Source organism: Equus przewalskii, chromosome 30, assembly GCF_037783145.1.
Source record: "Equus przewalskii isolate Varuska chromosome 30, EquPr2, whole genome shotgun sequence".
NCBI classification, from domain to species: Eukaryota; Metazoa; Chordata; class Mammalia; order Perissodactyla; family Equidae; genus Equus; species Equus przewalskii.
Window position 1 is genome coordinate 1,299,484 of NC_091860.1, and position 72,089 is coordinate 1,371,572.

Below are 72,089 nucleotides of genomic sequence, written 5' to 3' on the forward strand. Positions count from 1 at the left end.
CTGAACAACAGTCACTCTTTCTTTAAGGCAAAGTATTGCCTCTAATAATCCCCCTTCATTTGGGGCGGGGGAGGGGAGCAGGTCGCTCAAGTTGTTAGCCCTGTGCATTCAAATCCAAGTTACATTTGAAACACTTCAAAGGGAAGCACTATTACTTGCAATTTCTAAACAATTTCTTAGCACCATGTGCCATTGGGATGGTTCCTTAGTGCTTTAAGCCTTGGAAGTTAATTTTTGAGGGGAAAAGTCTTAGATATGTGACATAACTAGGCAAAAGGAACAGGGTTCAGCTGGGGTGCATCTTTGATCTCAGTTTGTAGGCTGCTCAGAAGAGAGAAATGAAGGAAGGTAGACTGGCGGCATGAAGTCCCCATACCTGAGCCTCATGGAGACCACTCAGTCCCCAATGCGGTCAAACTTTCCAACTTCTTGTAAACATGGATATCAGTGTGCTGCTCGGAAATTGGAATGCATCAGCTTAAACATGCCTATCAAAAGATAATAAGACAACCAGTGCAGCTGAAGGGGAGCCCCCAGCATGATTATCATCCCCAGGGAAGTGTCCTGACAGCCGAACACCCTCAGCTCATGGACCAAATCCAGACACAGCTCCAGAAGCAGCTTCCAAGGCAACAAAGAAAGTTTGGATTCAAATTGGAGAGACTCGTTCATCTTACAAATTTAGTTGAGCAGCTATTTAGTGCCAAAAAACAATCCAGAAGCTAACTGTGAGCATGATCGGGTTTCTGCCTCACAGGCAATTGGAATAAATGTGAACCAAAACACAGGATGTGCTGGGAGCATAGGGGACAAGTCCTGGACCCCAATCAACTTGTGCAATCAATTGGTACTCCAAGCCAGGAGATCCAGAAGACCCCTCATGTGTCCAGAACGACTCGATCTCAAGACCCAACCTGTAGGAAATGACCTAAGACTAGGGAAGAACAAGGCTATTCCAAACTCAGAGTGGGTTCAGCCTGACAGCCTGTGTGTGCCACAGAAGAAGGTGACTGCGAGGAGTAAGTCACACACCTCCGAAGAGTTCCTGAGCCCTTTACGTACTCTCTGTGGACTCTACTTAATTGTTTTAAACTTATTTGTATTTCAGTTGCTTCCGTTTTGGGGAACTGCATTCCCAAAATTACCCTGTTGTGTGAAGCAGGGTAACCCACATGGAGGGAATGGAAGTGGGGTGCAAGGTAGAGCGATTCCGGTTTCTTTTTGTCCCCACAACCAATTCTTGCTACAGTCTCTCCTCAAAGCATTGAATGTGATGGATAAGGTCATACATGGCTCAATTCAGCCGCATGATGTGGTGGCAGAGAAAGAGCTAAAGTATGAGGAAAAAAACAGAAAAGATAATTGTATTTTCATTCAAAATAATTTGGCCCACAAGTACTGGGTCATAAAGCACTCCCAAATTCCTGGTGCTTAATCAGCCTTGGAAATTCAGGAGTGAGTTGGATCGTTAATCTTAATCGCCATACTCGGCAGTATGCATGCACCTTGAGGAAATACCAGCACTTTGTGCTTTGAGTTGGAATCGTAAGAAAACAGCCATTCCTGTGACGACTCCATTTCTAATGGAGAGACTTACAACAACTAGGTCTAAGGCTGGCCTTAGGCTGAGGCCAGCGTGGGAGTAGGGCTCCTTGAAACTGCAAGGAGAAGAGGTCAGACCTGGCCTGGGTTTCCCCAGTCAAAGCACATTCCGTTTCCCAGACTCCCTTTAGGGAGGAAAGAAAAAAGGAGAAGCCTCAAACTGGAAAACTGCTTAGTTGCCAGTTTTTACCCAACTCTCCAACATCCGCAATGTTCTCTCCTTTCCTACAACCCAGCAGCCAAAGCTGCCGAGGACATGAAATCTCAGCAAAGCTGGAAAGTTCGAGCCTTTGAGAAAACAACTCAGGTATGTATCACAGCGTTTTCACTGTCTCCTTCAGACCGTCGGCCAGCAGTAATTCCATATTCCGTGAGCACAGAAGTCTGTGTTTCTTTCCTGTCAAAATATTCCTCTCTTTGAAGAGCCCTCTTCTTTAGGGCTAAGGTCAATAGATATTCCATTATGTAGCTTATATTTTTAAGTTAGTTTATTTTTTTACCTAGGTTTTCTTCCAGATTTGTTTTCTCCAGTTATCTTCAAAAACAAAACAGATTGTTCCTGCGAAATTACAAAATGAATTAAATAATCATCTGTGTGCAAGCTTCTGTCTGGTCCCTGTCTTCTTGGTGTTGCACCAAGAATATCAAAGCCCTCTTTTTCCATTATTGTTACCACTAGTCTGGCTCAGACTAATCCATGCTAACAGTGCTGATGGTCACTTTGGAATTTCTTCACAGCATCTTTTCTCCAGAAAGGCAGTGTCTAGGAAGGAAAGGAAGGAAAAGGTTGCCTCTATTTTAATCGAACAGAAACAGTAAGGACCACTAACTATTTTAATCATTTTGCAAATTTCCCAACGTGGAGATTTTCCTTCAGGGGCAAAGAAATGAATCAATGTGAAGACCCTGCTCTGAGCTGTATGGCAAAGACAAGGAGAACTGACGAGGACTTTAAGACAGTTGCGTGTACCATCAGGACAGTCTCATATAGGGAGTATCTGTAAAGTGCCAGACCTACCAGAATTGGAAAAGATGAAGTTCTCACTCTCCAGGAACGCCCAGCCTCCTGGGGGAGAAAATTTTGCAAAGAAACAAAATAATATGTGGAGAGGAGCTCAGAGGCGGTAAGCAGTTGGGGGAAGAGGAAATTGACATTCCTAGGAGACACTCAGGACGGCTTCACAGAGAAGGGGGGAAATGGGGCTTTGAATTGCGAGTAGAGGTTTACTACACAAATGAGGGAGAAGGCAGCCCAAGCAGAGAGAGGAGTCTATGAAAATGTGAAGAAACGCTAAAGAAGGTGAAGTCTAGAGGAAACAGAGGGACGAGAGCCTGATAGGAGGAAGAACGGGCCATCATACTGGAAGCCGGCCATCACGGAAATGCCTTCGTGACCACCATTAGTACATGGTCCAACCAGAGAGTTACTGGAGCTTTGTCCTAAGGAAAACCTCCTAAAATTTAGAGCACCAGTCAGCTCTGAATTCAGGCAGTCTTCACTTACCCTATGGTTCATGTCTGGTAGGCTCACAACTCTTCAAAATGTAGTCAAGATGTAGAAGGACTTTTGAGCAATTATATGAGATTTCCCAAAGTTGCTTGCCTAATGCTCTTGCATGCTCTTCATAAGGGAATGCCTCAAACTCCCACATAAAGTCTATTTGTGCTTATGTTGAAGATAATTCTAATAAATTACACTGTGAATTTGAAATAATAAATTAAAGGGACAGGAAAAGCTGTTAAATTGACTTTAACAACATTAATAAATAATACTTAAATGGAAGAAAGTGAAAAAACTAAAGAAGCCCATTGATCTGACAGGATGGGCCTAGATTATCTTGACTGATGAACATCGAATGTTTAAGGTGCTTGAAGAGTAAAGCGGTAAGTTTCTTGTGTGTGTGTGTGTGTGTGTGTGTGTGTGTGTGTGTGTGTGTGAGAAAGATGGGCCCTGAGTTAACATCTGTTGCTGATCTTCCTCTTTTTTTTCTTCTCCCCACCCCAGTACATAGTTGTATATCCTAGCTATACATCATTCTAGTCCTATGAGGGATGCCGCCAAAGCATGGCTTGATGAGTAGTGCACAGGTCTGTGCCCAGGATCCAAACCAGTGAACCCCGGGCCCCCAAAATGGAGTGTGCAAACTTAACCACTCAGCCATAGGGCCAGCCCCCTAAGTTTCAATGTCAAAATCTGGATAAATATTTAGTAATAATACCTTACTTTCACAATGGTGCTGATGAAAAAATTGTACATATTATGAAAACATGTCACTAGTACTACAAAGTCTGTGCTGCTATAATTTGAGAATTGAATTTCTAAGAATCTGTATGCTATCAAATAGTAATATAAACACCATTGTTTAAACCAATGGCCCTTAACTGGAGGTGATTTTGTCCTCCTTGGGCCTTTTGGCAATGCCTAGGAAAATTCCTGGTTGTTACAACTGGGGGAAGGAGTATGTTGCAAATGGATAGAGGCCAGGAATGTTGCGAACTATCGTATAATGCACAGGACAGACCCTCACAACAATTATCCAGCAAAAAATATCAGTAGTGCCAATGTTGAGAAATTCTGGGTGAAATGAAGGAAAACGTGTTAGCGTCCTAAGAGTTCCAGATTTACAATATCAAATTTATTTTTCCTGGAGAACTTTCAACAATAAAGAGAATTAATAGTTATATATAGTTCTGTGTACATTTTAATTACTAGCTAAAATAATAAGTTGTTTATCAAAAACTGATAAATATCCACAAAAATAAATCTAAAAGTCACTCAGCAAACAACCATGTGAAGCAGCACACAGACCACACCAAAATCAAGGAGCCCATCAAAATAGTCGCAGAGTCGTTCACACCCACCATGACAAACAAAATCAGCGCCAGCTGAGACAGCAGCCCTGCGTGGTTGGCTGCAACAGATGACAGCTTCTTTGCCTGCATGAAAGGGGCTGGTCCCCAGTCAGTGAAAATCTCCCTATACCCAAGAGTTGTGTCCAGAGGGTGAAATCATGCCACTAATTAATTAAACTCCATTTGGATACGAAAACTCCAGAAAGTATGAGAGATGCCTCTCCCCCAGATTGTCCTCCGGGACCAAGCTCTCAAGCTATGCTAGGGCTTATGATAAACAGAGGTAATCTGCTCCTGTGAACGTAAATTAGAGTCATTTCAACTCATCTCTACAGTCATCAGATACCAGCTGTAAAAAACCTGAGATTGCAAAGTATCCTTCAGAAAGAAGAGGCCTGATGGGAGAATTATCTCAATTAAGGTATTTCAAGATTTAATGACTTTACCATCTTTGATAAAATAAAAAATTCCTTGAAAGTATGAAAATAAGCCATTAATATACTTATTCAAGGAATCCTATGTCAGTCCACAACAATCCTCACCAACCAAATTCCCGTTAACTTATCTCCCCACCGATCGTAATAGCGTACACTTTATTTTATAGAAAATCTAAGGATACAATAACATAAACATGCCAAATGCATTGTTATGTCAATCACTTTATTTAACGTAGATCCAAAAAAGAAAGAGGGGGCAGGCATGAGTGCAGGCTGGATCATTCTCCCAGGATGTATCTAGCACTGCACTGATGGAAAGTGACTCTAGGGTAGAGTAAGGGGTGTTTTACGAGACCCTCTGAGTCACAAAGTGTCCATAATGCAGGAGCTAAGGACCCAAGAAAAACGTGTGATAGTCCAGCATGCTGTCAGGGCCCAAGGAAGTTATGACAGCCTCATGACCAAGCCTCCAGATGGCTCCTAAACGACGTCACAGCCATCCTGTTTGGTGGACCATTGTCAGTTGTCATCACGTTTCAGTACTATTGGACATGAGGAAAATAAGAGCTGAAGAGTGTTGAAGGATGCCACTTTATCCATGGACCAGCAGCCATGAGTTTTCGGGATTCTGTTCATTTTTAGGGACCCGGAACCCTGCTATTCATGAGGTCATAAAGCTTTTACACCACAAACCACTAGAACTTCAACTTCTCTGAAGACTGAGGCTACAGTCATGGTCCTCTGATGATAAACATTGAGATCTACCTTCACCCTGTCTCCCAAAGTCACATAAAATATAATATTAAATCACATCTCAATTGATCATTAGCATTAGCTCCCCTCTGGTGGTCAAATGCTCAATAACAATAAATATTGGAGTGGCTGGGTAATCTACTTGGACTTCTCCAAATTTTTATGATTGGTCAAGAATGCTTGGGAACATTGGGTTTTTATAATATATTTTTGTAACATTTCCTCTTCTGAGATAAGACAATGATTAGAAATTAGAATTAAAATGAGTTTATTCTTTTTCAAATTAATCAAGAAATGTTTCTCCCTTTTGTTAACATCTGACTAACTCCTAGTAAACCACTTATAATTTTTTCTGAACATGTGTTCTATTACCAATTATATTTATCTCTTGTCTGCAGGTGGACATTTTGCCTCACACTCATGGACAAAGGATCATGCACCTGTTAAGAACTGTTATTAATATGGGTTTCCCTCCATTCTCTGTCATTCCAAATCAAAACTCCTTGTTAAATTGCAGCCATGATGACGATAAATTTGGAAATAAATATGAGTAAAGCCAAGTGTCACTGAGACCTCCTTTCTTTTTCTTGTTGTTATTATTATTTCTGGTATCTTACTTTAGCATCTTGGGGTGACTTCTCCCTGATGTAAAGGTCGGAGGTCTATAGAGCTGGCAGGTTATTTAGAGGTTATTCTTCTTCGAAACTTTTACTGTTTTTCCTGATCACAAAAATGAGCTGGTGTTTGGAGAGAGAAGGCGCCATTGCTAATGGGCGGCACAATTCCCACTCGAGTGCTTGGCGCCAGTCCCAGCCCAGGCCAGCACTGAACCCTGTCCTCCAGCTCCTGGGTTATTTACTTACAGGACCAATAATCTCTTAAGGGAAGACACCCCCACCCTCACATCCCTAAGTACCCAAGGATGGCAGGGGATGGAGAGTGAGAATGCAAAGTGGGGCTCTCCACCTTGTTAGTGTAGCTGCTGACTGGAGGAAGCAGGAAAGTATTTGCCCAACTCTGCAAGGCGGCAAGGAGGAAACCAGGCTTTTCTGCAGAGCTGCATTGTGACAGATCCATGCTCGCCTCTCAGGGAATGCTGTCTGATCCGTCTGTAATGAGTGACAGCTGTGACAGGTGTAAATACCCCTGTGTTGTAAATTTCATGAAAGCAATACACCTGGGCCATCTGGCTCAACACCACAGCCTGCTGTGTGCTCCGCCTCGACACCCCGACTGCTGGGAAAGCACAACGCGTGCCCAGGCCCCAACAGGGAAGGAGAGACGGGGGGAGAGGCGAGGCCTCCAGACCGGCAAAATCATCACAGCTACTGTTTGGATCACCGACTGCCCCAGTTACTGCCTAGGTGCATTTTCTAATTGATATACATTCATTTAATCTTTTGGATGGCTCTGTAACTGAGATAATATCCTCCTACGACTGATAAAGACACAGAGAGGTTAGATAGATTGCTCAGTGTCCTGAGCAGCTGACCCAAGATTTAAACACAGGTCTGCTGACCCCAGTGCTCAAGATTTTTATTACTAAAACATTCTTATCCTTCATTTCCTCCCCATGTTCCTCTGCTCCATCGTTCCAAGAGCAGGTAATAAGGGTTTATTAATGTAAGAAATATCAGGGATCTGTAAACTCTCAGCCCCAGAAAGTCTAAGCAGAAGATTTTCTTAGCCTTTTCGAGGCTGCTGCGGGGCCAGACATAATAGTTAAACAGCTGGAAGAATCGCTTTAATGATTCACCACAGCTGTACTTTTTTTCTCTCTCCTTTTTTTTTTTTTTTTTTTTTTTTGGCATTTGCTGTTTGGATTAAAACATGGAAAATGTAATAAAATCTTTTAAAGAGAGGAGTGAAAAAATTACAACAGAAGCTGAATTCTGCACTGCATTGAGATCTGATGACAGACAAAAGCCATCACAGGGGTTAAGTACAGCAGGGTGCTACAAGGCATCTGTTGAAGAGCAGAGTCCTGAGAACCGAAAGGCACTTCGTGCCAAATGCCACCTTTCCGGATCTTGCCAATGTGTTTACCCATCAGGCAGCAGTTCACGTGTGTCATCTGTGGAGCGCCGAAGAAGACTGTTTCAGAGATGAGGCTTTGACTATAAATTATCCCCACACACAGTTCAGGGCTTGTAGAGCATTGGAAACCTGTTTAAAACAACAACACGTAAGAAACCAAGAATAAAAGACAACTTTGAAAAGCAGATATTTTTTAAAAGTTCCCAGGAAAAGCCATATTTTAAGAGCGCATTACAGTTCCAGCTACATTTTTGCATCTCTGACAGTGACAACATCCACTTCTGCATAGCACACGTCCAGGCAGAGGCGACCACTGAAAACACGGCCATGCCAGCTGGTGGTGCTTATCGTTCATTCTCCTTTCCGGTCAGCCCCTGTCTTCCCAGGTGTCACTCAGCTGCCGCCTGGTTGTCAGCTTCAGCTTCAGCTTCAGCTCTACCCAGCCCCCAGGCCAGTCGTCCCAAAGCTCTATGAACACCTGAGCCTGCACTGCCACAGGGAGGTTTCGGACAATGTCTTGTTAGTTCAGTAATTCATGTTCCAAGATACCACCACCATGCCTATCAACCTGTGTATCAGTTATCCATTGCAGCATAACAAACTACCCCCAACTCAGTGGTGCAAAATAATCACCCATTTATCTGGTCACAATTCCAGGGACTCAGGGTGAGAGTAGGGCGCAACCGGGATGACTGTCTCTGCTTGTGTGATGTTGACTGGGCTCCTATATGCACAGGCAGTTGGTTGGCAGGTCAACTTGGGACTGCTCATCCCAGGCGGCCTCCCACACGTGCCTGGCCACAGCCTGGGACTGTCAGCAAGGGCACGTTTGTTCTCTTCCGTATGGTCTCTCCTCCTCCAGCAGCTTAGACAGGGCTCTTTTCATGATGGTAGAAGCATTCCAAGAAAGCAAGAGAAGCTACAAAGGCTCTTGAGGCCTTGTGCAGAAGTCCTGCAATGTAACATTCACTGTGTTCTATCGGGCAAAGCAAGTCACAAGGTCAGCCTAGATTCAGGCGGTAGGGAGATAGTGTCCAAGTCTCCACGGGAGGAGCTGCAAAGGATCTCTGGAGATATTTAATGCACCACAACATGCTTACAACATTAGGTAATAGCCTCTGCTATGTGCATCCACATCCTTTAACTGTGCTATTGAATCCATTTTCTGATGGACGTTGGTCACCTGCTGAGTCTAGAGTCCTATCTTAAGCCACAGCCTCTTGGGATCTGGCTGTACCCTATCCCTCAGAGAACAGCTGTACCCCTAGACCCCAGCTAGAATCTTGTTCCAAACATAAGGATGCTCTAGTCATAGCAAGAAACTCTTGAGGCTTCTCTCTTCATCCACAAGATCAGACACCAGGATGTTAAATTCTGGCCCAGATCATTCATTCAATAAATGTTACAAGCCTCCTGTTATGTGTCACTGGGCACTAGATACTTGAAGAGTTCCTGGCCTTTTGGAGAGACAGATATGTGGACAGGTAAATTGCATTGCAATGTAATAATTGTGCTGCAGATATATAATGACAAGCTGCATGGAACCAAGGGTAGGAGAAACTTCAGCAAAGAGCAGATATTTAGATTGGATTGTGAAGGATGAATAAGAGTTTGTTCAGTTGGTGATAGAGAAAGGAATTTCAGGTGAAAGAAGGTGCAGAGTTCTGGTGCAAAGCTCAGTCTCATCAGAAAAGCCCAAGTTCTGTTTCATATGGACATGAAGGAAAGCCCAGGGGGTGAGGCGGACCAGGTAGGTTAAGTCACAGGGGGAGGCAGCTAAGCTGAGAAGTTTGTTTTTTATCCTGCAGCCTGGAATCTGGCTCCTAGGTGCTCCCCGACTTGCTGATTCTCAGAATAATTGGGATCTCAGCCCAGACCAATGAATCAAGAGAGCCTTGGAGCCTGGGAGTCTGAGTTGTTAAAAACTATCCCAGTTATTCATATGACCAGTCTCACTGAGAAGCACTGGCCTAATCTAACAGGGATGCTCACATGAGGGTTTAAAATAAAGAAAGTGATGTGATTACATATAGATTTCGGAAAAGTGACTCCCTCCAGAAGCAGTATGGAGTAGAGTGGCAGTGTGTAGAGATGAGAGAAACCAGTGGAAGGATGTTGCAACAGCCTAAGAAAGAGAGTAGTGATAAGGGTTTGAACCACGAATATGGTTCTATGGGGGAAAGAAATGTAAGACTGAAGAGAAATTTCTTTGGAAGAATCACCTGAATTTTATGGAGAGGCGGGTGAGGTAAAAAAAAAAAAAAAAAGAAGAGAAATAAAGGATAATACTAAAGTTTCTAGCTTGAAGAGTAAGTAGACAAGAATGCCATTAGCTGAACTCCAGTATTTGGAGCACTGATTTTGGGAAAATGATAAAGCATTTCATCTTAGACATGTGGAATTTGAAATATCAGTAAGACATCAAGGTTGACCTGTTCATTTGACAGTCAGAAATGTGAATTTAAAGCTTAAAAAATAGTAAATAACTCTAAACCAAAAGATAACAACAAAAGAAACAGCATCTAACCAGGAACCAGGCAGAATAATCATTCTCAAACTTGGAAATGAGTAAGAATCATCTAAGAAGCCTGTTAAAAGGCGTATTCCTTGGCCCATTCCCTAGAGATTCTGATCCAAGAGTTCTGGGACAAGACTGAAGGATAAATATTTGTAATGAGAAGTACAGGTGATTACTGGAACCATATTTGGAGAAATGCTGATGTACACACAGCATAAGCTGAAAGCATCTGCAAATGAGAGAGGCAACGAAGGAAAAGCCACCCGTAGAAGCTGTTGTGGGCTGAACTGTATGCCCCAAATTGATATGTTGAAGTCCTGACCCCCTAGTACCAGAGAATGTGGCTGTATTTGGAGATAGGGCCTTTAAAGAGGTGATTAAAGTAAAATGAGGTCACATGGGTGGGCCTAAATCCAATATGACTGGTCTGTATAAGAAGAGGAAATTTGGACACAGACATACACAGAGGGAAGACCATGGAAAGACACTGGAAGAACACAGACATATACAAGCCAGGGAGAGAGGCCTCAGGATGAACCAACCCTGCTGACACCTGATCTTCAAACTTTCAGCCTCCAGGTCCATAAGAAAATTAATTTTTTTTTGGTTAAGCCACCCAGCCTGTGGTACTTTATCATGGCAGCACTAACAAACTAACACAGAAGCTAAGATGGAGTAGCAGAAAAGTCAAAAAAAAAGATGCCCAAGAGAAAGTATACTCCAAAAATGAGGGAGTGGGTGTCAATAGGGTCAGATTCTGCAGAGTCTGATTCTACAAGGAGATGAAAGAGGATGAGGCCAAAAAGAGTGTAATTGCCAAGCCATCTGAGCAAGACCAGCAGCAACAGAGTGAGGAAGCATCAAGCAGGTTGGTGTAGGTCAAAGACTGACTTTGGCAGCTGTAAACTGGGATTTAGGCTGATACCTTGAAGGGTAGGCCGATTTGAGGGGAAGTATTTTTAGGATAGAGAAGAGTTGAACACGTTTGAGACTAAGAAAAAGAACTAGCGAAAGGCTATATTGAAGGTCAAAAAAATTAAGGCCGAGGACAAACAGAAAGGTAGAAAGAAGTGAGAGCACAAGTTTAGATGGAGAAGAAGGAGGGGAAGAATGAGGGGGTGGAGGAGATGGAGAGGAAGAAGAAAGAGAAGGGAAGAAGGAGAAGGAAGGGCTTGGAGAAAGAGAAGCGTACACCTTTTTCTATGACAGAAGAGGAGGAGAAAAAGATGGATGATATAAACAAATTCAAGATGAAAGGTTGGGCAGAGAGGGAGTAGACACTGTGTTTCTGAAAATAGACATCTATTTTCCCAGTAAAGTAAAAGGCACGGCAGTCAGATGAGAGTTATGGTTTGGGGGTGGGATTTTTATTTAGATTAAGTGAATATATAGGATGTATTGAGTGGGAACATGTATGCTTCTGATGACGTGTGATAAGAAGGGGGCGATCTAATTTTATCCAATTTACAAAATAAATAGCGAGCACTCAGGGCCAACTCTTTCTGCCATTCTCTCTTCAGTTGACTGAAAGTGTCTGAAATTAGTCCATTCAGGCTTCACAAGTAATTCCTTGGTCAACACAATAGTGTCCTTAAAATTTGGGGGGATGGGATGGGAGAAAGAAAAGTCTGACCAACTATGATCCATGTAGCCATTTTATAGAGTTTAAGGGTTGGCTTCATGCATTCCGTTTACAACTCCTTATTGAGTTTCTTATATATGTCAGTATGGTCACAGGTAGTGACAGGAGATACAAAAATGAATAAGACACAGTCTTTGATCTTATCCAGGCCATAATCTAATAAGAAAAATAAAAATTGCATTCAGCGTAAGTGCTGAACTAGAGGTAAACAAAAGGTAGAGAGGAGAAATGAGAGAAGATCACAATGACTCATTCCGTCAAACGAAGTCAAAGGAAGGGGTTCCTCGGTGGGAGTTCACCAGGAGGTAAGGCCAGGAGGAGGTGACTCCAGGCAGTGGGGACACACATGCAGAGGCATGGAGGGAGTGCAGAGAACTGCATGTAATGTGAAACTGCATGTAATTTGGGGCATGAGGAGTAAAACGGTGAGAGAGAAAATTGAAAGACAGACAAAAAGGCATGAGAGGAAGCTAAGGGCTTTATTTGCTTTGTCAAGGGGCTCCAGCCTTGTGTAGAAGGTAGGAAAATCATAGGCAATTGTAGGATTGATTGGGACAATGGAATACAGAGGCAAAAAAGAGGTTCAACAGGGATAAAATCCTAGGGAATGCCAATATTCAAAGAGCGCAAGAAGGAAGCCTGTGGAAAAGTCTGAAAAGAAGCGATCTGAGCAGTAGAAGGAGAAATAGGAAAAAGAAAGGGAGAAAAGAACTTAAGGAGAATGTGGTCTGTCAATAGTGTCAAATGTCACAGAGAGGTCAATGAAGAGAAGGACCGGAATTCTTCTATTTAATTTGCAAATAGAAGACAGCAGTACTTAGCAAGGGCAGTTCCATGGCATGGTGACAACTAAGGGGTGAGCACCTACGTGGCCTTTTTTATTTTGTCCAATGTCATCCTACCACTGCCAACATACAGTGCCACCAGGCACACAAGGCTTTCTCATGTCTAAGCAGCTCGCTTCTCCTGGACACACTTATCTGAGTCAGAGAATATAGGACACAATACCACCAAAAATGGTTCCATGAAGAATATTCAATAGAGACTATTTAGAAAAGCTTTTTAAAGACATGCAAGTATGATTAGATAGATTTCTTTTTTTTTTAATTGTGGTGAGAACACTGTGTGAGATCTACTGTCCTGACACATGTTGAGGTGTACAATTCAGTATTGTTAACTACAGACAGTATGTTATACAGCAGATTTCTAGAACTTACTCATTTTGCATAACTGAAAATAATTAGATAGATTTCTTACTAATCTAAACAATGCTCACCTTTTCATTTTGATCTGTCTTTACCCTGGTTTTCCCTGGTCTTGGTTCCACGGCGGCCTGCTGAATTTTTCTTGGCCCTGAAGGAGCACATCCAATGATGAGACGCGCTTTTTCTTTCTTTCTTTCAGAAAGCTTCCACTTGCCCCTGATCCTGTATGTCCAGCAAGAGAGACTTAGTCTCTTCTGATTGAGTGAGAGGAAGCCCATTGGTTTTCTGAGCACTCCCTCTGACTCTAGTGCAGTTTGATTTTGCCTTGTGGCAAAGTAGAAAGAGTGGAAACGAGGTATAGCAGAAATCAAGTTTTGCAAGGCATTGGACTACAGCCCTCCCATCAGTCATTTCCTCTCCTCTAGTTCCTGTCTCCTCCAGTTCTCCCTGACACCAGGGACCCAGGACTCTTCCAGTCACTGTCCTGAGATCTCCTAGGGATTAACCTCTGCTGTTTTCTAATGTTAAAGGCAGCACACGCGGTCTAACATTTTTAAACAAAATATACAGTGTTTCTAACAGAATAGAACAAAATCTTGCTCTATCTCAATAACAAAACTTTTATACTGTTTCAGTGAGGTCAACAAATAAATTGGAATGGCCCCATGTGAAGTGTAGCCACAGACTGGACTTTGAATGAGATTGAGTTTCTCTTCCATTACCTTATCAACCAAGATTTACATGGCTTTCTCCACTCCTGACACCCACTCACTCCATCACAAAAGCTTTACTCTGAGTCGCCACTTATGAAGTCGGATGTTTTAATAGAGACTGCTGAAAATTTTACAAAGACCTCAAGATCCAAGAATTGAATTCCTAATGACGGCATTCCAGACCCTGTGAGAAATGAGTGCAGTTTGGAAGAAAAAGGTTTTGCTCCTTGCCTGTTAATCAGCCCAGACATATGCACTGATGTATCGGGATACAGGGTTTGACTGGTCTGTCACACGGTCCGACAGCGCCTCCAGCGGTTGAAATTGGGACCACCCACGCCCACCCAGGATATGTTAGTGTCTTTGCCTACCAGGGTGGCCACGCTTTCCTTGACAGGCAAAAGGCGTCCTGCTTCTCAGACCAACCCCATTTGTAGCTAGCCAATCTATTTCTTGGCAATCAGAAAGCAAGCTGTTGAGTCTGCCAGCCCTACCCACCTGTCATGTGTCTCGATCTCCAAACAGCTGGTGAAACCAATATCACACTGAGTGCCAGCCCCTGCTGTGGAGGTGGACGTGGCTGGGGAATTAAACAGACACATGTTTGCTCCAGCTCCTTCTGACTTTGCAAACACATTGTGACAAGTCACACACCATCCTGAATGGACCCACAAAGCCTTTGGTTTTGATTACATGAAATGCCTCTGGTAAAAAGGAGCTATTTTTCAGCAACATGTGGTATCTGACTCCACATGGGTGGAGCCCCATGGACCCTGCCTGTAGATTCTGTCTATCCCACTTCCACATACTCTGAGCTGAATTCTGTGCTGGATTAGGTCAACCCTCCTAGCAGCAGGGAGCTCGAATGGGAGTCTTTTCCCAGACATAGCCCAGCAGGGCTAAGATTTCCCCAGGCAGAGGAAAAAATGATGATTTCCCCTCATCACCGGCTGCATTTACCGGGAAGGCAACTATTTGACATGTTTCATTTCTCTGTTGTAAATAAACCCAATGACGTGAGCCTTCCAGGTTATAGCTTTACTGTCAAGTATCAGGTGTCACAATCCATATCTTGCTACAATAAATTTAAGACTCTAGATCTATTTAGGACTACCTGTCAAAAGAGCTGGGCTGTTCCAGAAGAACATCCTGGCAGGACTGGTGCTATGTCTTGAAAGAGAAAAAAATGCAAAAATCATTAACAGAGTTTTTGTTTATTCATCATGATTTTTAGGATACCTTGCAAGGAGATAAGGAAATGGCAAGGATAGACATATGGAGGGTCTTTTTATCACTTACTATGCCTAAGTGTTCCACCACTCTCTAGTGAGAACTACTTATCTAAGTATGTTTTAAATATTCCCAACCTACCCTTGCTACAGCCACCCATCACTCCTGCTTCCCACCCCCGACTCATGAGATTTATTTTGTGGCATCTTTATCCTAATTCAAGCAAAACCTGCATAAATGAAAAGACCAGTTATTTACACACAAATGTACAGTTAAGTCAAAGGGATCCCTACTCATGGGATTGTATACCTGATCTCCCCAGGGCGGTGAGGGGTGAAGACTGACATTGTCTCAGTTACCTTTGATTACTCTCCTTTGCCTATGGGATGAAGTCCAAATTCCTTAATATGAACAAATCAAACAAATATTTGAGCCTCTAACATTTTTATTGTGTAGCCCTAATTCTTTGGAGGAAACAAAAAAGCATCTATCAACAGAGGGCACAGTGGACCATCCATTAATGTTTGCTGAAACAGTAAATAGACCAAACCAACCAGTAGACAAAGTACACATTATCATCCCTGTTTGTGTTTGTGGTCTCATTGCGGAGGTAAAATATTCCTTTTGGGGTTACCATAGCCATGTTCTGAACCAATTAAGAAACAGGGAAGGAGCAGAAAAATGAAAATCAAAATAATATCTTCATTGCTGAGAAAGACTGGGTTGGAAAAGGGGCCCTTGGTGAGTGGGAATACTGGGCTTCCTAATATGAAACCCCGGAATTAGACAAAACCACCCAGTCAGGACACAGTGGACATCCACAGGATTTTGTGTTGAAGTTGTCCCCAGAAAACTTTTCAAGCCGAGAAGTAAGAAATAATACGTAGGGCAGCCTGGCCTCCAAGAGACAACGAGAGAGGACGCAGCCAAGCTATGACCGCCCAGTTTCTCAGGCCAGGCTCAGCAATCAGGGCAGGAAGCCGGTGTGTTGAGGAGAAAATCCTTCCCCTGGAATCAGGAGGCCTTGGGAATAAGCCTTTTTCCCCTTTTCCAGTCCACCTCAAATGCCACTCCAGAAAGCCTTTCCACATCTACTTCCTCCCTCTCCCCAAAAGGAATTCTGTTCTCCACTCCTCATCTCTCAGAGCTTTTTCTTCTGGTATTTATTATTTTCTGCACTGTTTCTCAGTTATTGTTAAATATGCCCATGTCCCCAAGAAGACTATAAAATCGACAAGGACTAGAAACCTGTCTTTTTATCCCTCTGAAGTCTAGGATAGCCAGTGTTCAACGAATGCACTTTTAATTTTAGGAATCTCAAGCACCCGTGAGTAGTATCTCTTTGGATAAAATTAACCTTCTTGGTTTTCTGAGAAATCCTTCGTTAACGAGGCATCTTAAAAGAGAAAAGGTAGCTTTGTCACTCCAGTCCTGTTTGTTTGACAATTAACAAAGAGCGAGGTAGGCTTTTTTTAAGACAAAACTCCTAGTTGAGCTCTCCAACCCTGAAAGGTCCCCCGGCCTCTAGGTCAGATGGCACAGTTAATTCAGGCGTCCTGGAGCCTGAGTTTCAGGCACAGAGAAGACTTTAAGGTTGCTTTGGACTTTAACAGAAGACTGAACGAAGTTACTAATTCAAAACTCTATTTCCTATCTAAGCTTTTAAGTTTAATTAGCAATTTTATAAAGATTTTAAAAGATTCATTCTTATATATCTTAATTATTTATAGCATATTATTTATGATCGCTTATAAGAGGTCTTCAATAAAGTTAATTCCCCTGATTGCCTTAAACTGCGTGTGTGAATTTAATGCATTTGATTTTCTTTTACACACCTTAATTGCTTCTAAAAGCTAGAAACTTCCCAAAATATAAGTTCTTATAAGTTAAATAAATTCAACGCATGAATTCAACATATCTTGAACTTTCTTAACATTTCAATACTGTTTACACAGTAAAATTCTCAGAACTTTTGACTTAAAGCACAACGACATCAACCGTATTTTGGATTTTGATCATGAGGACTGTTTGTTAGATATCCTGATTTGGTCGCTATTTAAATTCCCCGAACATGTACAGATAATTCCTAAATGGGATACCGTGGGCCTTGTTTGCTTCATCATCTCTACAACTTTTCTCATTCCGGGGGTTAACGGAAACTGACTCAGCAGAGGGGCTGCCAAGGTCTAAATGTGTGTGTCCCCCCAGAATTCATAGCGGAATCCCAGTGCTCAGTGTGGGGGTGTGAGGAGATGGCGCGTTCGGGAGGTGATCAGGTCATGAGGTGGAGCCCCGAGAGAGATCTCTTGCCCCTCTGCCATGTGAGGACACAGCGAGAAGTCAGCAGTCTGTGCCTCCGAAGAGGGACTTCACCAGAACCCCACCATGCTGGCACCCCCATCTTGGACTCCCAGCCTCCAGAACTGTGAGAAATAAATTTTTGTTTCTTATAAGCCACCCAGTCTGTGGCAGTTTGTTATAGCTGCCTGGAGGGACCAAGGCAGGCCATTATGTTATCCTAAGCAAGTGGAGGTTTCCGACTCAGGGGGCCCAGATCCAACATTAGCCAGAGAACGCTGCGGCTGAGGTGCAGGGTTCAAGCCCTGCCCAGGGGGCAGATGGCACAGACAGGGTCTCTTCCAGTCACTGTGACAAAGTTACGCTGAAAAGTCATTGTATCGAGTCCACAACACAGAGGGCTAGACCCCCCAGCCTACGACCCCAGATTGAAATTCCATTTCGCTTCCTTCTTTCCCACGATTTCAGCCTATTTCCTGCTTTTCAGGAATAGGTGGCTTCCTCCCTGCTTGCTCCGATTTGAGGGTTTTGTTTTGTTGCTCTGTTGCCCTCTCATGACATTTCACGTCTCTCTGTCTAACTCGAAAGGTATTTGATCCTTTGGACCCCAATGTATTCCTTTCATATGTTTTATCACCTGATTTGGGTAGGTCAGATTCAATAATCCTTTTGTACTTTTATTTTTTCCTATTCTGCAAAAGCCACAATTCTTAAAAATATTGATATATATTTTTATTTTATTTAAAATATATTAATATATCTAATAACTCACTTGGGTTCTGCATATCTCTGTGGCTTTGTGAAACTCTTCAGTTGTAATACCAAAGACACACTAACAGCAGCAAACACATGGAAACCTCATCTGACACTCCAGCTCCTTACCTCACTGAGAATCTCAGCCCCTCTTGGAGTACTCCGCTCCAGGTTTTCCACAGTCCCTCATCTCAGAACTTGCTTTGGTGGAAGTTGTTTGTTATGCTGACTTTCCCTGTCTTCTCTCTGCACCTACAGCCCAGCCTCCTTGAGGGCAGGGAGTCCACTCTCTGCTCACTAGGCGAACAGGGCTGGCAGCAAGGAGGCCTTCCGAGGACGCACTGAACGAATGGATCCATATTAGCTGCACTGGCTCCAAGCTTGTGGGGCGCAGTGTAAAATGAAAATACAAGGCCTCTTGTTCAAAATTTATTAAAAACTTCACGATAGTAACAGCAGAACGTTAACCTCAGCACGGGCCCCATCCAAGCACAGGACTCTGTGTGACAAGACAGGTCACATACCCAAAAAGTTGGCCCTGACAGAAGGGCACAAGGATACATGCAAAAGCAGCCATAGCTCGCTGAGTTATGACTCGGTCTGTACATCTGCCTGACCCACGTGGTTATAAACTCCTCGTGAACAAGGCTGTACGTTCTTCACATTTGTGTGTCAAGTTTGCATATCATTGGTTGTATCACCATGTAAGAGATAAGAGCTCCAGTGGTCAGCACAGTGCCTGGCAACAAACAGACGTTTGCTGAACAGGCAAAGAAATGGGCACAAAGGAGTACGCTGCCAAGGACCCAGCATTGCAAACTCAGGGCGCCCTTTGATCCCCCGGAACGCCGTGGACGGCCTGCAGAACCACTGAAGGTGTTCAGTGTGCCTGTCAGTATTCATGTCTTATTTGGGGACTCTTGAGTCCAGAATTGTTCCCCAAAGCTTCTGTTAAAGAATCTTTACCTCAGACTTCGAGCTTTTCTACTTTCCCAGTTGGAACCCTCACCAAGCGGTGTGAGGAACCACGCTGGCTACAGAAAGTCATGGGAGCCTAGCCACAAAAACCCCAACAGAAACTGCAGAAATAGGTCAACTGCAAAAGGATATGTAGGGGCCACATCTACATTAATTCTCAGGGAATAAATCTCATGAAAAACTCGAGAACAAGTTTTTATCAAATAAATGTTTGCAAAGGTAAATTTTAGCTTACCTATATCCATAATTTGGTTGGAAAATACTTGACGAACAAGTCAAGGAGTAAAAGACAATTGTTACTGATATTTTGCATTGCTTTTAAACACAGAGCTTAGTAAGATTGCTTTCTATTAAAATTATATCCTCTTAATCTTTAATCTAAATCGTTTCATTGCAGAATCAATCAAGAAGGCATTTCAAACCAAGCCACAGGGACGTGCAGCACAGCGGTGGGAGTGCAACCACGGGGCCATTTGACCGCTTCCCCGAGGCCCTAAGTTTCAGGGACAAGCATGTCCACACGTGCCTCCTCTGTGGGTTCTAGACTCTCCCCCGCTTCCACTCCCCAAACACGTACCCTCTGGTGACCCAGCCAGCGACTGCAGAGCAAGCAGGAAGGCTCCCTTGGCCCCAGCGAGGGCCGTTTGCTCATTGTCTGTTGTATCGCCAAGACACACAGCAGAAGAGGTAAGCGCAGAGTGGCAGCCAAGAGGCCATCGTTAACAACATCTCCGTAGAAGATGAAAAATCCAGAGGAAGCCTCTTAGCCTCTCAGAACGTGATCCTGCTCTGGTCTCTGCTATGCCCGGGCAGAGCAAACAGACCTGGCATTGGTGCAGCTCAAAAAGCAGAAAGGAACTTGCCTCAAGTCATATACAGGGGAAGCCAGTCGCCTCAGAAGGAGCCTGACACAGGGACATATTGGGAGGGAGGCAAGCGAGTCCGAATCAGCCTGGGCGGCTCCAAGATCAGGAGGAAGCCCCACGCAGCCCGGTGCATGGAGCCTCGGCGGTCAGATGGACCGGAGCTCCCTGTGTGTTCAGTGCTTAATGAACGCGACAGGTCGGCTAGAGCCTCCTTGTAAATACAATGGGATGTTAAACTAAGTTCTTCCTTTGCCAATAAAGTTTTTTCATAAAATGCAACTTAAAAACCCCTTCACTCTAGCTGTTTGAGGAACACTGCCTTAAATATTTGCAAATTCTAAGTAAATGAAAGATAGCTTCTAAAATGTCTTTCAGAAGAGAATGGAAATAAACTGTATGTGATAGAATGGGATAGAAAAAGAATTCAGCTCACAAATAAAGTGAAGCAAGATTTGAACAAGAAAAATCAAAGACTCAAAGTCCGGTGGCGCAGGCGTTTTTGGCCAGCAGAAGAAAACCTGGAAGTACTCTGTCTCCTGTCCAGCCCAGCCCTAGGCTAGACACATAATCCAGTAATGACAAATCAGGCTAACCCAGTAAGTGGTGTGTGTACACCTGACATGTGTATCAATAGGATGTACACTAGACACAAATTATCCAGACTGTGCTTCTGCAAAGACTAGTTAGAAAAGAGATCAAAGTCCATTTGAAGCGCAAGAATTGTAATTTTAAAATTAAGGGAAAGGACAACAGGTTAAATTGAGCAGTTCCTGTTGCCCACTATGATAAACCCTTCAAAGTCTTCCTTACTCTTTCTTCTGAATTCAACAACCAGGACAACAGAAGAGAGGGTGGCGTGGCATGCGGTGCGCCCCCCCACGCCCACCCGCCCTGCCTTGGGGTGGGGCAAGTGGGGAATCTAGTAGGAGTTTAGAAGGAAGCAAGTTCTGAATTTTCTGGCCCTACACGATTGCAAATCACTCAACAATTCACCCCTGACAAACCTAGTTAACTTTCTCTGAATAAGGGATTTCCATGCCAGCCACAGCTAGCCAACTCACCTATCTAATAACGCCTCTACATTCCACTTGCTAGCAATTACGATCCAGAAAAATAGGTAAAATTATGTCAGTTGTCCCACAGTCCCTAGAACCCTTGGAATTTCTTCCCGTCTTCACTGTGGTATCCCTGATGGACGCCAGAGCAGTGCGTCCCCACAGCTGAGGTGGAGTAAGTATTGATGTGTGAACAGACGATGAGCCAAAGAAGAGACGAGCCCAGGGCAGAGGAGAAACTCAGAGAAACTCACTGACTCCCCGGGGGTCCAGGCCTGTTTACCTCCATCCTCCGGCTCCTCCTCAAGTCTCCAGGTTCCCAGTGTTCCTCACCTCCTTACCTCTCCTCTGATCCCTCCAGCCCTCTAAAATTTCTGGGCTCTTTTGTCTCCTTGTCAAGGAGAGATGGTCAAACGCATGACACTTAAACCCATCGATTTTATTATGTTTAAAAAAACTTGGTCAAATAGGTGAAAAATTTTGTGTAATCTGAGGCTAAATCAGGAACTGAGTCTTCTCTATTCCTTTCCTTCTTTCTGTTTCTTGTCACTAAAATAACAAAGAATTAGCTGCGGTGCTGTTAGTGATATTGGGCCCTTCCACCCTCCCTGCAGTCCTCAAACTGTCTATTTGCAGCACAACATTCAAAATCACGTGCGGCTGCACTTTCGTCTTATCCTGTCCCGTTATGTAGTTTAGATCGTTTCTGCCAGAGCCTCTCCTTCAGTCTTCCCCTGCACGACCCTAAAATGTTTTTCTCATACCTCCCACTCCTCCTTTGCCTCTGGAAGACCCCGCATGGACGCTTGCTGTGCTTGCATGACTCGCAGCCTCCCTTCTGACTGTCCGGGCTTTCAAGCAATATGGCTGAGCACTCCCTGCACCCTTGCTGCCCACATTCCTCTGAGCAGCCAGTGAGCCTGTGCTTGAGCTCATGGCTTACACTTCTTTCCAAGCTGGCAGACACTATAAGCAGCAATATTCATTTGCTTATCTATAGAAAACAAAGATCCTTCTCTGTTTTCTAAGAGGAATATTCTCAGTGTTATAATTGATCCTGTATGATGTTGGTTCTCTCTAGTAAAAATAACATCCAAAGTCATAGCTTTCCAAATTTCTACATCACTAAACCTCTGTTATACGGCACTTCTGCATTAAAAGATAGGTTATATCTCTGACCAAATTAGGAGCCTCTCTCTCTAACAAAAATTGTACAACATTTTTGCATCAGGCCCTTGGTCAAGAATATCTATTTTATTGGCTTCATCATTTATTGTTCATTCACTTATTTATATCTTTAACAAACACAATCAAGAAACACCTGTATGGAAGGCAATTTTTTCAGTCATTTCTCTCTCTCTCTTTTTCTTACTCTAGAGAATGTCAGTAAACTGAAAATCACGTTGTCTGGTATACGTGGAGTTGCGTAAACAGAGAGGTGCCAATTACAGAGAACAACTGCGACTGATGACACCGGGTCTGTGGTGTGGTTCAGGAAGCGTCTCGCCACTTTAGACTTGACACGTTCTGAGTTTGCAGCTGCACCGACTGAGTCTGAGCTGCTGCTGCGCAAGCTGGTGTCTATAGCAGAAGGTCTCACAGCAGCCTGTTGACAAAATACGTTCAATTAGGTTGGTTAAGTGCATTTGGTGCTTTTTTTTCCACTCCCGTCTGCCTTTTGATGTCTGGAAAAGTGCCACTTGTTAACCAAATTACCCCATTTGGAAGAAACTCCCCCTGATCTGGAGACTTGCGTGACCAGACTTGCCTTCTCTCCTTTAACTCCATTTAAGTTGAGTCTGGTCTCTGACTTCAAGGCTGCAGACTTCAAGGGGATTGACAGGAGAAGCAAAGAAAGGAGGCAAGCCTGGGATGGCTCCCTCCCTGTTCCTGAATGCTGCTTAAATGGCTTCTCCTTCCATTAGCATGTTTGCTTTCCCTTTCAATTTTTCCTCTTCTCTTTCTTCCCCACCAACTCATTCGTGAATTATTTGAGGGTGGAGTTGCAGTTTTTAAAAGAGTAATCCCACTTGATGTTTGCGTGATCATTCAGAATCTAGCCCTCAAGGAAGGGAAGCAGGTAGGCTGGGTTCCAGCCTGGCTCTGAGGCTGGAAGACCAGCAACAGAACAAGAGCTCAGGCAAAGGCTACCATCATTTATCACTTACTCCATCAATTTGATTTCCTCTCCTTTTAAAAACAGAATCAAAAACCAAAGAAAAACAGGGAACAAGGTGATTTACAGAGATATAAAACAGATTAAAAAATAACGTGGATACGAAAAATGTAAGAAAAGATGAATAAAGTAATCTACAAAACGTATATGCTATGGGTACCAGTTGGGGTTTTAAATTAGGTGCTAAGATTCCTAGTGGCTAAAGTAAACAACATCACTTAGATTTCATTTCTTCTACTCTCTTATCTGTAAAACTGGAACAAAAAATACACCTAAATTATTAGATGAATGTAGATGCAGTTTCTCACCTGGTGTCTAACACTGACTCAAAAATTAACTACATCTGAATCTAAATATTTCTTGAGCACCTGCTATAGCAAGGTCTCTTTGAAAATGTTAAATTCTATATAATGTTCAGGTGTTATTTTATTAACCTGTGTCAGAGCCATAATATGCTAAAGAAGGGTTTATCGCCTCCAGTTATCTCCTCACCAATGGTGGCTAGAAAGCAAATATCAATATGATTTTTATTTTTCCTGTGAAGAATTTGAAATTTTAAAAAACGCTTTCACTATTTCTATAAATCTAGGAAACGTTTGTACCAATGGACATCGTATAGCAAAAATGCCTTCGCCATGCAGTCTTCAATGCTCCCACATATTTCTAGTTCATATTTTATGAGTGGGAATATGCTATGTTTTGCTGGTAGTTTTTCTTATTTAATAAACAATTAATAACTTATTTTTTACTTAATTATTTTTAAACTTTGAATTTACAGAAGATAATATATTTATTTTACGCATATTTAGGGTATGATTACAGGATCTCAGTTTTAGCAGAAGATGTAATGGGTCATTTTTGTAAATTTGCAGGTTTTGTAAAATTAGAATCAACTCTCAGTTGTCTAGAGTCCCTGAGGATCATCAGGAACAAAGCCAGCGGCCACAGTAAAGCACGCTCACTGCTCCCCTGATCTCCCACCCACCATGCGCAATGACGTTTGACGAGATGCTTACAGTGGCAGGACCTTCGGTCTTTGTCCACTCCTCTTGAATGGCGCCTGAAGAAAAAGAAAACTTGTCAGGTTGACACCATGAGGCAGTAGCAGAAATGAGGCTTTACTCAGGTCTTCTGACTCCAAGTCGAGTGCTCCACCTACTTGTGTGTGGAATTTTCAACATTTATGGAAAAACAGCAGGTTCTACAATTTCCTATGTAACAGCCTTCGCAATGAAGAGGAAGCAAGATCATCTTCAGGAAACTGCCTTGAAAATGTCTAGGGAAAGATCCATTAGGGCATTTGAATTCAAAGAGGGAGCCTGAGTAAAGCAAAGCAAGGTGAGTACACACACATACAAACACACACACAGATATGCGTAGACACAAACACACATAGATACACATCACACAAACACATGCAGATATACATACACATACGTCCACCCATACATACACACATACACACGCATACATACATAGACGCGCAACACGCCTACCTACACACATGCACATACACATATACACACAGATGCACACATGCACATACACATATACACACACAGAAACACACGTACATACCATATATACACACAAACACATACCTACACGCGTACAAATACAGATTCACGCATACACACATGTATATACATCCATACACACAAAAGCACAACTATATGATACAAATACTCACATACGTATACAAACACATACATGCACACACACAGACACATACTCCTACACACACCCCTACACAAGCACATACATAGACACAAAAAACACACTCACATGACACACGCACCTACATACACATAAGAGCACACACAAACACGCAGTAATGGCTAGAACAGATGATTAAAACGTTCAAGGATGAAGAATTAAAAGTTTGAGATTAGTGAATTTTTTTACAATGCACCTAATTCGTGTAGACACCAAGCCGGCTTTGCTTCACGTGTCTGGCACCAGCCTTACTCGAACTTTCTACTGTTTGTGGTCTAATCAACACAGCACAAACATTTTGCCTTGCTACTTTCCAAACTTTCATATACACTGAAATTACACAGCGGGGCATTGCCCTCTAAGACCCTATGACACTTTGAAAAGAAACTTTCACAGTCCTTAAAGAAAAAGTAAACTATTTCTCACTGCCTTATATAATTTTTCATATTTTGGAAGAGACCACAGCTTCAGAAACGTCTGAAAGAGGCAACTGTTAGACCTAGAAATTGCACCTTCACTGCCGGGACGTAGAGGACGCTGCAGAAGCTTCCTTTCGGCAGGCTTCTGAGAACGGCTTCCATGCTCTGGGAACATCCCTTGGCTCTGCAATTGTTCCTCTCTCCACTGCCCCAAAGACTGTGCGACTCTGTTTAATAAGCATGAGATAGTAACCATCACACCAGATTGTTCATCCGTAATTGGAGATCTCTGGAAGAAAAGCAACACACAGGAGCTTATGTCTGACTGACAGAGTTGAGTTTCTTTCAGAGCATTGGTGATAGAGGCAAAATTCCCCACGCTCTGTCTGGACGGCATGTCAAGGAGTGAGGCATTGGAGGCAGACAAATGCGTGCTCAACCCTAGGACTGCCACTTGTCAGTGGGGAGAATTGGAGCAAACGGTTGAACCATCCCAAGCCACACCTCCCTCCTTTTTAAAATGAGGAGAATACTGCATATCGCCCCCAGGATTCATTGAAAAGGACTGGTTCATAACAGATTCTCAAAATACTTGTTTTCTTTTTTCAGTTTATTATTCACAGCATCAAAACAACCATTATCTCAGGGAAAATGATGAGTCTTAGGTAGACAAAGTAATTATTTTATTGTCTTTTATTTTTCAACCATCAGCTTCAGCAAATTACAAAAGGGCTTGGAAAAGATTAAGAAAATGTTTTCAAACTAAAATCGTATTTTTATTCATAACAATACTGTTATTAATAATAGCATCTTGATCAGCTCTTCATTTTTGCCAACTAGAAAATTTATCAGTTATTTACTGAACAAGAAATTTTAAAAAAGAATGTAACGCTTTGTCAATTTCTGAGCATTTTCCAGCTGTTAATTTAGAATGAATGTCATAGGACTTTTAACCCTGCCCCCTAGCAATATATAACAAAAACACAGATAACTTTAGCAAAATGTAAAGGCAATGTTTATAAATTGTGTTCAAGTCATAGTTTTGACTTGGTTTGGGTTTTGTTACATATAACATCTGCTGCTGGAGAAGATATCTGTAGTTCATCTGAGTGTCTATGACAGTCCATCTGAAACCCAGCAGGGACCAAAGAACTGCTGGATTCCTCTAGCTTCGGCAGCCTTCAGGCAGATGCCGGAGACTTCTAGCCACAGCATAGCAGCGACAACTTGTCTACCGGGAATTTAGTGGCTCCAAATGGTTCAATTTTCTCCCAAAACTTGAGCTGATACTCTAATGGGTAGACTTAAATAATTACAGCACCACGTACTCACAAAACATTGATGAGGCTCTCATTTCTTTGAAACTGTTATTCACTCATTTGATAAGTGCCGCTTGTGGGTTAGGCGTGATTTACACTAAAAATCAACCGTATTATCGTAATCTATTATATTTTATATAGACCTACACAATATCAAGCATCCAGAGAAAGTTTAAAACTTTGGGCATGTAACTAGAGGTTTGTTCTACATTCCACTAAATGCTCAAATACTTATTAATAAATTATTTCTTCAAATAACCACGTTAAAAGAAACTTTCATATAGAGATGAAGCAGGAGTCAAACTACAGATGCAATATGAGAACATAGATTTACTTAGTACCAAAAAATTGAAAGGATGTAAAACTCTGTGTTTTATTATTTTTAGGAAGTAAAGTATCCAGTTTAAGACATTTCCCCCAGATGTTTGCTTCATGGAAAGAAGCAAACAGTGACAAGAAAAACCTGACTGTGTCCAAGATAATCATTATTAAGCAATGTGTCTGGGAATGTGCACCATAACCTGAAAAAATTGAAACCTTTATAGACATTTCTGTAACTACTTGTTACATATTTCCTTTACTGGAAATGAGTTCCTTTTTTTTGTTTTTTTAACTTGTTTGCTTTCTATTTCTGTTAGATATTTTTTCCTTATAGGAAAAAAGGATGAGAGAAGGTTAAAATTTTACATAGTGTATTTCTATCTTAATTCTATTTAAATAGTTAGAATTCAATACATCATACATCTTAAAACTCAAAACTCAGTTATGCCATTCACATTTATTTTGTAGTTTTCACTGGTCTGCTCTCTAATCATGCAAAGGCACATTTTCCAGAATTACTGGATCTTCCTAACCTATTAGCCTAAGTGAGCACAACTGCTTCTCCCACAAGCCTTCCCTTTATAAAACTAAACTCAATAAGATTTTTGCCTCTAGGTCACCCACCTCACAAGTTAGTAGCAGGTCTCCAGTATTAATCGCCTCAGACTCACCGAGGAAGGTCAGGTTTTGAAGCTGAAGCAGCTTGGAAGGTTGAGCCAGAAAACTTGGGTCTGTGAAACTAGTTCCATTACACACAGCAGCACCTGGATGAAAAACACGCCACCAGGAACACCTCGTCCACCAGAAGCTCCTCTCTGAGAGTTTGTTATCAGTTAGATCACTTAAACAAGCGGGAAGGCTTAGATAGCACTGGAAGAAATGGCAGAGGTCATATACCCATCCCCCTATTTTGCACAAACATAAAGTCAGACCTAGACAGGCTTGAGACCAAACCACACGAGCAGAATTGGCACCTGAGGTCCCATCTCTGATGCCCTGTTCTGTCCGTAAGCGGCCTCATTTAAAGCAAAATGGAAGCTCTTGGCACGATGCAATCATCTGAACAGTTTGACCAGAGTGTGGAATTCTCCAGACTGTCAGGACTGGAAGCCCATGGCAGACAGCTGTTGGTTGCCTACCTCCACTCGCTCCTTGCTCCAGAACCCCAGCTCAACTGAGCATGGCGTGGCTGTGTGCTCAGGGAAGACGGGCCTTCTCCGAGTCAGGCGATCCCAATTCCTTTGCCAGTGAGTGGGTCCGGAAGAGCATAAGTTGCAGCTCAGGCTCAAAAGACACGAGATTGCTGCTAGTTCTCCTGGGGACACTTTCCTCCCTCTTAAGACTGAACATGAAAAGGAACAAGCTCTCTTTCCTCCTCCAGCCTCTACACAATGTTGTGTGAGATGCATAGGCCATCTTGCAATCATGAAAGAGCAAGTCTGAGAACAAAGGGCAGCATGTTGAGGATGGCAGAGAGAAAAGGTGATGAAAAGCCTCGACCCTTGGTAATCTGTAGAGCCACTGAATTAACGTCCCACAGACCTGTTCTTCCTCTAAGCTCCTTATCAGAGATGATAATTTTCCCTTAATGTCAGGTCATTTGAGTTGAGTTTTCTGTTGCTCACATCTGAATGCATTCTTTTACTAGGTATTCAAAGCAGGAATGAGACAAGGCCAGACTCCAGTCAGGGTGTTGGGCCCCTCTGACCCCAGGGAGCCAGAGGCCAACCCCCGCCAACTGCTAGCCTGATCTTGGGGTCTGGCGATGGTAGCTCTCCAACCATCTCCCTCTGCCAGAAACTCTGTCCCTCCTCCACCTCCAGGAGAATTGTGGCACCCCCTTCATGTGAGCCTAACCTCAGGTTTTTAAGCTGCAGCCGAAGGCAGCGCTCTCAAACACTTGCCCTATTCCCTGAGCCCCATTCTAGCGGCAGGGGATACCTTGACGCTCTCTCCAGTCGGCCTTGTCTCAGTCTGAATCTCCCGCCTTTTGCCAGTGGCCCTGCTCCCAGAAAAGGAAGGCCTCACTCCCAGCAGAACATCCCCCCACTGTCCGCCTTCTCCCAGCACTGGGGTCAGGTCTCCTCACATGGCAGCAGCACCAGGGCCTCAAGTTCCGTCCTGCATTGGCCCACTTGTGCTCAGGTCTCTGGGAGGCCTGTCTTGCCCCTTGTCTCTCCCAAGGCCCTGCCTCCTCTCCTGTGTTCTCAGGGGTCCCCCGGCCCCTGGTCAGTCCCAGTCTGCTGTTGGCATCAGGTGGTGAGAGGGATGAATAAAGGTAGCGTGAAGCCAAAATAAAAAATCCAGTTGTACATCTTATATATATACGATTTTTATTTGTCACTTATACCTCAATAAAGCTGGAAAAAATATATGATCACTACAACTGTGACATAAAATGAAGTACTCTTGGGGCTGGCCCGGTGGCGCAGCGGTTAAGTTCGCACATTCTGCTTCTCAGCAGCCCGGGGTTCACCAGTTCAGATCGCCAGTGCGGACATGGGACCAAGCACTTGGCAAAAGCCATGCATGCTGTGGTAGGCGTCCCATGTATAAAGTAGAGGAAGATGGACATGGATGTTAGCTCAGGGCCAGTCTTCCTCAGAAAAAAGAAGAGGATTGGTAGTAGTTAGCTCGGGGCTAATCTTCCTCAAAAAAAAAGGTAAAAAATAAAATAAAATGAGGCACTCTGGAGTTGCTAAGGTAAGAAAAAGAATGGTGACAGGACCAAGAAATTCAAAGCTCCAGTCTTCAGCTTAGGACACTGGAATCCACAAGACCCCACGGCTTTAGATGAGACCTAAAATAGTAAACATATATACCAAATATTTCACACTCCCTCTGTAAAGAGTAAGCATACTTTCTGACATCACTGTGGTGTCACAGCAATATGAATGCCCAACTGAAGCATTAAGTTGTTGCTATAGCTCCCCAGTGCTGGGAAAACTTAGGAAGCAGGTGATGTTGATATCTTGCTGCATTCCCAGTGACCCCTTTAGCACCCCATTATCACATATCAATCACCTGTTCCCAAGCTACATTAATAAGATGCAACCTTCCTTTTTGCTGATAAAGGCATGAGATGATATTATATCAATCTATTAGGTTCTATCTAAAAATATATGCCAATCTATTGGGTTCCATTAAAAATTGACTATGCATGGGGCTGGCCCCGTGGCCGAGTGGTTAAGTTCGCGCGCTCCGCTGCAGGCGGCCCAGTGTTTCGTTGGTTCGGATCCTGGGCGCGGACATGGCACTGCTCATCAAACCACGCTGAGGCAGCGTCCCACATGCCACAACTAGAAGGACCCACAACGAAGAATACACAACTATGTACCGGGGAGCTTTGGGGAGAAAAAGGAAAAAAATAAAATCTTTAAAAAAAAAAAATTGATTATGCAAAGGAACAATGCACAAATAGTGCCATCCTGGGGACAGAAAGTTAAGACATTTGGGGCCTCGGATCCTCCTAGTGTCCCTCAGTTCACCTTACTTGACAACTGCCTACTCAGCCTACAGTGCAGCCAACCCTGGAAAGTGTGTGTGTTGTTACATAACTGAGTAAATCTGAGGCTCTAGTTGGCTTTACTGAACACGAATCGGGCAGCATCCCACCCAGCAAGTAGAAGGGCACCCCAAAGAGCTACAGAAAGGGAAAAGTCTTCAAGGCAGAGAGGGGGTGGAGAAGGAAATTGTTAGTAAAGAATGTGTTTTCGCAGGTAAGGCGGCCCTCCTCGAGGGAACGGGAGGGGTATACAAGGCAGCTTCCCTTACCAGTGCTGACCAGGGAATCCCAGGTTCTTGGGCAAAGCTTACACTCAGGGGCAGGTTGGAACTACAATTAGGTTAATGTTAAGTCTTGGTTTGCTGACGCAGGGTTTAGCACAAGTGATTCCATTTGGGCCCGTTGTCTCTTTTTTAACAGTGTACACTGGCCCAGCCTGACCTTGGCCCAGAGGAGGAGTCCTGAAGGAAAATTCAGACATCCACCTATTTCAAAGAGAAACGTCTATTTGTTATACGGGCCTTCCTTTTGGCTAAGGGAAAGCAGAAGCATAATAAAATCAGCCATTGTCTAGATGATTCTTAAAAACTCCAGTAAAGAATTAATCAAATTGGACCAATCTACTTGAAGATAATCTTTAAAGTAATCAGCTCAGCCAGGTCATAGCATGATTTCAAGGATTGAATATATAGTACTAAAGAAAAGAATAGAATTATAACTTATGATTTTTATTTTGGACAAATATGAAATATTTCAACTCTTGGGGAAGTAAACACATTTTTCACTGACTTACCTGGGTAACTACCTCACATTTCTGCCTCCCCCAACTCTGCCACGTTAGACATAGCCAGAGAGGAGGTACATATGTCTTTCTAGCAGAATAATTTTATTGTAATAAAAAATGCAAATATTGTGCAGTCAAAATTTTCCAAGAATTCTAGATCATAAATGTATTTCCACAATACTAGCAAAACAGAACATTTCTAGGTGTTCTTCCATGGTGAAACAATATTTTGCAGAGTGCCAGCCTGGGCCACATGCTGGCATGACACATTTCTGGAATGTGAGTCTGAAATATGAGATAAAATACTGGTTTCTAATTAAAGTCTATTGGTCCCAAACAGGTGGTGGATTGGTATAAAAGGAATCTCACCAACCTCCAGATCCCCAGGGGGGCTTAAGGATGTTCAGTAAAAGTGAGGGGAGAAAGGATTCTTCTTCTTTTTCTCATCATATTTTTCCCAAACCTGAACTCAATCCAAATACTGAATGTTAAAAATTCAAGTTTTATTCAGCAATAAGAATGAGGAGATTAAAAGGCAGTTGGTGCAGTGCAAAGGCCCTGTGCTGACAGGATGCACTTCTGCTTCCAGTTCTGTCACTAATCCACTGGAGGCCCTAAGGGAAGGCATTTTAGCTCTCTGGGCCTCAGTTTCCTCCACTCTAAAATGAACAGGATGCTCTCCTGCCTGCCTCCCCCATCTATCACTCTGTGATTGCACTCAAAGACCTTGACCTGAATAGAAAGAATCTGTGTATAACTCTATAAAAGACTTCAGAATACCATAAAGTCAAATCCAGAATTTTCGAGAGCAGTCTAATTTTTCAAGAAAATCTTAAATCCATCATTATCGTGATCTTCAACACCCACCTCCTCACCATGATCGCCACCCTGGTTTTTGTACCTGATCACTCTCTTTTACTCTTTACCTCAGAGAAGACACAGCGCCGAAATTCATCCATCTTCTCAAGCCAGAAATAAGGAGGAATCCTTGGCCCCTTTCTTTTCTTCATCCCCCATCTCTATTCCATCCCCAGGCCTCTGGGATATCTCTAACTCCATTGTCTGGGCTTGAATGTCTACTTTAAGGACCTTGAGGCTCTAATCCACTGCCGTTTTTCCCCAAACTATTTACCATACTACGGTGGAAAGGATTCTTGGTAAATGTCAGTTCTGATCGTGTCTCTTGCACACACACACACATACACACACACACACTCCTAAAACCCTTCAGTGATTATCTTCACTCTCAGCATAAACAAACATAACAAATGGTGCCGCCTTCCTTTCGCCAGTCAATGCCTCCTCCCTGACATCTCAAAGCAGAGCCCTCTGACTCCGAGGAGCCTTCTCTGGCCTCCCTGACCAGTCAGATCCTTTTATCGTGGGTCTTCAGAGACTGTTCCTTTACTTTATAGCACTCGTTACTTTCGTAATCTACCTGTATTTTTCCGTTTCTTTTGCTACCCCAATGAGACTGCAAGCTCTGTGAAGAGTGAGACCGTACCCACTCCTGCCCACAGCTGTAGCCCTGGAGGCTAGTCCAGTGCTCGTCATGTGTTGGGTCTTCAACAAACACTAATGGAATGAATGTTGAATGTTATGTTACAAAAGTGCATTTGCTAAACCCTAGGCATTCTCAGAGTGATCCATGATATTTGTTCAGGGTCAAGCATCTAACAACTATTTATTGAATATTTATATAATACTCTAAGCAATATTCTAGGCAATAGGGAAATAGTGATAACTGTAACATGTATCCTCTGCCTCAGGGTACCTACATGGTATTCTACATTCTAGGGTCCATTATAAATTGATCATTGGATTTTGTGGTATAGTTTACCAGTCAAGCTGCCTGGACTACAAGAATCCCACTGCTAACCAGCTGTGTAATCCTGAACAAAGTGGTTTGGTTTTCTCATCTATCACATGACAAGTTTGCATAAGATGCTCTCTAAGTTCGCTTCTATCAGTTCACATGTTATCATTGCTTTCTAAATAATAATGTTCTAAAGGTGTTCCTGATAAAAAGTAATGCCTTATCAAAAACAGTTATCACCTCATTTGTGACTCAAGCTGTTAGTGAATCACAAACAAGGTGTGTATTCAATGAGTTGCCTCTCTTAAGACTTTAGTGGCAGTGATACGGTCCTGGAACCAAATCTTTAGAAACTACTGCCCTAAAAGTTTCTGCCTGAGGAAGATAAGGCTGCTCGTTTGTCCTAATAAGGGACAAATGAGCAAGCACATAATATGAAAAATAAAATTAAATATTTGTTATTTCCTCACGTGGAATCTAAACAACATGCTCCTAAACAACCAATGGGTCATTGAAAAAAATTAAAGAGGAAATCAAAAATACCTTGAGACAAATGAAAATGGTAACACAACATTCCAAAATCTGTGGGATGCAGCAAGAGCAGTTGTAAGAAGGAAGTTTACAGCAATGCAGGCCTACCACAGGAAACAAGAAAAATCTCAAACAAATAACCTAACCTTGCACCTAAAGGAAGTAGAAAAAGAAGGACAAACAAAACCCAAAGTTAGTAGAAGGAGGGAAATAATAAAGACCAGAGCAGAAATAAATGAAATAGAGACAAAAAACAGTACAAAAGATCAATGAAACTAAGAGTCAGTTCTTTGAAAAGATAAACAAAATTGATAAACCTCTAGCCAGACTCATCAAGAAAAAAAAGAGAGAGGGCCTAAATAAATAAAATAATAAATGAAGGAAGTTACAGCCAACACCACAGAAAAACAAAGGATCGTGAGACTACTACAAGCAACTATCTGCCAACAAATTGGACAACCTAGAAGAAATGGATAAATTCCTAGAAACATACAACCTTCCAAGACTTAGTGAGGAAGAAATAGAAAATCTGAACAGACTGATTACTAGTAATGAAATTGAATAAGTAATCAAAAAACTTCCAAGAAACAAAAGTCCAGGACCACATGGCTTTCAGGTAAATTCTACCAAACATTTAAAAAAGAATTAGTACCTATTCTTCTCAAACCATTCCAAAAAATTGAAGAGCAAGGAACACTTCCAAACTCATTCTATGAAGCCAGCACTCCCCTGATATCAAAACCAGACAAAGCCACTACAAAAAAAAAAAAAAGAAAGAAAATTACAGGCTAATGTCCCTGGTGACCATAGATGCAAAAGTCCCCAACAAAATATTAGCAAACCAAATTCAACAACACATTAAAAGGATCAAGTGGGATTTATCCCAGGGAGGCAAAGATGGTTCAACATCTGCAAATCAATCAATGTGATAAACCACATTAACAAAACAAAGAATAAAAATCATGTGATCATCTCAATAGATGCAGAAAAAGCTTTTGACAAAATTTAACTTCCATTTATGACAAAAACGCTCAATAAAGGGGGCATAGAGGGGACATACCTCAAGATAGTAAAGGCCATATATGACAAACACATAACTAACATCATACTCAACAATGAAAAGATATGAGCATTTCCTCTAAGATTAGGAACAAGGCAAAGATGCCCACTCCTGCCACTTTTATTCAACATAACATTGAAAGTTCTAGCCACAGTAATGAGACAAGACAAAGAAATAAAAGATATCCAAATTGGAAAGAAAGAAGTTAAACTGTCACTATTTGCAGATGACCTGATACTATATAGAGAAAACCCTACAGACTTCACCAAAAAACCATTTGAACTAATAAGTGAGTTCAGTAAAGTTGCAGGAATCAAAATTAATATACTGAAATCAGTTGTGTTTGATTTTTGTTTGCATTTCCCTGATGATGAGTGACATTGAGCATCTTTTCATATACCTGTTGTCCATTTGTATGTTTTCTTTGGAAAAATGCCTGTTCAGGTCCTTTGCCCATTTCTTTCGTGGAGTTATTTGGTTTTTACTATTGAGTTTTAAACGTTCTCTGTATTTTTGGGATATTAACACCTTATTGGACATATGGTTTGCAAATATTTTCTCCCATGCAGTAGGTTGCCTTTTCATTTTGTTTATTGTTTCCTTTGCCGTGCAGAAGCATGTTTTTGATGTAGTCCACTTGTTTACTTTTGATATTGGTCTTAGCAGCGACTTTTAGGATCTGACACCAAAAGCACAGGCAACAAAAGCAAAAATAAACAAGTGGGACCATATCATGTCTTAATGTGGAAATGACTTTAGAGATCTATCAAGTTCAACTTCTTAATTTTTCAGAATGAGGAAACAGGGGTCCAGAGGTGAAATAATTTGTCCAAGGTTACATGGGGTCATTGACCGTGTCTGGCATAAAATCCCCTAGTTGTGGGTGTGGGGACAGCAAAGGGCATGAACTCAGATTTAATATGTTTCCCTTACACATTCCACCAGTTTGTCATTAATTTGTTTGATAAACTCTATTTTAAAAGACGCTAAATTATACTGAGAGGATTGAGGTTAACAATAAATTTCCCAGCCCTGCAGAGTTCTATGAGATTGATGAAGGCAGAATTGGAGACAGGAGCTGCCAGGAGAACAAACCCTGGCTGAAGCTGGCCTGACAGCTGGATGGGACCTGGGAAAGCAGGAGGCCAACACTGGTCTCATGGCTGACAGTATATAGATTCTTAAAATTTAAAACGTTTTTCTCAATTATCATTTTCACTTATTCTCATTTCTTTGTAAATTGGACAAATACTAAAAATGGAAAGAAAAAAAGTCACATATGTCATTTGAAACCAAGCATCACTTCTAGCATTTTGGTGTATTTTCCTCAAGTTCTGTGCATACATTTTCATAGAGTTATGATCAAATGTTTAAATGATTCTACTAGCTAGTTAGTAGCAACATATCACACTAAAATGATGTTACTTTTTTACTAAAATATAGGGTAGGTGTCAAAAATAGTACCACAAATCTTCTGATTCTGTAGCCCAAAGGTCCCAGAATGCCAGGAGGCTGGTTCCCTTCATCACTGTTGGAGAGTTATAGTTAGGGGTCGGGGAGAGTAGAAAAAAAGCATGTTTTATATACATAGAAGCAAAACTTGAAAATAAATACTAGAGTGAGCCTTGAGTATAACTGACCCAGGTTAACTTATGTTCACTTTCTGACTATGTGTGAGGGCATGTCATTCATGAATATCACAAGTCACATTTGAATAAATTGAAAAGCAACTGAAGACAAACCTTCTCTTCTAAAACTGTCACAGCACGCATGAATTAACGCCAGTTAATAAAAATATTCAGTCAACCAGAACAGCACATTAGCACACCAGGCTGATTAAATTAGAGTTTCTACCCAATGTTTTGAAATTACCCAATGTAATTTCAAATTCTTTAAAGAGAAACCATAAGCTTCCAGATCTTGATTTCTGATACTATTCTTCAAGAAAAGGAACCGGGGCTTTTTGGAGACATGATGATTCTAGGACTTGGCAGGAAATATACATGATGAGCCTGGAGCATCTTGTAGTGCTAGAAAATAAAGAAATGTGAAAATAAAATCCCACAAAGATAAGGGTATGTCAAAGGGACACAGAAACTAAGGGAAAGAACTCCCAGTGGCCAAAGCTGGAAAAATTTGGACAACAAAATATAGTATTGGATTATAACCTAAAATATAAAATAAATATCCATAAGCCCTTACTGATCTAAATAAATAATTGAATAAATTAATAAACAGGGGAACAGAGACAAATCTCTCAAGCATAAAAATTCCAAATAAATTATGTAGATACTTTATCGTGAAGGGAGGGGTCATAACACCCCCCTCCTTCAGTGCGAGCTGTGCCTCCTGGCGGCCTTCCAAAGAGGACAGTAGAGAAAGTGGGCAGAGAGCAAAGTGGAGCAGCCTGAGAGACGCCACCTCAGCCAGGCAATCAAGGTCAACATCAGCAATGGAAATTATATACCCTAGATACGACACGATGAAAGTCACACTTCACCTCTGTGATCTTCCTCCTCAAAACCTGTAATCCCACTCTATTGATAAGAAAAACATCACACAAATTCCAGTGGAGGGGCATCCTACAATGAGTCTGCCAGTAATCCTGAAAACAGTCAAGATCATCAAGAATCAGGGAAGTCTAAGACACTGTTACGGCTGAGAAGGAAACATGGTGAGTACACGTAATATAGTGACTTGGATGAGATTCTGAGACAGATAAAGTGCAGTAGATAAAAACTAAGGAAATCTGAATAAACTATGGCCTTTAGTTAACAATAATATATTACTATTGGTTCATTAACTATAACAAGTATACCATAATAATGTAAGATGTCAATAATAGATAAAACTGTATGCAAGGGATAAATGGGAATTCTTTATACTATCTGCTTGATTGTTCTGTAAATCTAAAGCAGTTTCATTAATAAAAAATAAAACAAACCATAAGATTCATAATAATTTTTAATTATCAAAAATGTCCTGCTTGTTCTATTTCTCATATCTAGTTCCTAATAAATGAGCAGCTTCAGGTCAGGGATGGTCTGGGCATCAGTGGCTCACATTTAAATCACCTAACATATTCTAATAACAATAAATCAGAATATCTGCTGACAGGCATCAGTAATTTTTTTAACTCAATCACACTACCAAAAGTCTAGTCTTACCAACAGAAAAATCTCATATAACCAAATCATATAATTGCACCTTTTGCTATCGGCATGAAATGTCTCTTTTTTGTAGTAGAAAGCAAAGTTGCTCCCTTTTTCATTCTCCCTTGAGGTACCTGGGGATTTAGCAATGATTCTGGGAACATAAAGATGAGTGAAATAGTGACTATAGTCAACTTAAATTTTGGAAACATAAAGCAGCAAATTACAGAATCTCTCGTTTTATTTCTCTTTTATTTTCTTGGCAAATCATTTCCTAGGATATTGAAAATTAGTGTGGTTTAAAAAGAAAGATAAGCATGAATTAACGCTCGTGAAAGAAAAATGAAATTTTTTGATCTTAAAAAAATCTAAATTCAAGGCATCTAAATTTCTGATGAGTACAGACGGAATCCCTGCTGGCTCTTGGGATGTGCTATCGAAACGACTATTCTGAAACACACAGACGCACACACAGCTTCCCAAGTGCGTCATCCTGGACAGGAAATCGCGAGACAAGCCCAGAGCCCAGCAGAAGGCTACCAGGTGCATCTGCCTGCAGCTCCCTGCTCAGCCCACCGAACAGAATAGGCGCTTCTCAAATGCTTGGACAGCCTTGCCAGGCTCCATCGGCTTCCATTACATTATTTTAAGAATAGGATAATTAGCCATCTTAGCCATCCAACTAAAAGATGTGTCAATTACATGCCACCGAACTCAACTCTCCTATGCTATGAAACGAGAGGCTGCAGAGCACAGGAGCGCAAACGGGAAAGGAATTCAGGGCTTGTTTCCCCTCTGCAGCATTTCACAACCACCATCTGACCTGGGGAAGTGAGAAGAGTCTGGAAAGCCCTGGGATGGCAGGTCTATCTCAACAGCAGGTAGAAGCTGAGATATTTTTAAAAGGGGGTGGAGTGTATTCTTCCTTCATCAAGGGGCCTTCACAGAGCACTGTTTGCTTAAGGCAGCCAGGAAACCCACAAGCCATAGGAGAGTTCATTCTGAGTCCTGGACACAGAAGGGGCCACAGGCTCTTCCTGCATGCTTGTCTCATCAAATTACATCTCTGCTCCAAGCACTGTGGTGAGGTGAGAATTAGAGGCATTTTGGAGCTGGAAGACACATGAGTGTGACTGGCACCATGCCAGCAGTCAGGCTGTTTGAATTTCTGTGCCTCAGTTTCTTCATGTGCAAAATAAAGCTAAGAATACTTACTATGCATAAAGATGGGATTCTAGAGATCAAATGGATAACATACTACTTCACTTTATACTGTATAAGTAGACAAAGGGCACACATTATTATCCATAATATCATTATCATTAATTATTTTAAGGTCTACCAACAGCTGACACCCTCACCGCTCACTGATCTTCAACTTCAGCTCAGATATATCTCAACCAGAAAAATTTACCTTTCACCCTCTACTTACATGGTTGCATTTCTTTGCAGCTACCCCGCCTCCCACATTCTTCAAGAACCCCAACCCTCCCCTCCCCCATCCTTCAGCACTCTACTCCTTATCTACCTGCCTCAGGAAGTTAACCCACTCAGTGCCAGTCGCTTCATCACCCAGACCCCCAGGTACCCTTCCACGTATAATCAAAGAGCTTCCGTGTTCCGCTTGTCAAAGAATCATCCATTCACTTTAGAACTGCAAGAGGCCGTAGAAACCACCTGATCTGATGTCTTGATTCTACAAATGAGGAAGCGGAGGCTGACGTCACTGAACTGACCTGCTCATTGGTGGCAGAATGGAGACTAAAGTCCAGACCCCCAGAGAATATGTTCCAACATTTGGAACTAAATCTGACAACATTAAGCCATGCCGGTGTCAACACCATTTACTAAAATCCACAAGAAGAGTTATTTAATACAGAATACAGACCCCTCAAGTCTCATCGTCCAAGCAGCAGCTCACTCCCTCATGACAAAGGAGGACGGTTGGGTCCTCTAAACACGGGAGTGAAGTAGGAGCCTGGGCATGTTCATTGACAACACTTAGGATTCCGCTATATATACAGAAGGTGCTTACTTATTGTTTGGTTAGTGGGCCAGTGCACGTATGAATGAATGAGGACTCATGAGGGAAGAGTTTCTCAAAACCATCATCACAGGTATTCCACTAAAGAACCTGAAAGCTTGATTTAGCACAGAAATTCATTCCTTCTGTAGAAATTTAGACCTTTTGAAACTAACTTTGCAGAGTTCATGCACTATTTAGGGACAGTATTCCACACGCATGGAGGTAGAAAGCAAAAAGCGACCAAGGATTATATTAAACCAGTGCGGTTCCAATCAAAATTCCAAGTGGATTCTGAAAACCAAGATCGATGTAGTTAAAATGACTCTAGCAGATATTAAGACATGGTACATGCCATAACAATTAAAAGATTATATTTCTGGTCCAGTTACCAAAAAATTGAGCAATGGAACAAGATCGAGAGTTTAAAAACAGACCCATACTCACATCAAAACTGAGCTGTAATAGAAATGGCATCATTCCTAAGCTGAGAAAAAGGTATGATTGAATCAAGGGTGCTGGGAAAATCGGCTCATTGTAACGAAAAATTCAATTATATCCCTACCTCACCCTATAAGCAAAAACAAATTCAGATGGGTATGAAACCTTAGTATAAAACAAGCTATTAGCTGGGGGAAAAGTAAAATAATTTTATGACCCTGAGATCAGGAAAGATTTTTCAAGCATGTCAGAAAAAACACTAGCTGTAAAGAGAAAACAAGAAGATCTGCTTATATCAAAATTAAAGATTTCTGCTCCACAAAATACACAGTTAGCAAAGTTAAAAGACAGGAGATAGATGGAGAGAAGTTATTTTCAATGTGTACACCAAGATAGGATTAACACCCAAAGATTTAAGAAGCTCCTATAAATCAGTAAAAACGAGAAAGACAACCCAATAGAAAAATGGACAAAGGATATGAACGCTCAACCTGCTGAAGTGGAGATGGGATGCTGAGCTGAATAGACGCTTGTCCCTGTTGGCAGGTAATCAGAGAATTCCAAAACAGAGGCGTCAATTTAGAGCTACGCTGACAACAAATGATCATTCAGATAGTGGCCAATGTCTGCAAGCACGAGGGGAAATAGGATGCGTCACGTGTGCTGGTGGCTTTGTGCATACTTATTACAGCCATTTTGGTGAGTAATCTAGCTGTATGTGGTAAAAGTGTGCTAGTACATGCCCTACAACACAGGAATTTCTGGATACATACCTCCGAGAACTCAATAAACAGAGAGACATGTATAAAGATTGTTATAATAGCAAAATAAAGGAAAAATATTTTTAAAGTGTGGTTCTGCACACATACTATTCAAGGGTCAAAAGATGATTAATGACCAAGGAGAGAGCTGAAAAACAGTGTTGAGAAAAAAAATACGTAAGAAGTTCCACATGGCATACAGTCCAATAATATTTAGATAAAGTTCGGAGCACATAGAAAACATGTCTGTCATAGATATTCGTACGTAGAAAGAGAAGGCCTACTCAGCATCCAAGAATGAGCAGCCTGTGGGAGCCAGACAATTGGTAATGCAGTTGGGAGACAAAGGGGGGAAAAACAAAAGGGGCTGAGACTGGAATGATTCTTTTAATGTGACGCAAAGCAAGGAGTAGCTTGGTCTGAGGACTACAATTTTGTGCACTTAAAGGCCAAAACAGTTACAAATAATTAAGGGAACAGCTTAAAATGGAAGGCGGAAGGGAAAGTAAATTCCCTCTCTTTAATTTAATGTAAAGAAAGGAGTCACCTGAAATTCACTGAAGTCAGAAGTGTATTCGGATGGGCGGCAACCCCCTCGATAGCCTTTCACAGTCGAGGGGCAATTGAGTGTTAATTCCGCCGACCTTACTGGCAGCAGCTCCGCCCGCCCCTCAGCATCCCGGCTGTCAGGCAGCCAGCTTTACAGAGCTGTCGCCTTAATCTTTCCCTTTTGACTGAATTTTTCACCTGAGGCATTTCAATCCTGTAACTTCAGCAATCAATTTCAGCCCAAAGCAGCACAGGTCTCAGGCCCCTCGAAGCAGGTATTTGCATGCGAGCTAACAGCTTAAGCTCCCCGGAAACAGCTGGGTCCAAACAGATGTAAGAAGCAGGCCTGTGTGCTCACTCACGACACAGTCAGCTGATTCGCCTGCCACGGAGCTGCTCTTTGTGTGTGAAAGTGGGAACACTCGCGCGCGTGTGTGTCTGTGTGGTGGTATGAGGAGAAAAACCACTAAATTTTCACATTATTTTTTAAAGCTGTAAGCTATTTTTTAATGCTGTTTGCTTTAATGATCCTAAGGCAATGTTTTAAGAAGTGATCATGTAGTTCTAATGGCTAGATATGTTATACAAAGAGAAACAGTTTGAAACATAACTTGAATGGAATTATACTAAGAAAATTAGAATTTCTTTTTTTTCAGACAACTCAATTTCTTCAAAAAAATATAACCCACAAAGGGGACATGATAGGCATGCACCGTCAAGAAATGGAATGTAACCTACACAGAGAATTCGTCGTATATTTTAAAAAATTCTTAACCTCTAAAATAACATGGAAGCCATTTCTACTCATTATGAGGAATTCTGAATTCAGGATAAGACATTTGGTGGGGTCATGCAAACAAACCAGTATCATCATTTATTATATCCAGATCTTTTGACCAAGGGAGAAACTGCCACATTCACTGCCATTACTTGTGGACGCAGCAGCTGGGATCCCAGTTAGAAGTTCCCTGTGTCCTCCCGCCTACACTGCAGAACACAGAGCTAGCCCATATAACCAAGCCTGCTGTGAGTGGCATGGAAAGAATCTCAGATCCACATACTTTCTGAGGGTGTCTAGACAGAGAACTACTCGTCTCCCGACTGTGGCGCAGGAAAGAAGACCCTGCCATGCATTCTCAGCTAGCCCTCAAGGATGACAACCAATATTCTTAACTCCACCTAACATACCGCAGGCACTGATGCCCTACCTACAGTAAAAGAAAATAATTTTACTTATTCCATTTGCCTGCAGGTCAGTACTGAGAAAAGACATAATTCCTTAGTAAAAAGCAACACATCCATTTATGTAAGGCAAGAAGAGCCCAGAAGTATATGAAAAAACTAAACTGAGTAAAGAATAAGTTTTTCTGAAAACTGAACCTGGCAGGTTTCAGTCCACCCCACTGAGATTAGCAACTGAAGACACAGAGAAATAAAGGCAGGTGTTCCGTAAGCCACAAAACATAAGGTAAGGCATGAGTAGTCTTTGCAGCAGCTTTTGCCCAATTGTACAAGGATTAACAAGAGCAGTTCATGTAGGAGCAAAATGAATTCATGTAGGAGCAAGCACGTTCGTGGGGAGAAGACTGCCTTTAGAAACAAGCAGTGCCTCCTGCCCAGGGCTTGTGCCATCTACCAGAAGGAATGACTCCTGACCACGCTGACCCAGCGTCTTACATGCAGGGCTTCCCTCCCGCCAGGAACCGCTGAGGCCCGAGTAGCAGGAAGGCAAGTCAGCAGTCGGTTTCTCCTTCCCATCTCAGAAGTGCGTCCATAATAGCGACTCCGACTGCTCAACTGAAGACAGGAAGATCATTTTGCATTTGAGATTCAATGAAGTTATTCAACACATGGCCAGGAGGGAGGTGGAGAAGGGGAGACTAGAGTTCTGAGGCAGTGCTTGTCGAACTTCAAGGTGCACACACACCACTTGGGGACTTGTTAAGAGGAAGATTCTCCTTCAGCAGATCTGTAGTGGGACCCTAGACAGTGCATTTCTAACCAGCTCCCATGTGTGGGATGTCCTTATGGTCTACCACACTTTGAATAACTAAGTTTAAAAGAATCATGAAAAAAGCAAAAGGGAATGATGGCTGGGAGCCTGCTCTGCTGTGATGAGACGATGGGGACGACAGGATAAGGCACGTACCCGCACACCTCTTTGCCTCAGGAACAGTGTGTGTCCGAGGGGGACTTAACACTCCTCACGAGCAGCCCCCAACTCTGTTTTCCCCCACAGACCTACTCCTTTCCAGGGCCACCTAGATCTGTTAGTGGTGTCATCAACCACCTAAACCCTCAAGACAGAAAACTCACATTTATTCTCAACTCCTCCTTCTGTCTCAACCCCCACACCAGACTCTGAGGCCTGTCAAATTGGCCTTCCTGATGTCTCCTTCCATTTCCTGCTCTGTTCTCACTTCTCCAGCTGAGGTCCATGCTTGCTGTCTAGTTCCTGGACCACTACGCTCCCCTCTGAATGGTTTCCCTCACTCAATTTTTCTCTCCCTTTCAAATTGCTCTCATACCTCCACATCGCTACAAGCACTATAATTCTAAATCTCAGGCGTGATTTCTATTGTTTCGCTATTAAAATTCCTCCCACCTAAACCAACTTCCCATTTCCTAAAAGATATAGAACAAAGCCCTGAGCAGGGTATCTGAGGCCATCCACATCAGATCCCAGCATCTCCTTCTGGACTAAGATACTCTCCTTGCCTCCTGCTCCATCTCAGGGATCTGCCCTCCCTTGGACTCAGGCCCCGTTCACATTCCCATGTGTTCAGCCAGGACTCTCCCTGCGCCTGGAGCCACCTCAGCCCGGCAGTCACTCTTCAATACTTCTTGGTCTGGAAACCACCTTATCCCACAAAAGTCATCTTTAAGAAATGTTTTCTCCTCTTTGGGGCCTCCCTGGCACATCGTAGGTAAACAAGCAATATCATTGAATCAACGAACAGTGTCAGAGCATTATCTTCTGATGGGAATGGCTTTCTCTAAGCAGCTCCAGCCACAGAGCCAAGATACTAGCTCAGGTCTAGAAATGGGGAAGGAAAACTCAGATAGAAATTCTCGTGTTCTACCAACTCTTATCCTAGAAATCAAAATAGAAAGTCATAATTTTGAAGTCCTATAAATCAGGGCTTAGAGAGCTTTTTTCTTGATCATCAAGAACAATGTCTGGAGCTGGAGAGTCTTTAGGGGCTGGACATAGAGGATCCAAGGTGGTGTGGAGTGGGAGTGGGAGAGTACTTTTTGCATCTCCTCAACATCAAAGCTGTTATTCTTTCATTGACTGCATTACTCTTAGGGGGATCTCGGCAGTTTAGAAGCTTGGATGAAGTTTCTAAAACCTTGCTTAATTCACTCCAACAAAATAGTACATTAGCATGAGATGAACAAAAAGTAAGAGGTACCAATGATGATAGCCTATCAAAGTTGTTTTTTCAGACGCTGGCAAGGTTTCATCAAAGCTACTGCTAATAGGTTTTTCTGGGGCAATCACAGAAGGAAATTAATATCCACAGAAATGAAGCCAACAGCTATTAATTCAAGTTTGTAACATAACATAACATGGTCTTATGAAAAGGACAAAAGAAATCCATACTTTCCCATGAATTGTAAGCATGTTAAAAAAAATAAAAAATATTTTTGGTGTGTTGAAGGACACAGTAAGAAATTTTCGGTCCTCTATTATATTGCCTTTCTCTCATATTGGAAACAGTAAAAATAGCCATGCATTCATTTATTCATTCAATCAATCAATCAACAAGTACTTATTGAGTACTATAGTAGTTTTAAAACATGTCCACATATTGTTTGACACTTCCCCTATCAAGGAGGTTAATTCCCCTCCCCTTGAATATGATGGCATATGATGTTGTTAACAGACAGAATGCAGTGGAAGTGATGCTGCTTAACCTCCAGAACATGTTAGAAAAGAGGCATGCACTTCAGCAAGGTTCTCTTGGGACACATACCTTTGGAGCTCCAGTCATCACGTGAGAAGTCCAGCTACCCTGAAAGTGACATGTTGGAGAGACCACATGGACAAACCAAAGAGAGACAGAGAGACATATCAAAGGAGCATCAGCTCTTCCAGCTGTCTGATCTGCCCTGTCAAGGCAACAGGCACGTGAGTGAAGGAACCTTGAGATGAACCCAACCCAGTCGCCATCTGACTGCAGTCACATGGGAGACCCCAGGCAAGGACGACCTAGATGAGCTAAGTCATCCCCAGGACCAAGAGAGATACAATAATAAATAATAATGACTATTTTTATTATTTTAAGTTTGGGTGACTTGTTACTCAAGACTAGATAACCAGAACAAGCACCTAATGTACGTCAGGCACTGTGTTAAGCGTTGGCGATGCTCTTTCCCTTATGGAGATTAAAACTTGCTGACCCAGTGCACTATGTGAATGTCAGAAACAAACCCTGCTCTCGCTGGCATTGCAGCTCACATAGCAATATATTAAATATGCATGTAAACAGATTTGTGCCAATACAAGAAAATATGGATAAGTGCTTAACAGAGTTGACTGAAAGGAGGGGGCTCTTGAGACCTGCACAATCAGAGAAAGAGTCAGCAAGGAACTGGGAACAGGGCTGAATGTCCAGGATTCATGCAGGTAAAGGCACTGGGGAGGGGCAGGCATTTTCGCCTGAGCATGGCAGGGTGGCATGCGCGAGTTTGGGAGACAGAAGTGTGTGAAGGAAAAGAGTAGGAAAATTAATAGGACACAGATGAGAGCAGGTCTTCAAGGTCATAGGAAGTGTTTGAAAGGACTAGACTTCATTCTCCCGGTGGGAGGATGGGACTGAATGCCTACAAGCCATAGGTGTGCCATGGGGTTTGCACCATGGAATTAGCCCAACAGTGGAAGGAACGTGGATTGACGTGTTTGAATTCTCACAAGAGGCAGGGAGACCAATCAGGACACTCTTGAAATAATTTCAAACATGGTAAGACGGGTCTCTCACCCTAAGTAACCTCCGTCCCATGACATGCCCCGCCCCAGCTCTTCTAAAATGTCATCCTTGCCTCTCCCACATGTTTCAACACTTTCTGGCCTATGAGGCCTCGAAGTTCTCTTACTGACCCTTGTTCCCCTGTGCTGGGACCCAGTTATGGGAGTCCAGCCCGGCAGCTAGCAACTGAACGGGTGGGCTCATTCCATCCATGCCCACTGACAGCTGCTTCCTGGTGATCCAAGGAGCTCTCAGTATCTGTTGTTTGTTCTGACTGTTTGATCCTCTGTCCTCTACACAATATCAGTAGTTCATCGATGCCTGACATGTTTTATCCTAAAGGGAGTGATACATGTCAAGACACGCTCAAGTGTTCCCTGAAGCAGAAGCATTCCTGGTTTCTGGAAGAGATGATATGTAATAACAATTATACGGTGCTTTCATCTTCAAAGCCCTATGCAAACATTATCTAATTAACCCTCACCACATACCTGGAAGGCAGGCAAGCATCATTAAACCTGGGTTTCAGGAGAGGAGACTGGAAGCTACAAGTTAAATGACAAGCCCTCCACCAGAAAGGCTCAACCTTGGTGCCAAAATTAGCAAGAAAGAGCCCTTGACTCTCACTCCTGTGCTGAGGCCAAGGAGGAAACTCAACACCAAAATGTCTAATTGACTGCCAGGGTGGCATGCAGTATCCCCTTGTGAGGTTATCAGAGCATCAGGATGCAGACTGCATCCCTACAGAGAGGCAGGATTCTGGGGTGCTAGAGCTGGGTTTTTGCTGCCTAGTTGCCTGCCCTCTCTGTACTTTGAATTCCTCATTTGTCAGAGACGCCCTATTAGTCTGTGATCCCCAATACATAACAGCACAAAAACAATTCATGAAAACAGGGTTCAGAAAATGAACTAATGAGTTTCTACAACAGGAATCATTCCAGCCACTGGGCGACACTGTAAGATAGACGAGTCCCTTCTACACAATTCCTGCCCCGCTTTGCCACACCCCCACCAGCGACAACGTGCCTCCCCAGTTCCCCAAGCAATGTCGTCAGGATCTCTCTCCCGCTCCCCCACCAAACCCCCCTAGGGAAACAGCCTCTGGACTCCCTGACACCAAGGATAGAAGCAAGTTAATGTTTAATGGAAGCCATCCCAGGGGGACTTTGCATTTTCACAGGGGACAAAAGTCCTATTCAAGCAAACGGAAGTCCTGACTGGTGTTCTGGCCACAGGGAACGCCTTGTAGAGGAGGGGTGTGGGTGGTGGGACCCTGCTATCACACCACCTCACACCTAAGACAGCCACAGGAGCAGCCAACATTTTTTGAAAGCTTACCAGGAGCCAAGCTCTGTTTCAAAAGAAGTTTGGTATTGTGCTTAAGATCATGGTCCCTGTCTTTCTACCACTAAGAAATTGCTTTGTCTCTCTGTGCCTCAGTTTCTTCATCTCTAAAATAGGGATGATAAGGATCCCCAGCCCTAGGGTTGTTGTGATGACAGATGAACCAACGCACATCAAGCGCACAGTGTATTCCGGGCACAGCACCAGCACCAAGGCCCAGCTGCTCCCATGATAGGCTCTTCACCTGTACGACCTAGCCCGGACCTTACCACCAGCCTGCACTGCCTGGCCTCGCTGTGTCCAGGGCCTCGGGGAGACAGGGCCCCAGGGCAGCAGCTCTGGACCAGCAGGGACACGCCCGGGCTCATGCTGTGACTTGTCCACATCAAACACACTATGGAAGGTCCCACTGTCCTTCCTATCTTGGTGTCTCCATCTTTAAAACCGACATAATGTCCACTGTACAAGATGGCCACAAAGATCAAATAACTTGTGCAAGCGGATTTTGAAAATTCTGAAGTGCTATCTCTTCCAGCGTAAGGCATTATCATATCTCCTGCAGGATAAGCTGAAGTGGGGCAACTCTATGAAGGGGCTAAAGGAAGCCAGGCTCCAAAGGCCTCGGAAGGTTGTTTGTGCTGGGTGGGTCCTCAGGTCACAGAGGCAATCAACAGCCAGAGAAACCTGGTTGGAGCTGGACTGGGGGTCCGGGGGAGCAGGCACCCGGAAGGGCAGGGGGCAGCCCGGGGGCCGACCCCGCACTACAAACCATACAGTGAGTCCCGTCATGCAGTCCTCCCATAAACCAGTAAGCCTGGCCTGTTCCAAGCGCCGAGGAGGCTGCCCTTCACTCCCTCCAGACGGCCCTCCAGCGCAGGCACCACAGGAAGGGGCCGCGGGACCATGAGACCTGGAGTCTCTGAGGGAGGCAGGATGAAAGGGCAGCCTTTGCAGGGTCTGCAGGGTCCCAGAGTCCTTGGCCCTTCATGGGGGCTGCATCAGCCCTCCTGTTCCTTCTGTTTCATGGCGGAGCCATGCTGAAGTCCCCAAGGCACTCCAGGCCATCTTGCTCAGCTCTCTGCTGAGGGTCTGGCGACACTGCTTGGTCTGGCCTTTGGAGAAGTTCACCCCTGCTCCCAGGGACCTGTTGTCTCGGTATGTGGCCTTTTAAACTCCCAAAGGCAAATGACTCAAATTGCTATGCTGGGGATGTTCAAGGATGTGCATATGCATTTTCAAATTACCGATTTTTTGTTATAGTAGAAAAGCTGCTGTCACAGCTGATCAGAATGGTCTCTTTTAAAAATCATTACTTTCTTCTCTTGTGTTTTGGTTAACTAGAGCCACCATCCCTCACCCCAAAAGGAGAACAAACAAAGGACAAAGTTCGGCCCTGAAAAGACAGCATCCAGCTGGCAGTCCCAGATCCATCCTCCACCTGCACTCCCGGCCCGGGTGCCAAGCTGGCTAAGGTGATGAGGTCCCAGTATAATTACGCGGGCAGCTTCCGAGCTGCCTCTGGGATCCCTCACACCATTCGGCAGCTCACTGGTTGCCACACTGCTGGCTCCTCTGAATGCTATTTCCTGTCTTAGCAGCTTGATTTCGCTACAACGTGCACATACTTTACCACTCATGAATAATGCCCCGGTTCAAATCTGTCACAGGATGCAGTATATTTTGGAAGCCACTTAACGGCAAAGGTGAGTGATTTGCCTGAGCTCATATATATTTTCAGAGTCCTACTTCCCACGGGTTTTCTAAACGCCACCCGTGGCTCACAGTCTTTGCCTTGTTGTCACAGTGTTATCATTTAACATGTATCAAGTATGCACCATGTGTCCAGTGCGCTAGCAAATGAATAGAAACAGAATGTTCCTGCCAAGTTGATTTATCATCTAACCAGAGTGAGCAAGAGAAGAAACAAACAGTGGGAGGTGTCCCACTCACGCCGAGGTCAGCCCGCGGTAAAACCGGGCCAGACCTCTTTGCGGCACAGCCTTTTGTTGCCGCCCACAGACAGCTGCTTCTCCAAGGGAGACTATTGTGGGGTGAGTTTTAAGAAATTTTTTTTCTGAAATAAGGTTACCACTCTGTTTGGGACATCCTCTTAAAACAGGATCCTGGTCCTGCTTCTGGCAGTCTCTCTTATCCACCATGACTCTAACCAATGACCTCTGGTCCTGTTTGCTCTGCCACCCCCGACCTATACTTCAACCAGGAAAGAAGGCAGATTTGAGAGCCCTTTATACCCTCAAGGGGAATATTTATCACACCTCTTTTGTGAGTGCCAACTTTTTGTATGTCTGGGTCCCTACATCCAAAAGTAAGCCAATGCCACCTTCTGGAATTTCTCCCCTCAATTGGCAATTGGACGGCATAAGTAGTTTCAGCTGCATTAACTCTTATTTTAAAATTAGTATTGATCACAATTACCAAATAAATCTAAGAATCAGCCAGGAGAGGGGCGTAAGAAGAGCTTATGTCAGACAAGTTCTCACAAGAATAAGGTCTTAGAGAAGCAGACTGAAGAGCCGCCAAGGGCAGGGGGATCAGGGAGGAACTGGCAGGCACTCCATGCCCCAAAGCCACAAAAAAAAAGTGTTGTCTAAAGCATTTCCCAGAAGGGTAGAGCCAGACATCCATGTCTGAGGATGAGCCTCAGCCAGAATCCTGGCCTGAGCCCCAGAGTTTATGACTCTGGTCATTGAGTCAGGAGTCTCAAGTTGCTGTACATCAGGACTCAGTGGTGTTTCCTACTCTCATGGGCAAACTTCTGAGCAGAACATGAGGAATAATTCATGAGGCCAGAGGCAAACTGGGCCCAGGATGTCTGCCAAGAAATATGAGAGTTGCCTTTGGTTTCTCATCTTGGGTTATCTGTACTGACCAATTTCATTCACTTCCCCCACTGCAAGGGGCTCTGGTCCCTGACAGAACCCTCTTTCCCTTGACCACCTAGGCGTGCCCTCAGCGTTGAGGCTGGAAATGCTTTATGAGGATTCCCAGCAAGGAGGAGCAATGCTGTAACCAGCTAACCTGGTAGCCCCCCTTTTGGACCTGGAGTGGGTGCCAATCACTAGACCTTTAAGGCTGATTCTCCTCAGAAGCTCTGATCCGCTCATGCCCAGAACTGGCACTCTCCAGTTAGCCTAGGAGAAGGCAAGTGTGTGTGCCCTACCCAGGATAGCCTCATAGTTTGTGAATGCTTACAGCAACCTAAGAAAGAGAGAATTATTTTTAGCTCCATTTTAGAGTTTGAAAAAAAAAAGAAAAAGAGGCTTAGAAAGTCTAAGAAATTTCCCCAGATTCACCCAGTCAGCAAGCAGTGGGGACAAGATTAGAACCCGGCCTGCCTGGCTCTCACATCAGACTCAGCTACCTCCTAGAGCCACAGTGGTTGCAAACAGGGACCTCCTCTGCCAGAGTGGGAAGTCAGTCTTTTTTCCAGGAAAAATTAGGATAATTCTTAGATTCTCATTACATATATTTTTATTGATTGATATGTTGTTTGGTCATGTTGTTAAGTCATTTCAAGTCTGTCAGTTTCATCTCCTCATGAACTCTAAGATTCTTAAGGATAAGTACTATATTTCCTCCTAAATGTTCTTCCCTGCTTAGCTCCACTAAGATAATCTCCAACTTAATTCAAAAATTTTCCCAGTCTATCTGCTCTGGTAGGACATGGCTTAGAATTCACTCCCCGGGATTTTGTTCCATGTTTTCTTATTCATAACATTCCTATTGTACCAGCTAAAGCTTCTCCCTTGGCTGCATCACTCTCAAGACTAAAGTTTGTTCCTAATGATGCTCGTATACTTACCAAGATGGCTATCTGAGTCCCTTTGGGCTGCTGTAACAAAACAAAACAGTCTAAGTAGCTTACAAACAACAGAAATTTATATCTCACAGTTCTGGAGGCTGGAAGCCTGAGAGCAAGGTACCAGCGTGGTGGGGTAAGAGCCTTCTTCCAGGTTGCATCCTCTCATGGTAGAAAGGGCTCTTTTATAAGGGCATTGATGCCATTCAGGAGAGTCCTGCCTTCATGACCTAATCACCTCCCAAAGGCCCTATTTCCTTATTGAAATTGGACAGCCCAGAAGAAATGGATAAATTCCTAGAAACATACAGCCTACCAAGACCAAATCATGAAGAAACAGAAAATCTGAACAGACCTATTACTAGTAAGGAGATTGAATCAGTAATCAAAAACCTCCCAAGAAAGAAAAGTTTAAGATCAGATGGCTTCACTGGTGAATTTTACCAAACACTTAAAGAATTAACACCAATCCTTCTCAAACTCTTCCAAAAAATAGGAGGAAACATTTCCAAACTCATTTTATAAGGCAAGCATTACCCTGATGGCAAAACCAGACAAGGACACTACAAGAAAAGAAAATTACAAAACAACATCCTTGATGAATGTGGGCGCAAAAGCCCTCAACAAAATATTAGCAAACAAAATTCAACAATACATTCAAAGGATTATACACCATGATCAAGTGGGATTTATCTCTAGGATGCAAAGGTTATTCAACATCTTTAATAATTCAAGGATTATTCAAATCAATCAATGTGATACACCACATTAACAAACTGAAGAATAAAAACCACATGATCATCTGAATAGATGTAGAAAAAACATCTGACAAGATTCAACATCCATTTATAATAAATAACTCTCAACAAATTGGGTATGGGGAACATACCTCAACATAATAAAGGCCATATATGCCAAGCCCATAGTTAACATCATACTCAATGGCAAAAAGCTGACAGCTTTTCCTCTATGATCAGGAACAAGACATGGATGCCCACTCTCACCACTCCGACCCAATGTTGTACTAGAAGTCCTAGCCAGATCAATCAGGGAAGAAAAAGAAATAAAAGGGATCCAAGTCACAGAGGAAGAAGTATAATTGTCTTTGTTTGCCAATGATATGATCTTATAGTGAGAAAATCCTAAAGACTCTACCAAAAAACTCTTAGAACCAATCAATGAATTCACAAAATCAATATATAAAAAGAAATTGCTTTTCTATACACTAATAACAAACTATCAAAAAGAATTTTTAAAAATCTCATTTACAATTGTATCAAAAAGAATAAAATACCTAAGAATAAGTTTAACCAAGGAGGTAAATACTCATACACTGAAAACTATGAGACATTGATGAAAGAAATTGAAGAAGACACAAATACATGGAAAGTTATTCCATGCTCAAGGATTGGAAGAATTAATATTTCTTAAAAGTCCATGCTAACCAAATCAATCTACAGATTCAATGCAATCCCTATCAAAATTCCAATGGCATTTCTCACAGAAATAGAACAAATGATTCTAAAATTTGAATGGAATCACACAACATCCCAAATGTCAAAGCAATTGGGAAAAAAGAAAAAAGCTGGAGGCATTATGCTTCCTAATTTCAAACCATATTATAAAGCTAAAGTAATCAAAACAGTATGGTATTGGCACAAAAATAGACACATAGCTCAATGGGACAGAATAGAGAGCCCAGAAATAAACCCAAACATATATGAACAATTAATTTACAGCAAAGGAGCCAAGGATATACAATGGAGAAAAGAAAGTCTCTTCAATAAATGGCATTGGGAACACTAGATAGCCACATGCAAAAGAATGCAACTGGACCACTATCTTACACCACACACAAAAGTCAACACAAAGTGGACTAAAGACTTGAATATAAGACCTGAAACCATAAAACCCCCAGAAGAAAACATAGGCAGTAAGCTCCTTGACATCCGTCTTGGCCATGATTTTTTGAATTTGACACCAAAAGCAAAGGAAACATAACCAAAAGTAAACAAGTGGGACTATATCAAACTAAAAAGCTACTGCACAGCAAAGGAAACCATCAACCAAATGAAAGGCTATCTATGAAATGAGAGAAAATATTTGCAAATCATATATCTGATAGGGGGTTAATATCCAAAATATATAAAGAACTCATGTAACAAACAATCCAATTAAAAAATGGGCAAAGGATTTGAATAGACATTTTTCCAAAGAAAACATACAGATAGCCAACAGGTACATGAAAAGGTGATTTGATTTGTATCATCAGAGAAATGCAAATCAAAACCACAATGAGAGATCACCTCCCACCCTTTAGAATGGCTATTCTCAAAAAGACAAGAAATAACAAGTGTTGGTGAGGATGTGGAGAAAAGGGAACCCTTCTACATTGTTGGTAGGAATGTAAATTGGTGAAGCCACTATGAAAAACAGCATGGAAATTCCCCAAAAAATTAAAAATAGAACTACCATATGATACAGTAATTCTACTTCTGGATATTTATCTGAAAAAAAGAAATCACTGTCTTTCAGAAAAGATATCTGGACCCCCAAGTTCACAGCAGCATTATGTACAACAGCCAAGATATGGAAACAACTTGAGTGTCCATCGATGGACGGATGGATAAAGAAGATGTGATGTATGCATACAATGCAACGTTCTTCAGCCATGAAAAAGAAGGAAGTCCCACCATTTGCGATGACATGGATGGATCTTGAGGGCATTATGCTAAGTGAATTAAGTCAGACAGAGAAAGATAAATACTGTATGATCTTACTTATACGTGGAATCTAAAACCAAAGTGAAATCATAGATACAGAGAACACATTGGGCATTGCAAGAGGTGAGGAGGTGGAGAGTTAGCAAAATGGGTGAAGGTGCAAACTTCCAGGTATAAGGGTATAAGATAAGTAAGTCCTGGGGATGCCATGTGCAGCACGGGAACCACAGTTCATAATACAGTGTTGTATATTTGAAAGATACTAGGAGAGGAGATCTTAAAAATTCTCATCTCAAGAAAAAACCTGCAACTATGTGTGATGATGGATGTTAACTAACTTTACGGTGGTAGTCATTTCACAATATATACGTAGGTCAAATCATTATGTCATATACCTAAAACTAATACAGTGTTATATGTCAATTACTTCTCAATTTAAAACAAAAATAATTTCAGCAAAGGTACATAGACTGTTCTCCAAAAATTCAAAACACAGATTCTGAAGACAGACTTTGATGTACCACGTTTCATCTGGAAGAGAGCAGACATGCCATTATGATGTTGGGGTAGGGTGTGATATTTTTAATATACCATCAATAAATTAAAAGATATTAGCGATCCCATAGGCTATTCATGAAAAGCTTCACCACCTTAATTTACCAAAGAAGACATTTCATAAAAACTATTTTAGTCTTGACTGACTTTGGCCACTCAGAAATAGAAATTCTTGCAAGACACTATTTTAATTGAGGACAAAGGGTATTACCCCTAAAGTTAAAGTCAAATTTTAAAAAAAGTAAAGTACAAATGCATGTGGGACTAGAAGATTTTTGTCCCAATTTGAACTAGACTTTCTATATGCAACCTCATTGTCAAGGACCCAGAAATATCTGTTCTGTCGATCAAAAGGAAGGCCCTTAATGAGCCCACATAAAACCCAACGTGAGAATACTGAGTAAAGCCCAATTTGACCATGAGTTTCCAGATACTGTCTCAAGGGAAAAACTCAGAGAATTCACACACCATCTGAATGCATAAGAGCAGGAAGATCATCAATGCAAGACAAATAAATCAGCTATAACTTTCCTAGAAGCAGAAAAATACTACAACAGCAGATATAGACTCTATTAAATGGACAGTTAGTTAAACATCTTTCTCGGGGTCACCACAGCAATAATTTTTTTCTTGACCTGAGTGTAAGTCCCTCTGATATAATTCCTATTTACTTTCAAAACCTAAAAATTAACAAAGATACAAATTTAAGAAGCGAATTCTTCTCCATATCAAAGTCAAAGTCTCTTTTTAATAACTCAAAAGTCTTATGAATATGGTTACACATAAATATTTTTTCAGTGTGTACTCCTTGGCTCGTTTCTCTGTCTTGTCAGATAGCTGGCGTCCTACAAGAAAGTCCGTGAAGAGAGGGTGACGTTACTTTCCAAATGTCTGGCGACTCCATCCCTCCCTTTTCTGCAATCGTCGTGTAGGGAAGGCAAAAAGGGGACAAACCTGCCCAAATACTCCTGCCACTTGTCGCTCAGGATCCCTTCGTCTGCTTCCACGTGGCTCTCAAGGAGGCAAAACCGATCGCCAGCATGTGACGTGCTTGTAGGATCTTCTCTCACCTCCCCTATTTCTGAAGCAGAATCCGGTTAATGTCAGTTTGGGGTGTGAGTATAACTTTTTGTATAAGATTTGACAATAATTTTTAAAAACAAGCAAGAGGAGGCTATTTTGACCACTAACTTGTATGTTAGCTTTTCTTCTTTGGCCTACATTTTTAAAAAAGAAAAAAATAGGATTGCTTCTTGGCTGTGGCTATAAGTGCTCATTATCTTTATCATCAGAAAGCAGTCATTAACTCCTAATTGGGCCAGGTGCTTCAATTAGAGATGGCACCATTAAATTAGAGTCATAGAAAGCTTCTCATTGTACTCATGATGGAAAGACGCATGTGTCTGGGAAGGGTTTAACTTCACATATTTGAAAGTATGTTCAATCCCAAGGGATTTGTTTTGCGTGAGTCTCTAGATAGCAAGATTAAGATGAGAAGGAAAAAGAGGGGGATGGTATCTTTGCTTGCTTGCAAAGAGACACTGGTGTCTATCACTAAAATATAGATATGCACATCTCTATATTCCCCTGAAATAAGTCCCTATAATGAAGGCATCTCCCTCTAGAGAGCAGCATATTTAATTAGAATGGATTTATGTACGGTGTGGCTCACCAGGGGAGCCTCAAGAGACGAACATCTTGTTATGGGAAAGCCCAAGAGATTCAGCCGCCAATCCTCCTCGGGCCTACTCGGCGCGATGTGCACAGTGAGCCCCAGGGTTCTGCCTGCAATAAAGATGGGTTCTGCTCAGCTCTCAACAATGGCCTCTTAGAACACAAGTATCCCTCCTTTTGCCACATGAGGTAAACCTGCTTCTGTTACCCATGCTGAAATTCCAGAACCTTCCCCTGGGCCTCCTAGCTGCTGTGATTAGCAAGAAGGAAGAGCCTCGCTTCTGCCCAAATTCACACCACAGTGGATCCCTAAATGTAAAGCACTCAAACCCTTTAAATGCAAATATTTTATTCTTTCCTCTATAATCAAAAAGGCACTCATGATAATGTCTCACCTAGATCCATTTTTTATTAATCCTTTCTAGAAAACAGTAGTTTTCTTTAAAGTTTTTACATTGCAGCTTATTGCACAAAAAGAAAAACAATAATTTTAAAGTGATGGTATTTTATATAATTTCAACTTTTAAAACTAAAACACAAATAATTGGTAATCATGTTGTTAAAAATACGGCGTAACAGATTGTCAAAACACCTCATGTTGGCCCAGCTCCTTTCAGTTGACAAACATTTTTTTATCTTTACAACTCTTTGAGAAAGGCAGCAAGGCATTACCAACACTGACACCAAGCCAGCAAATCATACTGCCCTCTGTTGAGTTCAAAACTATGAAATAATTAGAGGCTGCAAGCCTAAATCATAAGAATTTCAAGCTGAATCGTAGGTTGTGTTAAACTCAAATAGGCCTGAAACGGCCATTTACACTTGTGTCCCTCCTCCTAACTGCTCTGGTCATTTTTCTTGGCTGACTAGCAATTTCTAATGCAAAATTTACCTGATCATTGCTGGTGTTCTTTTAAAAGTCACCAGATGGCCACGTGAGAAGGAGTAGCTTGGGGTCCTGGGCCACTCCTCTTGTCCAGCATGTGCAATCTATAATAACCTTTGATAACCAACCTATTTAACCGCAACATTCCACATGGACGCGAGTTTACCAGAATGACTCCTGTCTCCTATTACGCACAGACACTCCGCTATCCTGGTGATCCTTAGCAATTCTGGTGAGGTTTGAGAAAATTCCTTTATTAGGAGACTTACCAAATAAACCACAGATTATTTAGCAAAACTGAAACAGAAAGAAACTTTCCAGGGTTTAGCCAAAAGACACAGCAGAGAACACAGGCTGAAATAATGAGTCGGCAGCTCAAGAAGAGAAGGGAGAAGGAATAGCAGAGCCCCGCCAGGCTTCATTATGCCCCTTGAGTTGCTGGTAGTAAAGTTAATTTTTAAATGCTTTGAGGTGATTAAAGAGCTGGCATCACTCTAAATGTAAATAAGTCCCATTTCATTTCCGCGAAGCCGGCTCTGGTCGGGGCAGTCACCAGCTACTTGGCCTGCTGATAAATTTAAGACCCATAGTCTGGTTCATAATTAACCCTGTCTTAGGAAAGCAAAGCGTAGCAAGCTCCTTCATAAAGACAAGCACACCGCGAGACCTGTTCTCCAGTTTCACCAGGGAAAAGTCGGTGGGTCAGAGAAAGCCACGTTAAGCTCAGAAAGCCTTCTCGTGTGGATGACGGAGCGCCAACCAAATATTTGGTAGAGATGGTGTCATTTCCTTCACCCAACAAATCTGAAAAGTGATTTGAGAGACCAACCTAGCAATTGAATTTTGGTCCGTTTTTTAATAACAGGATTCTGTCCCTTCTACTTGAAGCTTCTGGAAGGAGCCCGATGAATTATTTATTTCCCACTCAATGCTCTCTCTCCCCGCGTAGGCTCTATTCATCCCTCCATCTTATCGTAATAAGCCAGGTCAGCCCCGAACGGAACTTGAATCACGACTGCCGGCACTGCCTGCTGCCCCGCCTGCCTGGCCTACTTTATATTGTTTGCACTCCACTGAAGTCGGTGTGCTGGCCGTAAGATTGTATAACTGCTTTACCCCGGGGACCCTCATAAAAATGAGAGGGTTGGCTCATAAAACCGTCCCACTGTGCAAAACTGTAAATAGCTTCCTCAGAGGCAGGACGATCCGCGGCTGCAAAAAGTGCCTCCCCTGGTGCCAAAGGACAGGCCCGCCCCTCCACAGTCCGCACCTCCACCATCCGGTGGGTCCTGTTTGTCCGGGGAATTGCAATGCCAATTGTTTTATCCATGTTTTGCAACTCAGCGCCATTTCCTCGCTCATATTTCCCTTCTGTTTCCTCTTTGCCACTGTTTGCAGATGCAGGAAAAGGCCACGGGCTCAGATGAGGACAAGGCCCCTGCTGGAGCACAGTCATGTTGACAGGCCAATGATGATCCGTCATCCTCCTTGTGTTTACACGAGGGATTAAATAAATAAACAGACTGTCCAGCTGCTGTCTGCTTTCCAGATTCAGAATGATGGTCCAGAACAGCCAGGCTCTGACCCTAGCTAGCATCCTGTGTAGCGGTGAACTGCAGGGTCATTTGGATGCCCATGTTGTTTCTAATAACTCCGTGAGCAGCACTGCAGGACATACCACATACCTTCTTCTACCAGCCACCAAGAACAACCAGCACCTCCATTCGAAACGCTTGTCTCCCCTGGTGTGTTTTCTAAAGAAGTTCTGAAGGAATAGAAGAACGTGAGACAGATTCACAGATAGGATGCAGCACAGGAGAAAGGCACGCGAGGTGTCCTGGCTGAGACAGCTGGCCCCTCCGTTTACGGATATTGTGACTTTGAGCTGCAAATTACATGCAAGCATACATTTCACCTTTCCTAAAGCAACCCCACCACAGAGAAGGGGGAGTGTAGCCTAGAGCAGTGGTTCTCATGGTAGGGTCCCCATTAACATCACCTGGGAGCTTGTTAGAAATGCATATTCTCAGACTTATGAATCAGAGACTTCAGAAGAAGGGCCCAGAAATGTGTGTTTTAAACAGCCCTCTAGGCAATTCTGAGACACCTAAAGTTTGCAAACTACTGGCCTAGAAAGAGGACAGCACACAGCACATATCATCAAACTGCCACGTGCAAACAGCTCTGCTGACCTCAGACAAGCCATTCCGTCCTTAAACCTCCATTTCCACCTGGGAAACAGGCAGTAACAATCATGCTGGGGGACTAGTTAGTGAATGTATTCGGCCTATTAATCACAGTATAGGATCAGCTAATAGAAAATACTCAATAAATATTAGTTATCATTGTTTTTACTCTTCTGAAAACACTAGGACTGGAATAAAGTATTTGCTCAACAAATGAAATGAACAAATGAATCCAGGAATGAATGACAGGATTATAGATGGTCAGCTTGCATCGAGAAGGAAAATTCTAATGGAAATAAACAACTAGATCTCTGCTTTTTAAAACACAGATTAGAAAAATAAAGGTACTCTTCTCTGAGATCTTGTGAACATTGCAAGCATTTAACCAATGATAGGGTAGGAATGAAATGAAGGAAGGAAGAACAGAGCAAAGGGAGTGAGTGGAAAGGATAGGAATTGAAATTATTTGTTTTCTGCACTGCATTTTAAACACAGACCCTTGACTTGGAGCATTTCTTTCCTCCAGGTAGTCTACCTAGAGCCGTGCCCCGATACCCTTAGGGTCTTTCTTCTCTTTTCCTTTACCCTTTCCTCTTCAGTTTAAGGCACTTTTTTCCTGATTAAGAGCTACTTTGTTTCCCCAAATTCTAATGCTTGCAGGGGAGCAGTGCTGGAGTGGAGGAATTGAGGAGGGGTTCTGAGAGAGCCACAGAAGGGGCTAAAGGGAGGTGGAGCCAGGGCTGTTGAGGGCGAGCTCAGAAAACACAGGCTCATGGGATCATCACAGGGAGCATCCACTCACGGGATCGTCACAGGGAGCATCCGCTCACAGGACCGTCACAGGGAGCACCCGCTCAGGGAATCATCACAGGTAGCATCTGCTCATGGGATCGTCACAGGGAGTATCTGATCATGGCTTCAGAACGCAGAGTCACCACACCAAACCCAGGTTCGAAGTTAGTTCAGGTGAGGAAATAAAAGCTACTAACTGGAAGTCTCTGCAAAAACCAGCTGAATCTGACAACTCTGCTGCCTTCACTTTGCCATGAGAAAAATCCTCAGTGACTTGAAAAACTGAGAAAGGATTTTCCCCTAGACATGAAGTCCTGAATCAACTGACGAACCCAAATGGAGACTAAGGGAGACTACCCCTCTATCATTCAAGCCAAGAGTGTATTTCCTCTGCTGGACACAACTGCCAAATTCTTCAGCAATGAGGAAGCTGTGCGATGGTAAAAGGTAGATCTTCGAATGAGTTTAGCTGGCCATGTCTTCATTTTTCTACCCAAATCAGGTCCATCTGAGAGACGGAGGAACAACCAAAGAAACGAGCTTAGACTAATTTGAGGTAAAGACGTTTCTTGTAAGTCAGAGCATCACTCTGAAGGAAGACCCACAGGTTTGACCTAAAGCTTAGCTTATCTTAATGACAGAGTTGCCTGCTCTCAACAGGATATGTACAGCAGTGTCTCATGGTGAAGACCTGTACCCACTGTCCCACCTTCCCAACCCTCCCCTGAGACTGGCTTCTTCAAAGAAAGCACCATGTGACCATATTTCCAGTCAGACTATAAACTGCCTTCAAGTTAGGTTAATCCATAATGGACAGAGGGCGCTGTCTGTCCTGAGTGGGAGGTGTCTTACTGAGCTCCTCCCACCTGGTCACCGCCATTTTCCAGCCTCGGAAACTATTTGACCTGACAACTCTTCGTGAAAGAGATTTCTGCTCTTCTCTCTCCAAAGTCATTTCTCTCCATCTGGCCCCAGTGAGCAACATATATCCTTTCAGCCTCCCCTTCCCACCATCCAAGACCACTTTCTCCATAGAAAGGGAGTTCCAACCAAGAACTCTGATAGACCCAACGCTGAGGGTGCCGAGGGTGCTCAGTAAATGGCCGAGGGTTGTTTTTGTCCCCAGAGCACAAATCACTTCTACTGAATGGAAACCCTTTTCTCCTTTTTGAAATCGCTTCGTTCTGAACTCCGATCCTCCTCTTTCTGGGCTTCACAGTTCTGTCTCCACATCAGGCCTGTTCTACATAGAAAATCACCCCCTGCCTCCCCAAAGAAGTCATCAGACACGAGAAAGTGCAGTGAGACTGAGGTGAGCAACGATCTCTTCTAATAGTTATCAGTGAATAACAAGCAAGTGAATACTGTAAAGCCAAAATGACCAAATACATGAGTAAGACGTAAGTATCCATGTTCACCTGATAAAGCCAGCCTCTGTGACAGAACTCTTTCCCAGAGCTCCTGCCACACGCGTCCGTGCTTGCCTTTGCCTCCCTGCTCCTTTCACCAGTGATGACAGGCAACAGAAAGCAGATGCCATGTTCCACCTGAGAGCAACAGTCTCACACGTGACAAATTCATTTCCCAAAGATCTGACTGATATTCAGAATGTAATGCACTGATCGGGCCAGGAAGAACCAATGATTGTACTCAAGCCATAGAAATAAGCGATGCAGGGGTAGAATGAAGCCTACTGAAACCTTCTCCCATCTTCTTGTGGTCTTTCGAGGAGTTATTATTTAATATCTCTTGCTAAGTGCAATGATAATTGAGGAATATAAAATTTGCTCCATAAATGGAATGTTGCCAGGTCAACCATAAGAACCTCCATCTCTGAGAAAATATCTCCTGTGCCTTCATTTGTCATTGTCATTTACTGAAACAATAAAAGCAGCAAAATAGTAATCTGCAGCTGTGTGGACAGTGAATGAAAACACGAGCTCAGGAGTCCAGTAGAGCTGTTTGAATCTTGGCTCCACCGCTTAGCATGTGGTTCCACTTCTCTGAGCCTTAGTTTTCTTAACCTGGAAAATGGGGAAACCACCTTATTTCCTTCAAAGGTCCTTGTGAAGATTAAAGAAGGCATTGTGCATGCGGCACAATTCCTGGACCAGCGAGTGTTTATATGGAATTGGCTGTCTTTACAGTTTCACAAAGAACTGGCACCTAGGCCATCCCATTTGATCCAGACAGCACCAAGATGAGGCTGGCGAGGCAAGCATTGTCGTCACCCCGTTTTACAAATTAAAATGAAAAGTGGGTCAGATCGATGAACTGACTTGCATTTGCTCACATGGCACGTGGTCCGGGGTTCCTGACTCCAAAACAGATGCTCCTTGACTACACTTGTACACTCTTGTGTTAATATAAATTTCCTTTGTGACTCACATCAAATTATTTTATGTGATTCTAACCGCAATCACACGAAGCAGGTGGGGCAGACATTATATTTTGCAATTTGACAAATGGGAAAACAAGTTAGGGAGCAAAAGGTCCGCCGGGGCGCCCCCCTCTCCGCGGGTCCTCCTGGCGCTGAGGCAGCGCCCGGGAGAGAAGAAACCAGCCCCCCTCAAACTGCCGGAGATCTAGCGTTTCATTAGTCCTCTGCTCTAAACACTTTGAGAAATGAACTGTTTTCAATCTACAGAAGGCCCTTCCGCATATCATTTCAAGAGCGTTTAACGTTGCAGAAGTTTTTAAAGAGCGATTTCTAATCCAAGGTGGGAAAGATAACTACCTAATAAATCTGTGTCGCCCGAGGTCCCACCTGATCGCCTGCTCCCTGTGCAGCCCCTGGAGCTGAGGGCGGAGGAGGTGGGGGGCGGGCACAGGGAGGACGGGCGTCCGCAGTCACCTCGCGGTCACCTGGCCCCGAGAGCCACCTGGGCTGGGCGGGCGCGGGACCGGGCCTGGGTGGCCTCCCGGCCCTGGGCGCCGGTGTTCCCTGGAGGCGCCGCCCGCTCAGGTGTCCCCTGATGGCCATTTGCGGACGGGAGCGGGCACTTGTTCCCTGGCCGCGCCCAGGGAGCGGAGACGCAGCGGCGCTGCGGGGGCGCTGGTAATTTTGTAACCAGCAAATGAAAGGGCAGAGGAAAATCCCCAGGAAACCTTTCATTCTGAGGTATCTCTAATTTGTGCAATTATGTAAATATGTTATGCAGCTCTCCTTAGATCCTGAGCTGCCACAGGGATGGCGGAGCTAAAGCTGCCCGGCGGGGCCGCCTCGGACTCTCTGCTGCGGGTTTAGTCAGAAGGTGGAGGGGTCAGAGGACAGTGCTTCGTTCACTTCAAGTATTTCATAGTTTTAAAATCTTTTATTTGTGCTCCATTTTCTAAATCTGTGACTGAAGCGAAATGAGACTTGAGTTCTGTACTACCGTCCAGTTTTACAATAAACTTTATACAGACTGACAGTCCCTAAATAGAGCTATTTCTGTGCACCAAGCAAGATCAAAGGAGACCGGAGGATGATCTGAGGATGGCGGGGGAGGAGAGGCCGGCCCGGCGCTGGGGGAGGCGGCTGGCAGGGTGGCAGTGCCCGGCCCAGTGGGAACCATATGGACCGGTGCTCCCATTTCTCCAATGACTGTGGTAAGATGTCACATTGAAATTAATATGCAGAATAGTAACAGTCTTTTTAGTCGTTTGTAATGACAATTACTAATTTTTAATAATTTCTTGGCTTAAAACTCTTTTTGCTTCATTTTCCCGAAGTGTCAGGATTAGATTTGATGATCAAGTAACATCTCGGTTCTGGTATAAAAGAGCCCCATTTGTTACATACACAATTTCTAACCGCGTTTCCAGACTTCATGCCCTAAAATGTAAGCCGAGGTACAGCTGGTGTGCAGAGAAAGGCACAGTGTCGCTGGAAGTCGTGGAGGCAGGGAGAACTCTCCAGAGGCCACAGGGGCTGGGAGGTAGGCTGGTGGCCGTGGGGCCGCGGTCCGATGTCTGCCTGGGAGTGAGACAGTCTCTGGGGACAGGCTGGCAGGGAGGTTGGATCGGGGCAGTTTGGGGACAGCATGGTGGAGAGAATTAAGAGCCTGGCAGTGGGTATGAGAAGGTGTACAATTATTACATTTGTGCCTCAAAACATCCCTAAGAAGTTGTTGGTTTTTTTAGTCTCTATATTGTAAGTGAGGAAATAGGCTCAGGAAGGTGAGGGATTGCTCAAGATCAAGCAGCGACTGTGGGGTGGAACGAGGACTGACTCCAGGCCTCCCTTCTGGAGGCTGATAAAGGCTGTTGAATAGAATGACTCAATGTTCATTTAAGTGAATCATTCACTCGACAGACCCCCATTGATATGGGGAAGAAAAACCAAGTCCCTGCCTTGGAGGGGCTCACAGTCTTGTAAAACAGCAGAGAAGTAAACAGTCGCTTTCATGGAGAGAGGTGACGGAGTGGGGAGAGGGGCAGGGAAGGCATCCTGAGGAGGGAGGTGTGACCAGTCCAAGTATGGGGACAGTGGCTAGCCAGGCTAGGAAAGGAGAAGGCAGAGGCAGCACCTCCTGGTGCAGAGGTAACAAACGAACTAAACGGGAAGAACAGCTGCAAGGAATGCAATGTCTGGAGCTCCTGAGGGAAGAAGTTGACACATGAGGCTGGAAAGGGCGGGTCCTTGAGAGCAGGCTGAAGCCGGAATCCTGGCGGCCAGGGGCTCTTGGAAAGAGCTGAAGCGGGAAATCCACGTGACTACATTTGCCCCTGAGAACAATCCCCTACCCGAGGGTGGAGGGTGGATTCCAGGAGGCCACCCACCTCCCATCTCCCCGTCTCTGTTCCTAACAGGTTTTGTTCCATCAACATACTGGTTAGTCTGTGTTTGTCCCTCCAGAACCAGTCCCCTGGCTTTCTCACCCTGTTCTCTGCATCACTTGGCCTTCCTTGCCCTTTGGCTTCTGTCTGGGCTCAGCCTTGGAGGCAGTGGCAGCTGGGTTCCTCCCTTGTCACGGCTCCTGTCTGCTGGACTCTCCCCCAGCGCAACTCTCATTGCATTTCAGTGACACCATTCCCTCCTCAAGTGCCTCAGGCTCGGGGATGACACTAGCTTTCCACAATTACTACTTCCCGGGAGCTTCACCATTCTGTGTTGGCCCCCTTATCCCTGCCCATACCTCAGTAGCCTGGCCCTGTATTTAATTCTTTTGGAATTGAGTATGCCATCCTACTCCTGTGGAGGCTACCGCCCCAGCCGCACTGGCAAAGGGCAACCATGATTCGTCTAAGCCAATCAACAGATGGCATTCCCTTGACAGCTCTTCTTGGTCCAGGGTCGGCCCTAGTCTTCATTTGGGCCAGTCAGCCTGAAGAGGATGATGCATTTTGCATGCATAAGGGAGATCTCTCTGTGTCCCTATCTCAGTTTCTCTCTCCTTCTCTCTCCCTCTCTCTGTTTGTTGAACATCACTTCCCATCGCCATGAGTCACCACAGACAGCACTGTGATGAAGCTGATCCTGACAGGGAAGCGGAGGGACAGATGAGCCTGGCTTCTTCATGTCATCGCTCAGCCACTGAAGATGCTGCACCTTGAGCTAGCTCTACCTGTGGAGTCTCAGTCATTTGACATAATAAATTTTCCTTTGTTTAAGTCAGGTTAGGCCAAGGGTTTCTATCACTTGCAGCCAAAAGCATTCCCCAACATACTAAAGGAAAAAGGAGTGGAAACAAAGAAAGGCAAGAGACTGTCACATTTGTCCAAGCCATAAAAAAGAGAAAACAAAAGGCAAAAGAGAGAGAGAGAGACCTAACTAGGACAACTGTCAGTGACAATGGGAGAGGGCGAAAGAGCCAGCGCCTAGTAGGTGCCAATTCTATATGTTGCGTAAATGATAAATACAGATGACCACCCCACCAGTGCAGATAAAGGCCAGAACAACGGGTAGAAATCATCACGTTGTCAAAATACTCAGATAAACCATGACAAAACCACTTGTTTCAGAGGTCAGATGCAAAGATGCCGTAAATAAGATAAGCCACCAATTTCAAGACAGCTACATGATTTCAGGTCCTTCTAAATGCTGTCTTACTTCTGCAGATATATTATTGTCAGCACTGGGAGACATGTGGCCTCCCTCTCATTCTAATTATTCTGTCACTAAATAGTCCGATGGCACATGGTGCTTGATGCCACATGTGCCTTGCTTATATGTCACTTGAATGTGATTTTCTATAAACAACGGCCACACATTTCACTTTTGAAGTCCTCTAAGGGTGCATTTTTTTAAAATAAAACTTGTGCTAAATCTTTTTTAAAATTTGTTTTTAAAGTGAAGAATTCTCTTATAAAGCAAATAATCACATTCTTCATACGTGTGTTCAGATTTATAAATTTTTGGTTTTGCCTACAAAATTTATTAAAACAGCATAGCTTTACAAATTCAATCTCTTGAAATTACGTTATTCAGTCAACAAATATTTATTGTTTATGTGATATTTTAAGATACTTTTCCTGGTACTTTAAGGTCAAAAAGTCCTCATATATTTTTTCAGCAGTCCACTTAAAAGAGTACAACAAATAAGCTTTACTAGAAACCAAAGAAACATGATAAGTAAAAAATGCGTTACAAGATATATAGAGCACAAAATCTCTAGGAGTTGATAGCAGGCAGAGGTCACATGGGAAGAAGATAATCAAATCCAGCAGGTACTATGGATTGTCTTGCCCAATTCTCTTTCCAATGCCTTCTAGAACACCACTATCAAAGCTTCAGTTTGCGCTGCTCAGATGCCTTTGCAGCTGTGGGTTCTGGCGATGTTCTAGGTGCTGCCAAAGAGCTGCACCAGCTTGCTCAGTCTGCCCCGTGAAGGAGCAATCATGCACTCACCTGCGCCATTCTTGCTGACGCAGTGGCATAAGCGTGGGCTACTGGGGTAACACTAGTTGAGGTTCTCGGGTCCTTTCCCTCGTATCACAGGTGCTAAGTAGAATGAGGCTGTGGCAGTGAGGTTTTCACTACGTTCCTACATCTCCTGACTGCTGTGGTTACTAGCTGTGTAGCATCCAGACCTGGTTGCCTAACCCTCCTGGGGATTCTGTAAGCTAATTAAGACTCACTAGTAAATCTCTTTCTGCTTAGCGGGCATCTAAGACACTGACACATGAAGTCAAGGAAGACTTTGAAGAAAATGAGGAATTTGGGCTGAGCATTTGAAAGCTGGGGAGAGTTTGAACAACTGAAAAAGAGAGAAGAGGAAATTCCAGCAGATTGGAGACCAAAAAAAGCTGAGGGAAAAAAAGACGTGGAAAATAGAGTAGTCAATGAGACTGGAGTAGAGGGTTCATACCAAGGAGCAGCAGAAACAAGATGGAAGGAGAGGTCGAGCTTATATTGACTTCTAGACACTTACCCAACAGAAACTAACATGGGCTGCTGGTTCTCACCCTAAATCCGCCACAAAAGGTACCAAAGAAAAGGTGGATATGATGTACCATCATCAAACTAGAGAACAAAATTGATCTATGACTGGGAAGTGTTAAAGGAGGAAAACATAGATGATAAATACAAAATGTGAATAAAGGAAAAGTCCTAATCAAACTCTATAGCTCAGAGACATCATAGCATAATGCTTAAAAATGTGAAGCCAGGACTGATTCTCAGAGCTTCTATCCTGCCTTTGGTTCCACCATTTACTTGTTGTACAACCTTGAGCCTAATTGTGCCCGTTTCCTCACTTGTAAAGAGAATATATTTCATCTACCTCCTCAGGTTAATGTGAGGATTAAGTGTGTTCATCTATGTGAAGACCTTGGAACCACGCCTGGTGTGAAGTAAGCACTACGCGATGTTTATTGTTACAACTAACACAGAAGGTTTGTTCACCTCACCAGTCAGAAGAACATGTTGCTCAAATTGGATTAAAGAGACAAGACAATCGTATTCTCCACTTAAAACTTAAGATACAAAGGTTGAAAATAGAGAGATGAAAAATAAGAATCAGATGCATATGTACTAAACTGTGATACCAACTTTAATCTTGGACAAAAGACAATTCAAGGTGAAAAAATCATCATAATGGAAAACTATATAAACTATATAGAGAGAGAAAGAGAGAGAGGGAGAGAGAATGGAATATACTCTCTTTTTTTTTTTTTAAATATTTTATTTTTTCCTTTTTCTCCCCAAAGCCCCCCGGTACATAGTTGTATATTCTTCGTTGTGGATCCTTCTAGTTGTGGCATGTGGGACGCTGCCTCAGCGTGGTTTGATGAGCAGTGCCATGTCCGCGCCCAGGATTCGAACCAATGAAACACTGGGCCGCCTGCAGCGGAGCGTGCGAACTTAACCACTCGGCCACGGGGCCAGCCCCCTGGAATATACTCTCTTAAAGGAAAAAATCAAAATGTTTTAATAATCACGAATGTATATGCAACTGACAATATAGCTTATCAAAGAGATTTAGCACACTGCTCTCAGAAAGTGACAAATCACACTGTCAAAAATGAGCATGCCTAGATCTAAATAGCATGACTAAATAAGCTTGAAATATTAGATATATGCAGAACCTTACACCCACTAAACATAAAAATATAATTTTTTTCAAGCACACATGTAATATTTACAAAACCTGACCAGGTACAGACCACAAGGTAATCATTAATAAATTATAGAAAAAAATATAGTATCATATGGACTATGCTTCCGTATCACAATGAAGTAGAAGTGGAAATCATTAACAAAAATGTTAGCTAAAAAAGTCCATATGTCCAAAATGTACATATGTACAAAAACAATACTAAATAGATCTTATTTGAAGAAGAAATTATACAAATTTTGAAATACTCAAAACCGAACAATAAAAATACTTCATGTCAATATGTATGTGATAAAACAAATGTCATACTCAAAAGGAAGTTTATCATTCCAAACATATTTGTCAGAAAACAAGAGAAATCAAAATAAGTTATCTAAGTGTCCTGAGAGCATCCATACATGTGGGTCTTATTTGTACTGAAAGCTTTTCTCTGCGGCTTTGATTCAATGCAGGGAGATTAAAGGAGACATACAACCTTCTTAATTTCTCCTTATCGAAGATCTCAATTTGTGTTCTTCTAGGGACTGGCAGCATCATGTTCCTAGGAATATTTATCTTCCATCATTCGATCAAGCCTCAGTAATATGACTAATTTCTCTGGCATCCCGCTCACATCCAGCAACAAAGCGCCAAGCTCCAAGACTCAGTACCAGCTCCTCAGCTGCCACTTGCCAAGCTCCTTAGGATTCTCGCCCCCCAGGCGTCTGTGCCAGAAACCTTCATGATTACCCGACTCCCTTCTTCCCAGGCAGCCCCAGACGGCAAGACCTACACAGACTTGTCAGGTGTTTCTATTCTCCTGGTCCAAAATCTTTTCATTTCCCCTTATTCTTTTCCAAATATTGATTTGGGAATATTGATGATTAGCACAATAAATCATCTGGTTACCACTTGTGTGAAATTTCCTCCTTTCTTTAAAAGTTAAAAAATACGTAAAATACAAAACAGGACTAAATGCTCTCAATGTATATGTACATATGCACACACATTTATATGTACATATATACATTGGAGACAGAGGTACAGAGAAAGAACATTTAGTCCTTTTCTGCTCTAGGTTCTAAGGATACAGCAATAAACCAAAATGACAAATATCCCTGCCCTGGGACCTGACGATCTAGTCGGGGGAGGGGGAGGCAATAAACCAAACACATGAGTATATCACATAGTACAATGATATGAGATATGAGGAGATCATGCATACGGGGTGCCAAAGGGTGCAGGAGAGATGGGTGGCAACGACTAAAGGGCAGATTTAGAGCTTAAATCTGACTTCTGTCGGGAAAAAGAGATGGTGTCATCATTCTCTAGTCAGCCAACACCAGAGCCTCCATCACTGTAGACTTTTCCTTTCCTTCATCCTTAGCCGCATCAAAGTAGCCAAGCATTTCTTTAGTTTATTCATTTCTAACGTCTTTGCAACCCATTTCTCCTGCCCATCTCCATATGTGGAGGTCCTCGTCCTCTTTCCTCGCCGCTTCCAGGAAGACTCCTGGGAGCCTCGGCCTGAGCTGCCCTCTCCAGCTTCTGCATTCCAGCGTACTTATTATCAGCTCTCTGTGGGCACTCAGCCCTCACTGCTCGGAACTCTTGGCTGTTTGAGTACAAAGGAAAATCTCAATTCTTAATGCTCTGGGGATGAAACTTTCTCTGTATCAAAGTACATGAATGATAAGAAAAACATTTATAAACTGTTGAAGCTGTGCTATAAAGGTCTTCATTTGGCTTGACAAAACGCTCCGCAGAGTTTCCTGGAACTCTGAGGGATTTCACTGTGCACCTTCTGAAGCCTCAGCTTCCTTGACTGTAGCATAGGAGTGAATAGTCCCTACTTCATAGCATTGTTAGGAGCGCCTAGCAGAACTAAGCACTTAGCACGTGCCTGGCACGTAGTAAACCAGTAAATGCTTTTATCACCATCATCACTTCAGACGTGAGGTTCTCTTCTGCTTCCCCTCTTGGTGAGCCCTCTCCCTGAGTTCAGATTCCAGTGCCATCCTGAACACCCCCCACACCGTTCCCTGTATTAAAGTATGAAAGCAAGTCTGCTATACTTCTTTCATACTCGACGTGATTCTAATTTGCTGAGAAGAAATTTCAGTGTGTCACTTCAACGAGTATTTGCATTTTAAAACTTCAGTCTAATTTTGGAAAAGCTTCCAGCCTCCTGGAATAGACTGGGAGAAACATGGGCAGTTAAAAGGATTTTAGAATGAGCTTCCAGAATCTCTCCTTCCTGCTTCCCTGAGATGGATAACGAAGAGTTTGCCCAGTTGCAGCTGTGACAAACTGTATTCAAGGTCAAGGGTTTTTTCCAGGATCTAACATTCAGCCCCCTGAGAGCCCCTCCTCACTTCTCCCCTCGTGTCATGAATCAGCTGAATACAGGTTTCAACTCGCAGGTGGACCCAGAGTTCTGGGAACCTAAGGAGACATGTTCCCTTTTGAGAAACGTGACACAGACAACACACAGACTTTTCCCGGGAAGAATGCCTCCCAGAGAGTCTGTGTGTGAGGCTGTTCTAAATGGTATCCCAATCTTCTTTCAACTTAGGTTTCTCGCCATAAATGAATATTCAGCATCAAGTTTATCAATCCCCTCTTTGGTGTGAATTTTGGTAGCTTGAACCCAAGACACAGGAGCTGAGAACTCCCATGGAAGAGACTCCAAATCTGCAGTAGTCAGAGCCAGAGCCCGAATGGAGAGTGCCAGCACTGAGCAGCCAGGGCTCTGCCTGACCTGGCATTCTTACCACAATAGTGACAGAATGAGATACAGGTAGGACTCATTACATAACAGGGCCTTGCCTCCCCACTCCGAATACAAGTTCTTTGAGGGAAGATTGACTGTCCTATACACAGTGTGTGCTGTCAGTCCTTAGCACCTTATCTGTGACATGGACTTTGTCACAATTGATTATTTGAATATTTCCAAATACAGAAGCAGGGTTTCTCCACACCCCACATCCCATCATACATTGTTTGTGGATGGGCCCCTAATGGGAGGGGGCAATCTCATGGTGTCTTCAACTCTTTAGCCTTGGGGTCACACACATGATGAAAAGAACGTGGACAATGTCACT

At 43.0% G+C, this 72,089-nt stretch overlaps 1 protein-coding gene and 2 long non-coding RNA genes across 4 annotated transcripts; 2 read left to right on the forward strand and 1 right to left on the reverse strand.

Annotated features, from left to right (window-relative positions):
* Window positions 1-1,666: 1,666 nt before the first annotated feature.
* Window positions 1,667-6,211, forward strand: LOC139080496 (uncharacterized). Of its 2 annotated transcripts, none has more exons than XR_011535046.1 (2): window positions 1,667-1,909; window positions 6,044-6,211. It is a non-coding gene; the product is annotated as an uncharacterized lncRNA (long non-coding RNA). The 2 variants fall into 2 exon arrangements; XR_011535047.1 differs by lacking the exon at window positions 1,667-1,909 and adding an exon at window positions 5,587-5,778.
* Window positions 6,212-22,172: 15,961 nt separating this feature from the next.
* Window positions 22,173-48,198, reverse strand: LOC139080422 (uncharacterized). Its single transcript, XM_070600829.1, has 5 exons — window positions 48,075-48,198; window positions 27,516-27,655; window positions 25,345-25,540; window positions 24,133-24,176; window positions 22,173-22,546 (listed from the first exon to the last, which is right to left on the reverse strand). Exons 1-5 carry the CDS (start codon window positions 48,196-48,198, stop codon window positions 22,286-22,288), a joined length of 765 nt encoding a protein of 254 aa, XP_070456930.1. The 3' UTR covers window positions 22,173-22,285.
* Window positions 48,199-49,755: 1,557 nt separating this feature from the next.
* Window positions 49,756-63,888, forward strand: LOC139080442 (uncharacterized). The gene is made up of 3 exons (XR_011534959.1): window positions 49,756-49,881; window positions 55,762-56,043; window positions 58,887-63,888. It is a non-coding gene; the product is annotated as an uncharacterized lncRNA (long non-coding RNA).
* The last annotated feature ends 8,201 nt before the right edge of the window (window positions 63,889-72,089 follow it).

Coding starts and splice junctions, on each gene's coding strand:
- LOC139080422 (XM_070600829.1), bottom strand. CDS start 48,198: ATGAGCCCGGGCGTGTCCCTGCTGGTCCAGAGCTGCTGCCCTGGGGCC. Junction 27,656..48,074: donor GTCCGGGCTAGGTCGTACAG/GTGAAGAGCCTA, acceptor TTTTTCATCCAG/GTGCTGCTGTGTGTAATGGA. Junction 24,177..25,344: donor TCTACGTCCCGGCAGTGAAG/GTGCAATTTCTA, acceptor CTTTTTCTTCAG/GCGCCATTCAAGAGGAGTGG.